General features: G+C 35.5%; 4 protein-coding genes and 1 long non-coding RNA gene across 5 annotated transcripts; 2 read left to right on the forward strand and 3 right to left on the reverse strand.

The window, feature by feature from the left end:
- Nucleotides 1–20,432: 20,432 nt before the first annotated feature.
- Nucleotides 20,433–24,043, forward strand: LOC114310020 (putative protein phosphatase 2C 65). The gene is made up of 5 exons (XM_082919007.1): nucleotides 20,433–21,094; nucleotides 22,005–22,328; nucleotides 22,559–22,676; nucleotides 22,775–22,998; nucleotides 23,318–24,043. Exons 1-5 carry the CDS (start codon nucleotides 20,885–20,887, stop codon nucleotides 23,708–23,710), a joined length of 1,269 nt encoding a protein of 422 aa, XP_082775133.1. The 5' UTR covers nucleotides 20,433–20,884; the 3' UTR covers nucleotides 23,711–24,043.
- Nucleotides 24,044–24,554: 511 nt separating this feature from the next.
- On the reverse strand, nucleotides 24,555–27,185 carry LOC114310241 (patellin-6). The gene is made up of 4 exons (XM_028256189.2): nucleotides 26,226–27,185; nucleotides 26,009–26,133; nucleotides 25,182–25,323; nucleotides 24,555–25,002 (listed from the first exon to the last, which is right to left on the reverse strand). Exons 1-4 carry the CDS (start codon nucleotides 26,946–26,948, stop codon nucleotides 24,742–24,744), a joined length of 1,251 nt encoding a protein of 416 aa, XP_028111990.1. The 5' UTR covers nucleotides 26,949–27,185; the 3' UTR covers nucleotides 24,555–24,741.
- An 11,372-nt stretch (nucleotides 27,186–38,557) lies between these two features.
- On the reverse strand, nucleotides 38,558–41,897 carry LOC145822314 (uncharacterized). Its single transcript, XR_014363420.1, has 2 exons — nucleotides 41,853–41,897; nucleotides 38,558–38,977 (listed from the first exon to the last, which is right to left on the reverse strand). It is a non-coding gene; the product is annotated as an uncharacterized LOC145822314 (long non-coding RNA).
- A 1,123-nt stretch (nucleotides 41,898–43,020) lies between these two features.
- On the reverse strand, nucleotides 43,021–52,193 carry SIEL (ARM repeat superfamily protein). The gene is made up of 8 exons (XM_082919008.1): nucleotides 51,422–52,193; nucleotides 50,401–50,481; nucleotides 46,621–46,854; nucleotides 46,101–46,292; nucleotides 45,563–45,703; nucleotides 45,334–45,423; nucleotides 44,290–44,693; nucleotides 43,021–44,071 (listed from the first exon to the last, which is right to left on the reverse strand). The coding sequence occupies exons 1-8, from the start codon at nucleotides 52,091–52,093 to the stop codon at nucleotides 43,153–43,155; spliced, it is 2,733 nt and encodes a 910-aa protein (XP_082775134.1). The 5' UTR covers nucleotides 52,094–52,193; the 3' UTR covers nucleotides 43,021–43,152.
- Nucleotides 52,194–53,524: 1,331 nt separating this feature from the next.
- LOC145821301 (protein FAR1-RELATED SEQUENCE 5-like) lies at nucleotides 53,525–54,370 on the forward strand. Its single transcript, XM_082917801.1, has one exon. The coding sequence runs from the start codon at nucleotides 53,525–53,527 to the stop codon at nucleotides 54,368–54,370; it is 846 nt and encodes a 281-aa protein (XP_082773927.1).
- The last annotated feature ends 17,719 nt before the right edge of the window (nucleotides 54,371–72,089 follow it).

Here is a 72,089-nt window from a genome sequence, read left to right on the forward strand (position 1 = left end):
CATGGCGGAGTACACCCGCGTCATTCAGCAAAAATTTCTTCAAGATGATGATGAAGAAGAGGCCCTAGAGCCCAACAATGCCCCGGTTATCGCCAGTGATCCCGCCGTGTGACCGAGCTACTTGCTGAAACCGGGCTTCGAGTTGAACTGGATGCGGATCTTAACAACCTCTTTGCTTGATCTTTTTTCTTCTTTTTACTTTTGGAAAGAAACTGTAACCGGTCTATATTCCCGCTCCTTTGTAACTCTAACTTTGAACTTTGAATGAACGGCTTCTTTTGTTTCAGCTGTTAGTTCGGTTAACTGCTATGCTTGCATTTACTTTTCAATTGTAATCTTTAATACAGTATAACATTTTCTTGCCAAGATGCCTATCTCGGTTTTAACCTTGAAATCTCCGATAATACCTGCTAACCTCTTCAGCCTAGGTTTTTACCTCGGCTGAAGATTACCAAAAGTTGTTTACTCCAGCCAACCACTCTTTAGCCTGGATCCTTATCTCGGCTGAAGAGTACTAAGAGTTGGTTATTCCAGCCAACCACTCTTCAGCCTGGATCTTTATCTCGACTGAAGAGTACTAAGAGTTGGTTATTCCAGCTAACCACTTTTCAGCCTGGATCCTTATCTCGGCTGAAGAGTACTAAGAGTTGGTTATTCCAGCCAACCACTCTTGCCTAGATCCTTATCTCGGCTGAAGAGCAATAAGTGTTGGTTTGTCCAGCCAACCACTCTTCAGCCTAGACCTTTATTTCGGCTGAAGAGCAATAAATGTTGGTTTTTCCAGCCAACCACTCTTCAGCCTAAATCCTTATTTCGGCTGAAGAGCAATAAGTGTTGGTTTTTTCAGCCAATCACTCTTCAGCCCAGATCCTAATCTTAGCTGAAAAGAGTTCAAAGTTTGTTGTTCCTGCCAACTTAGAGTGAAGCGTTTGGTTTTTCCAGCCAAACGTCCTGCGGCCTGGATCCTTATCCTCGGCTTAGGAGAGGTGTTGGTTTTTTCCAGCCAACTTCTTCAGCCCAGATCCTTATCTTAGCTTGAAGAGAGCTCCAGGTTGGTTATTCGCCAATGTAGAGGGAAGTGTTTGGTTTTTCCAGCCTGGATCCTTATCCTCGGCTTAGGAGAGGTGTTGGTTTTTCCAGCTAACCTCTTCAGCCCAGATCCTAATCTTAGCTGAAGAGAGCGCAAAGTTGGTTATTCCGGCCAACTCTACTTATAATGCCCCTAGCTCACTAAAACAACTTTTACAACGGACAACAATTGTGCTGAAAAGAAACTACTTGTTTTATTGAAAAAAGGAAAAATTATATGTACTTAAAAGAAAAGCTAAAAATAAAATAGTTTGAGATTAGTAGTGTTCCACGGCCTGGGAATGGTCTTGTCGTCTCCATCCTCTAAGTGGTATGCCCCTTTGCCAGCTAATCCAACCACTTTGTAAGGTCCTTCCCAATTGGGCCCTAACCTGCCATCTCCAGGTACCAAGGTGTTTCCCATTACTTTGCGCAGCACCCAATCTCTGATCTTGAATTGCCTTGGATGTACTGTCTTGTTATATTTTCTAGATAGCCCTTGCTGGTATGAGGCAATGTGCACCAGTGCTTTTTCTCTTCTTTCTTCTGTAAGGTCGAGCTCCAATGCTATGGCTTCTCCATTTAACTCTGGGTCAAAATTTTCGCTTCTGATGGTGGGGAGGCCAATTTCTAGTGGGATTACAGCTTCCATGCCGTAAGCTAAGGAGAATGGCGTTTCGCCAGTTGATTGCCGAGGTGTGGTGCGGTAAGCCCATAAAACATGAGGAAGCTCCTCAGCCCACTTTCCTTTTGCTTTCTCTAACCTTTTCTTCAATCCATCTAAGACAACTGTGTTTGATACTTCTGCCTGGCCATTTGCTTAGGGGAATGCCGGTATAGAGTTGTAGAATTCTATCTTGTATTCTTCGCAAAAACCTCTAAAAATTTTGCCATCGAACTGAGTGCCGTTGTCTGATATTGGAACTTTGGGTATACCGAACCGAGTGATGATATTCTGCCAGACTAAATTCTTCATATCTTTCTCCTTTATTGATGCGAGTGCTTCTGCCTCCACCCACTTTGTGAAGTAGTCTGTTGCTGCAAGAAAAAACTTTCTGTTGTCGGGTGCCGTTGGAAGTGGCCCTACTATGTCTAAGCCCCATATTGCGAAGGGCCATTGGCTAGTTGAAAGTAGAAGCTCTCTGGTTGGCTGATGTATTTGGTGTGCAAATTTCTGACATAGCTCGCACTTCTTGACATACTTTTCTGAATCTGCTTGCATGTAAGGCCACCAATATCCCTGCGAAATTGCTCTGTAAGCCAATGATCTCCCTCCTTGGTGGCTTCCGCATATGCCTTCGTGTATCTCGAACAAGAATGCCTCAACCTTGCTGGAATGGACGCATTTCAAATAAGGTCCTGTAAAATATTTTTTGTACAAGGCCATTGACGGGGAGAGCCAAAATCGCTGCGACTTTACTCTTATTTTGTTGGCCTCTTTCTTCTTTTCGGGTAAGATGCCGTCCTTTAAGAACACTACAATGGGATCCATCCATGAAGGGCCTAATTCGGCGCAACATACCTCGGCTTCTTCGGATTCTTCAATGCATGGTCTTGGTAGGAAGTCGATCAGCAATGGATGTGGGATGGATGTGTCTGTCATCGAAGCAAAGCCTGCTAATTCGTTTGCTCTGCTGTTTTCTTCTCTGCCAATCTACTCTATTCGCACTACTTCGAACTTCATGATCTCTTTTCTTACTAACTTCTGGTATTTAGCCATCCTTTCATCCTTTGCCTCGTAGTCGCCTGAAATTTGGTTTACAACCAGTTATGAGTCACTGTAAACCATTAGCTCGGTAGCCTTCATGTAGAGTGTTGATTTTAGTCCTACTAGAAGCGCTTCATACTCCGCTTCGTTGTTTGATGCTGGGAAGCCAATGTTGACTGCTTGTTCCACTACTAGGCCATCTGATGAGATGAGGACTATGCCGAGTCCTGCACCGTACCTATCGGATGCTCCATCTACGAAGAGCTTCCACATCTCTCCAACGAACAGCTTCCAGCAAGTAAAAGGATCGGATGATGCCTTGGGGTCATGAGTGGTGCTGGTATTTTCTTCCAAGTCCACGCTTACTGTTTGCCCCTCACTATCTGATTGTGCCAAGTTTTTGTTTGCTGATGAGTTTTTGCCTGGTGTAGCATGGTTCGCCTCTTCCAGCTCGTCATTACTCTGATCTGTTTTGGGGTGTGGCTAGGCATCCTGATTCAGGGGTTGCGTGCTTCCTGCGGCGCTTTCCATCCCCATTTCGATTGCACCAGTCAAGTCAACTGGGCAAATGTGATGGCTTTCTGGAGTGAATTCTGCCACAAAGTCTGCCAATGCTTGGGCTTTTATTGCGGTTCTGGGTTGAAACTTGATATCGTACTGTCCCAGTTCCACCACCCATTTCAAGATTCGCCCAGAAAAGTTCGCTCTCTCAAACAAAGCTTTTAATGGAAAAGCTGTGAGGACGATTATGGTGTGGGCGTGAAAGTAATGCGACAACTTCCTTGATGCCATCATCAAGGCTAAGGCCAGTTTTTCTAATGGCAAGTACCTGGTTTCTGCACCCAGCATGGTCTTGTTGACATAAAAGATGGGCAGGTGTTGAATTCCTTCCGCTCGGACCAACACTGCACTAACTGCGTGTTGTGAAACTGCCAGGTACAAAAAGAGCTATTCTCCAGGTATTGGGGTTACTAGCAATGGTGGAGAAGACATGTATTCTTTCAAACTCTCTAGGGCGCGGTTGCATTCTTCATCCCACTCAAACTTGGCATTTAGTGCTTGGAAGAATGGTCGACATCTGTCTGACGACCGACTTATGAATCGGTTGAGCGCAGCTGCCATGCCAGTGAGATGTTGCACTTCTTTTACTGAGTTGGGCCTCTCTAGATCCTGAATTGCTTTGATCTGAGATAGGTCTACTTCTATACCTCGGTTGGTCACTAGGAAGCCTAGAAATTTTCCAGATCCTATGCCGAACGCACACTTGGATGCATTAAGGCGCAACTTGTTCTTCTTTAGGATCTGGAACATCTCATCTAGGTCCCTGAGATGGTCCTTCTCATCCTTGCTCTTGACCACCATGTCGTCGATGTAAGCCTCCATTGTTTTGCCTAACAAAACATCTTGGTGACCATCCGTTGGAATGTTGCCCCTGCGTTCTTTAGGCCAAAGGGCATGACCTTGTAACAAAACAGCCCTCTAGGAGTTGTAAAAGATGTGACCTCCTGGTCTGGCTCATATATAGCGATCTGATGGTAACCTCTATACGCATCAAGAAAGCTAAGCTGATTATGTCATGCTGTAAGGTCTACCAGTTGGTCTATCCTGGGTAAGGGAAAGCTATCTTTTGGGCATGCCTTGTTAACTGTTTTGTAGTCCACGCAAACACGCCATTTTCTGTTCTTCTTAGGCACTACTACGGTATTTGAGATCCATCTGGGGTAGTGCACCTCTCTGATAGCCCCTGCCTCCAGCAAGTTTCCCATTTCCTCCGCCACTATCTCGGCATGGTGGAGTACTGATCTGCAAGTGCACTGTATAACTGGTCTAGCATTTGGGTGGACGTTTAATTGGTGACAGATGAAGTTTGGGTCAATGCCAGGCATGTCATATAGCATCCAGACGAACACTTCGATGTTAGAGGTTAAGAATTCCATGACCTCTATTCTCTCAGTGCCGGACATAGATGAGCCAAGCAAAAAGAATTTTTCTGGATTCTTTTCATCTATCCTTACCTGTACCAAGTCTTCCATTGCCTTTTATTCAGAGGCTTTGCCAACATCCGCGAACAACTCATTGCTCTCCGGTTCTTCCACCATCTATACATACCACTTGGCAGCGCAGCTACCATTTACTGTGACGAAGCATTGTTTGGACATAATTTGATCTCCAAAGACCTCTTCAATTACTCTAGCTTCGTTGGGGAACCGCATTACTTGATGGTAGGTTGACGCTACTGATCGCATGACATGCAGCCACGTCCTTCCCAAGATTATATTGTAAATGGAAGGGACTTTCAAAACCCAAAATTCCACCTGTTTCGTCATGCTTCCTGCTCTGACTAGAAGGATTATCTTGTCAACTGGCCACTCTGGCATTGAATTGAATCCGATCAGAGGGGATACGGTGGGTGCCAAGTGTTTATCATCTAGTTTCAGTTGTTTGAAGGTTTCGTAATACATTATCTCACATAAGCTCCCTTGGTCAATCAAAATCCGTTTGACGTCGAAATCCTTGAAGCGGAGAGTGACAACTAGTGCATCATTGTGAGGGCAATATATTCTTGCCAAGTCTCTATCTGAAAAAGATATGGCATTCGTAGCCTATGTTCTCCCCTTTTTGATGGCAAGTTGTGCACTTAATACCTCCCTCAAGTGCTCAGCCTTCTTGATCATTCCCCTGAGCTCACATACTCGCTCAGGTTCGAATACCCCATGTATTACGTTGATCACGCCTTAAGGTAGGTTGTCGATCAGCATTCCGTTTGGGTTGTCGTGGTTCTGGGGGACTGGTTGTGTCCCTCCTTCTATGTACTGGTCCAGGTGCCCAGCTGCCACTAACTCCTCCAAGTGCTGTCTTAATGGCGTGCAATTTTCAATGCGGTGCCCCTTTTCATCGTGGAAGGTACACTGCGACCTTTCGTCATAGTCTTTCTGTGCTTCTCCCAACTTAGCTGGCCATCTGACGAAAGGTTCATCGCGTATCTCACTGAGAATCTGGTAGATTGGGTTTTTGAACACCGTTGTGATGGCAGTGCGGACTCTTAACCATCTTTTGTTTGAGTCCTCTCTGTTGGCCTGCCTGCCTCGCCCGTTCCTACTGGGGCGTTTTACCGTATTGATCTTTGTCGCAGTGTTTTTATCTGATATCGCTGATGTGCTAGATTTTGCTTTAGCACGGGTGCCGTCCTCCTCCACCCGAATGTGCTGGTGTACTCTCTCCATTAAGGCCTCCATCGTGAGGGGTGGTGCCATAGTAATTGAATCCCTCAACTTATTTCCGACTAGTAGCCCTTTTTTGTACTGCACGATGGCAAGATTGGTGGGGCAATCTCCTATCTGGTTGAAGGTCTCCCAGTAGCAGCTGTTGTAGGATCTCAGTGTCTCCTTGTCGCCCATGTCAATGGACAGTAGCTGGTCCATCTCCACTGGTGTCTTGGTGTACGTTTTGAACTTTGTCACGAACGTCTCCGCCAATTGCACACAGGAGGCGATGCTGCCTTCTGGTAGCCTTTCGAACCAAGTTAAACCTAGGTCGCCCAGGCTGGACAGGAATAGGATGCACATCAAAGCCTCGTTCCGCCGGTATACTGCTATAACTTGGCGAAAGTGACTTAGGTGCATGTAGGGGTCCGTCTTCCCTTCGTAAGTCGTAAACTTGGGCTGAAGGATGCCTGAAGGTAATGGCGCGTTCTCAATTGCTGGAACGAACGGCGAGCTATGTAACCTTGCTAATGCTTTGTCCGTTGGTTCGTAAGCAAGGTGCGGTATTGGCATTCCTACTTCGATGCTCCCATGCGTCCGAGGAGCCAGCCGCTGAAAGGCTGAAACTCTGCGCGGGTCGCGTGCCCTGGCATCCTCCTTCCATCGAGCTCTTTCTTCAAGTACCGTTCGTAAATCAGATGATCTAGGCAACTCCGTCTGCCTGGATGACGTCTGGTGCGTATGCGAGGGCCGATAGGTGCTTCCTTCAGTATATGACCTCTCAATTCTCGTTCTCTCAGACCTGGAGTAACGAGTCCTGGACGTCCTTGTTTGAGTGCCGCCTGTTTTAAGGCTCCTACTCTCTGCTTGTGATGGCGTGGTGTGTCTACCACGACCTTCCGAGTGGCGAGGAGGCGTACTGCCTTTGCACCCCTCTCCTGTCACCACCCCTTTTCCTTTTATCTAGTGCTTCATCAACTCCATGTCCGCCGCCATCCTTCGTATCAACTCATCATGTTCCTTCACGCGATCCTCCAGAACCTGAGGGTCAATCCTCCGCCTCTTCCTTTCGGGGCTTTGAGAGTGACGAGGGCTGTTACCCCGCCTTTCCCTCGCTTCCCTCCGGGGGTTCTGTCGCTGGGGCTCTAAATCTGCCATGGGAAAGATAGAAGGCAAACCTTCGCGCCTCCCACCCCCCTCTGGGGTTTGTCCGTCGATAACGGACTGCGGTAAGTCTTCATGGTACGCCATTGATCTCAACTAGAAAGGAAAGCTTGATCAAGAGGTTTTGTTCTTTGTGGAATTCCCATAGACGGTGCCAATTGTACGAGCACGAAATAATTCTTCTCGTATGATCCTATTGATCAAGCTTGCACTCCTCCAAACGTCGTCACTTTACCACCTGAAAACACAAACGTGAGCTAACCGACGGGTGTGTGCCGGAAACCCCTCTGATGCCTAAGTCAGCACAATAGACAATAGACACAAAAGCTCTATGAATTCAGGAATCAAAGTTGTGTTACCTCTCCAGAGGTGATGTTATGAGCTTTTATAAGTTCCGCGTGGCACGATCCTAGTACGACTCTTATTCCTCCATGCAGAGTCCTCCTAGGAATCATACTCCTGAAAAATGATGCTTATCCTTCAACACCCCCCTCACTGCTTAAACCAAGTGAGATACTTTTACCACGGTTGGATGTCAATATGACCGAGCTAACATGGCCATGCTAAAGCCGCAAATTAGACCGAACTCCAACTAGCTCGGTTCTTCCTTTCACTGCGTGTTCCTCGGTTTGACATATTCCAACTGGGCTGTTTACTCAACACCAAGCTAACCAAGCATGAGGTAAGAGTTAGCTCGGCACTCCAACGCATAAGGCCAAGATAGCTCGGCTCTCCCAAGCACAGTGCCTAGCTAGCTCGGCCCATACCTGCTTAGCCTTTTAGACTGAAGTAAATATGCTTTTACCTCAGTCTGTCTCGCGGCCTAATTACCAGAGAAGTCTCTTACGTAGCTCGGCCCAATTTAGACATAAATTACCCTTTCAATATTAATTATAATATAAAATCACATATTCTCATAAGTGATATATTGCACATCCAAATGTACCATAGCATCACCTGTATCATGGTCTAATGAATTTGGCTATCCAATTTGTGTGTTTAAACAAGATGGACATTGCTTCTTTGATGTTGAAGTCTGACAGTGGATGCTTTGATAATTCCAACAATGACGACTCCAGAGTAGAAGTCTTCACCACAACGTCTTTGTAAAGATATGAAGTAGGAGACATTTTTGTTGTTGTTGTTGTTGATAACTCGGTATCCAGTGTATTGGAGAAGGATTACTTGGAGAAACCGTGTTTTCGTAAAATATATGAAGCGGGAACCTGAAGTTGGACCACGTGAGAAATTAGATTGAAGCAAAACTGTGGGGTGGTGCTTGTACAAAAAGAAATAAATTTAATATAGTTTTTCTTGTCAAGTACATCTATATATTTATTAGATTATCTCATGGAGTGAAGATATATTTCGGAAAATATTTTTTCTTAATTATGTGAGGTATACGAATATGAAAATAGAATTTTAGATATGACAAATGCTAACAATTACTTCTAGGAGATTATTTCAGAATTGGGGTTGAGATGGAAAATATTTAAAGTAAAAAAATTTAAAATTTGAAAAGTGTTTTAAAATTAATGAAAAATGTCTCCTATTCTTTCTTTTCTTTTCTTCTCTCTTTTTTTTCCCTTGCGTCTCATGAATACTTATTAGCAATACTTTTAAACCCTAATAATATATCAAAACAAAAATAAGAGCATACATATTTGAAAGAAGATAGCTTTTAATCATCGGGATGTTTTTCACTCAATTCTTCACTACACTACAACAATTAACACTTTTAGCAACAAAAAAATTGGTCGCTAAAAGTCTATTTTTGGTCGGCAAAAGTTATCCGCGACCAATTTTTTTGGTCGCTAGTTTGGGCGCCAATTGAGGGTCGGCAAAAGTAATTCGCGACCAAAATTTTCGTTGGTCGGCAAAAGTTGGATTTGCCGACTAAATTTTTGGTCGCTAAATATTTAATTACCGCGACTAATTCATTTTGTCGCTAAAACACTGTGGTCGCGAAAAGTCGCATTTTGCCGACCAAATTTCTTAGTCGCCAATTGACACATTTCGCGACCAAAAAGTTTGGTCGCCAATTGTGACATTATGCGACCAAAATTAGTTTGGTCGCCAATTGTTACTTTTCGCAACCAAAACTGTTGGTCGGCAAAAGTGAGTTTCCACGACCAACAAAATTTTTGGTCGGCAATAGATGTATTTTTTGCGAAAAAAAATAATTTATTTGTCGCGACTAATAAATTGGTCACCAAAGTAGGAAAACAATACACCTGTAATATTTAGCGAATTCATAATCAAAATAGGACGAATTCATAATCAAAACAGGTCTTATTATAAAATTTTCTATATCCAAGTTTCAACACATAACTCAGCAGTAGCAACATTGATTCCAAAAACAAGGAACAATTCACAAAACCCTATTCTAAACCCCAAAAAACAAAAAACAATTCATTCCAACAACAATTTAACATAATCAGCATCAATTTTAAAAAAAAAAGAACATCTGGTGTTAACAAGGTTGAGTATTGTTGTTCTTTTTTATGTAGGGCATCCAGGTCCTTTTTGGCCTCTGCAAATCTCTCTTTGTCGTACACGTCAACAAGGTAAACTACAGAATCCACCTGCATGATGATAAAAAATTATATACTATTTGTGAACAAAATTCAATAAGCACTGTCATATAAACGAGCTATGATTTGTCCTTTTCGTGCCTTGAGAGTGAAAAAAACTAACAGCAATAACAATAACATGATGGAAAATTAAATCGCTTTGGTCGTGTAATCAATTATACATTGATGAAAACACTGAAGGTCAAATAAAAATCATTCACCAAAGCTTAACATGCTTTACTTACAACATTTGCAGATTCATCATTTTTCAAATATATTTTGGGATTTCACCAGAAATGTTGCAGTTTCTCAAAACCCTCAATACGAAAAAAATGAATAAAATTAAACTCAGGATGAAACTCATCTATACACACTATAAATATTGAACATTATAAATTATATAATCATCAAGCATACAATCTTACTAGCCATGTGGTGTTGCTCAAGGTAGAAAATTCCTGAGCCATCCCATTTATGTCACTGATTCTCCTGGTCAAAGAGATCACACCATGAGCAATTCCATCAACAGTACGCTATCAACCAAAAAAATCAACAAAATAACATTACCTCCTAAAACTACTTTGTTGCTATAAGAATGTTTTGTACTCACAATTCAGTTAACTGATTCAAAAGGGATATGTTTGATGGAATGGGTCCCTCCAATCCACTTCCATGCATTTCTCTTCATCGACACAAATTAGAATTGAATAGTTATATACAAATAACGGAAAAACCATCACAAATATTGCAACTTTCTTTATGGATGAAAAGACACTATGAGAAAAACAACTATACACACAACACAAACACAAATTATAATTACCTTTTCAGCAACTTTTTCATTAGAAAGCAATTCCTGCCATTCTGAAAGTATCTCATTTTCTAATGAACCACCGAGAGTTGATATGTCAATTTCCATTATGTTCTCTATCTTAAATGCACGAGGCTTGAACTTGAATTGTCGAGCTTCATGATCTTCTTTGGTCTTTACTTCAACTTTCATATTCATCCAAAGGCTAGCAAACTTATCAAATGTCTTATCCAAGAGCTGATTGATAAATACACCATATTAGTTAAAAGCCTTGATGCAAATAAATTTCTGGAATACTTTTGTTTGAAATCCTACAGAGGAGCAATTCTTACAACAAAAGATGCATTATCCATTAATTGGGCCTCAGCAATAGAATGCGCTACACAGAGAAGAATGTTGTGACGTATGGAAGCTTTCAATTGCAAGTCTGAGACCTGTTATCAATGGGAAGTATTTGAATACACAGCTTCTCATCAATTCAGACAAAAGTCAAGCACATGGGAAACTAGAAGAACCATGAGATACAAAGACAATATACTCATGAGTCTAATTAAATCAGAACATGTATACAGGCAAGAAATTAAATCAAAGGAGTCACATACCATCTTATCAGAATTGACATCTCTTGTCGAAGTAACCAAACTTTCCAGCAAATTCATATCCATTGCCTTTGTGTCCATAAGGAAATCTATATCACATGAAGGAAACTTGGCCAACCCACAGTCGATCCTGACAGAAACAGCATCAAATGCAAAGCCTCTAGGAAATCTCATAAATGAATAAATTGTCTCCTACCAGGTAGTTTTCAAATTTAGCAACGATAGAACCAACGATAAACCTAGTTTCAACGATAGAACCAACGATAAATTTAGCAACGATAGAACCAACGATAAATTTTCCGAATGGCACTTGATAGAACCAACGATAAACCTAGTTTCATTTCATATATAGCAACTTGAACTGGTTGAATTATATCGACGTATGCAGAATATTCATTTGATAGCCGATCAATGAAACAGGTTGTTGTTTCTTGATAGGTCAAAAGATAAAATGGATGTCATGAATCATATTTGTAAAATTTTATGAGTAGCTTATTAACTGAACAGCATAATAATTTGAAAGGATACAATTGCATTAAGGAAAAAGTAAAAGGCCCATGTAATAAGCAGTTCATCTAAACGTACAATCAAATAGTTAAAAATGAGTATTCAGTCAAAAACAACTAATTTATACCTGCAAATTGCACACTTGGTCACTAATCTGTTGTTTGTCCATGCTATCAACATCTATGATCAGACCAACAGAAGTTACAACCATTTAAAGAAACTCCTCACATTCATATTTTAACTTTACAAATTTCCTAGGATCAGAGCGGAACACAATCTGCGTGCAGAAACAAAACTCATTAAGAGGGTGTGAAAAAAAAAGAAAAATAAAAAAAGAAGATAAGGATAAAGAAAAAAAAATATTAAAGCAACAAGAGTTCTATATTAAAAAAATTTATAGCATTATCATGCAGCCAATTACTACAACACATTAGTTCACAGTAAAAATTAAGGAAAATAGCTAAACTTTCCAGAATTGGATACCCAAATCAATTGGAGCATAAATATCTAAACTTTATGGCCCCAATACCACTAATCTATGAGATATAATATATTTACAGAGCGACAGAGGTTGGGCTAGAAGTCACTGAACCATATGGAAGTTTCTAAAGAGGGTGTGAATTTGAAGTTTCTAAAGACATGAACATACAACCCAGAATTTGAACTTTTGTACATACAATTGCCATCACCACAGCAAACTGATATATGGGTTCAACAGATTGTTAGGAAATACTATAGTAGCCAGATCATCCCCATTGATTGGATGTAAAACAACCATATGGAATACATATATATATATATATATATATATGGGTTTAACATATTTTCACAGGATTTTAGTTCAGTGAAAAAATGAAAAAATCATCCAACAGCTATTCCAGCCACTAAAAATGAAAATCACAAAAGGCACAAAAAAAGGTCAAGGCAAAGAATCACAATATTACACTGACTCCCCTGTTAGAGTTGTTGGTTGACCAACATTAAAGGGAAACGTGAAGTTAACCTTTTGCCCTTTAACAATACCAAAATTCCATCACAATATTTCTAACCAAACAAATCCTTTCCTTTAGTATCTGTTACCAAACAAACACATATTTCAAAACCATCCATTTTGCTCTCTAACCAAACACTATCACCACCCATGGCATAAAATATAAAGTTGCCTCAAATTTAACTTGCATTGCACATAAGTTGTCTGGCTTGAAAAAAAGGAAAAAGAAAAAAGGATAGAACATGTTTCCATTGGACTGAACCATAGGTTGTATTAAAAAAGTTCCATCTTTTCAATATAAGGCATACTAAAACAAGGTATATTAATGACATGCCCATTTTCATTTGTTGGACTCCAACACTCGTCTTTAGACACTTCTGACACGTGTCAAACACATCTAGTTATTATTATTATGATGATTATTATTATCAACTAAAATTTAAACTCAGACACACTTTGGAAATTTGAGGGACACATAACATTACAAATTTGAACAAAATAAATTAGGAACTAATAATTATAAAAAAAAAATGTAAATTTATACCCATTAATCCATTCTCATTTGAACTTTGGAAATGCGTGTTATGTTGTGTATTTTTATTAACTTTGACTGAAATATTTATATATATAACATATGATAAAATAAAAAAATTATATTTTACTCATGTCCCCATGTAATGTCCTGCATTTTTTTTGAAAACTGTTGTATCGGTGTCCATGTCCATGCTTACTAGATTATAGGGTTTTTTGTAGAGGACAAAGTGAAGATTTGAATAGATAACAAGAGCATATCTTCTACTTTCTATGTATTTATTTGATAATCCTAACACGACATGTTTTAAAAGTAAGCTAACATCAATTACTAATAAATTAATTAAGTAATTGGCATGAGGAAAAAGGTTCCAGTCACTTCATAAAGTCTTCTTCTTAACAATGATCCAGCTATTATTTGGTTGATACTAGCAAAACAATTAAAATACATTATTAAAACAAAATTATCATAAAGGAGTTTGGATCAAACTGTGATGTCCATGGGTTGCACACACTTGCTCTTTGATAGGAACAAGGAAACAAAGTATTGCTTGGATGATTGGAGGCAACAGGTTAAGAAGGTGAAACGTCAAGTAGTCAGCACTAGCAGGCTACACACAACCAACTTGTGTATTCAAACTGGTATGACAGATTTCTTTAAATGAAAAAATAAAATAAAAATCCATAATCTGTAGTTCATTAGGTAAAGCTTACCTGCAAAGCTTTTGCCAATATGATACTGAACCCAAACAAGCTTCTCATCAGGAGGAACTTTTTTCCCAATATACTTCTGTACATTAAAAAGCAGGGAAATACCCATCACTATGCTAAAAAAATGTTGTGATAGCATTATATGAATTTTAGCAATGAAACCTCAATTTTAAAGCAGTGATCCCACTCCAATACTCACCAGTACACCTATATTCTGAAGCGCTTGCATGCTTGAGGAAACAATATTTACAGCCTATAAATCAAATAATAAATACATTGAGGATTAGTTTAAGTAACAAGGGGATATCTTGATCACAAACATGCGTACATGCTGATTAGTTTAAGATACCACTGAAGGTGCATATCTTGATCACAAAAGATCACATATATACCAACAAGGGGATTTGAGCACCGAACATCAAAGATGAGAGGTCAAACAGATACCACGAAGCTTAGATCACCGATTTTCTGTTGCCAAGCAGTCCAAAGAATTCCTGTGTTCATTATTTTGTGATTGAGAACCATTTGATCTCATTGTACTCCTCACATGAATATAATCAAGTCGTTTGAAAGTTTAACTTTGACGATAGTTATATTGGTATGGTTGTTAGAATCGTACAATTCATGATTCGATATGATTCATGATTTGATTCGCAATTTGACAACAATGGGTAACCCATTCAAAACAATACAGGCGAACTTGGTATGAGGAATATCCTTGGTGATTAATTTGGCCAATAACTTCTCATAGTATCTGTGGAGGCAACCAGCTACAATGCCTGAGGTGTCGGATTCTATCGAAAGAAGAGATTTCTACCCTTATTATGATTTATATAAAGAGAGGCTATTAGCATTTAAAGCAACTAACATGCGTACATGCTGGTTAGCCCAATTCAACCAAATTTGCTAAAAAAGGAGTGGGCTTGTGAAGAGAACATTTGAGCTTATGATGTGTATATGACTCTTTAGGCATGTCATTGACCAATACCAAGATAGTAATCACCGCCATAAAATTGACAAGACCTTCATCAAGCAATATAGTAACCCAACATTTGTAGGATATTTTAATTAAATTTTCCTGGTTTAAACACCTTCAACTGTGAGAGTAATAAGATGCATATAGTACAACTCCATAACAATATAATGTTAACTCTGTTGTCACATAAGGAATTTTAAGCCAACTAGCGTTTCTTCACCAGGCCTGAATTGTCTAGCTTATTCCTCATAAAAATTGATTTGTTACTATATTCGGTTTGAATAAAGTTTGCTAATATTAGTTGTAACTATAGTTGGTATAAATAAAGTGTGCTAATTTTAGTGTGAACTCGTAGAAAATATGACAACATAAAAATTATGCAAGCAGTGAAATTCTAGCCTTTCCAGAGCCTCACATGGATGCTTAGGTTCAAACACATTGAATCAAATAAATATCATACTGGTGAATGGAAAAGAGCTACAAAATGTTGTAAATAATAAACAACTCATATCAATTGATCAAGAAAATAAGAGATTACATGCATTATACTTGGTAGTAGATGCCTCTTCTTTGAAGATCACAAGGCAACAATGGATGTTGAGGATACTTCTCTTCCAAATACTGTAAATTACTAAGCACATGTTAGAAACATTGAAAATTTTTAATAAAATCAAATCCAATGGGGTGTAGACAATAAAGGTCCAACCACTCACCATTAAGATTGCAAAAGAGTCAGAAAGCACAATGTCCTCATCCACCAACACCGGCACGTAACCAATAGGTTCCATTGCATTCCATTAGCCACATCAGCATTGAACTGCACCACAATCTCCCTGAAACAAGAGATTGTGAACTTGTAACAAAGCATGCAAATGGGACAAATTCATCTCAATTGAAATTTTATATCAAGATCTTCTCAGAAAATGTACCGGATGGTCACATAGGGACTTCAATTAACAATTAAGAAGTACAATAAATATGCATAGTCCTAAAATTAGTTGCTTCACATTTTATTTCTTGATTTAAATGAAGTGTCAGGAAGAATGAAACTATGCTATGTTACAAATGGAAGCAGATATGGGGGTTCATGTAATCAATGTATCGGTTCTTTTGTACTATAGAACTTGATCAGTGTTGTTGTAAAACTTCATTGATATCGTTTAATAACAAAAGAAAAATTGTAGCTTTTTTCTCCCGCTCTAGTCTCTGTCAAACTTATCCTCTCTTGCAACTTTTAATTAATAGCATAAATATATACGTATATATATATATAAACAAATCAATCCTTGCAAAAAAAAAAAATTGCAAAAATGCAAAACATATAATTCCACCTTATAAGCTTTACTTCTTATCACAAATGGAAAAAGGTTTTGACCATTGTACTGATAAGGCCCACCAAGCCATAGCGCCTATGCCCTTTCTCCTTTTATCCATAAAAAATCCTCCTATTAATTATATAAATTTGGGAGGAATAAGTTGCCCTTTCTCCTTTTACTATCTAGTGCACACATCCTTTTTGGGTGAGGAAACAAGCACCAAACGTAAAACTAGTACAGCAACTTACATGCATTGTATGAGTCTTCCCACTGCTATAGCCTATTTCCTTCAAGAACATACTTATTTTTCCAAACTATTATGCTTAGTAAATGTTCCACGTTATAGTTTATTATGAAGAGGACAGAACTCTAGCAACAATAGTATTTGATTGATATGGAAGTCTGGTTAAAGAGGAGAAAACATTGCACCAAAAGGATGTATAAAAGGGGCGAAATGGATATTCATGTCATGTCAAAGAAGTCACAATAGAATAATGTTTGCAGTAACAGAAAAGAGTTGCAGACATCTCCTCACTTGTTTCTCTCATTCAAAACCGTGCATGAGACTTTTATCTCACACTGCTCCTAAGTGATAAAACAAAGAACTTGTCTTCTTTCTTTTTTGATTACCTTCCTCATGAATGTATAATAAGACCAAAGTCATTCAATTTCTAAAAAAGATTACCAATCCTTAAATACGAGTGTGTAAATACTGGTGTGTGTGTCACATAAAAAAGAAACAAACCTGGATAACACAGAGAATATCAGGGAGGTGATTTTTGGACTCATCAACAGGACCTGCATAGAGTTCAATAAATACATCAGGCATTAAGGGAGGGAGATAGACAAGCATTAATGGATAGCAAACATAACAAGTAATATACCAAGTAACACAAATAAGTGATGCGCTGGAGCATCCGCCATTAATTGTAGATCATTTGGAGAATTTTTGTAGTGCGAAGCAACATAGAGGGGGGAAATTTGTTATACTATGTTGTAAAACCTCGAAAAGATTTTCTTCCACCAAAAAGCGATCTTTAAAAAAATTCAGCATACTATGGGTACTATATTGTAGCTTCGCCAGGTATCAATGGCACCAAAAACTTGGCAGAGCTAATAAGCAGATATTGCAGCAGTCATACAATGAGGCATGGGGTCCTGGGGACTCATTTGATAATGAGACAGATCAAACTAGATGTGTCACATGATAATCAAATGGAGAAAATTAGAAGTAACTATATCACACAACCTAAATCAGTGACATTAATTGAAATTCTAAAAGAAGCAGTATGAGATCCCAAGTCCAAGGAAAGATAATGAGTTCCTTGACTAAGTCAAAATCCCAGGGGATATGTCATTACACAACTTTTCTGACAACAAATATATGTTTTTGAATTCAAATGCATAGAGAAGCATTACCTCAATTCCACCAACAAATATAAAGAAACATACACACATACACACATAAAGATGAGTAGATACACACATACACATATAAAGATGAAGAACTACCAGGTCTTTGTTGTTCGAGATGATTTTTTCTTTTCATTTTTGTTCATTCATTAATGAGTAGATATTGGTTTTTAAAAAGATTACCTTACAACAACGAAGTCGCATCCTGATTTTCAGAAACTGATGCAGTACCCTGAAATTCAGATTGAATTAAAGAAAATGCAATGTAAACATTGAAATTATCACACAACCTAAATCAGTGAAATTAATTGAAATTCTAAAAAAAAAACAGTATGAGATCCCAAGTCCAAGGAAAGATAATGAGTTCCTTAACTAAGTCAAAATCCCAGAGGATATGTAATTACACAACTTTTCTGACAACAAATACATGTTTTTGAATTCAAATGCATAGAAAAGCATTACCTCAATTCCACTCTGTAATCGATTTACTTGACTGATTATTGACAATAATCAGTCTTTTCCATTACCTCAATTCCACCAACAAATATCGATTTACTTAAAGCATAGAGAAGCATAGAGAGAAAGAGAGAGAGAGGGAGAGAGGTACCGGAGAGCTCCCATGGGGGTTCGAAGCAGAGAGAGAAAGAGAAGACAGCGGCGTCAATGTAAAATTTGAGGAAGCTGATGATGATGAAGGTGGCTGTGGTGGTGGAAACCCTAGCCTGAGGTGACCCAATCGAAGCACAATGTCGCGATTCACAATCGGAAACCCTACCTTGCGAGTAGGAGGATTGCGACTTGAAGACACTGAGAGAGAATGGGAAAAAGGCAGAAATCGAGGCCAGCGTCGGGAGCGAGCGCAAGAGGGAGGGTAGGAAAGAAGAACAGAGAGGGAGAGAGAGACAGAGAGGGAATGGGAGGAGACGAGTTAAACCAAATTACCCCAATCTGGGTTCGATTGATGCATCAACAGTGTGTGAAGTAGAAAATTACCCCAATCTGGAATTTTTTTTCTGAAATTCAATTCCCGCCCCACGTTTCAAATTTGCCCCCAAACTTTTGGCGACCAAACTCTCAAATTAGTCGCAAAAACAGGTTCTTTCGCCGACAAATTTTTTTAGTCGCCAAATCTCAATCAACGACGACTAAAATATTAGTCGCTAAGGGCGTGTTTGATTGGGGGGATTGGAGGGGGGGACTATCCACTATTTGGATTACAATCCAAATAGTGTTCCTTATCCGCCGTTTGATTTTTTTTTAGTCCGCCGGACATGGAGTCCCCCCATATGGGGGACTATTGTGTCCTAGGGGGGGGAGTGGGATAGAATGTGGGGGACTATTCACTGTTGGGATTAGATGCAAAAATGACCATTTTGACCCTCTACTATTTAATTATGTATTATATTTAATAAAATTCAATAAAATTTAAATGTCTCAATTTAAAAATAAAATAATTTTATTTAACTTTTTATTGATGTTTTATTTATTTAAATTTTTAAAATAATTTTTTATAGATATTTTATTGATGTTTTATTTTAAAATTTTGTTTATAATTTATTTAATTTCATTATTTAAATTTTAATATGTGTTTTATTTAAAATTTATTTAAAATTTTAATTAAAAAAATAATATAAATTTTTTATACAGGTTATACAGTATTTTATTAAATCAAATTTAGTGGTTATTTATTTATTTAATTGTGTAAAAAAATAAATTTATTTAATTGTGTAAATAAACAAACACAGTAAAGTTTTGCATGTAAAAAAAATAATGATTTGTTATACAGTAATGATTTAAAACAAATTTTATTGATATTTTATTTATTTATTTATTTATTTTTAAAAAAATGAATTTATTTAATTAAAAATAATTAAAATATTAAAGATATGTTTAATATTGCTATTACTTAGTAAACAATTGAAAAATGGTAAAATAGTCTTTTGTTCATTTATCCTATCCAGTCCGTCCAATCAAACGTTGGATTCACTGAAAATAGTCCTATCCAGACATCTAATCCCATGAAAAAACAAACACAGGATACATATCCAATCCGACCAAATAGTCCGGGGGATTCACAGTCCCAGGACTCAAGTCCGATGGATTCTAATCCCCCATTTTCCAGTCCGTCCAATCAAACACACCCTGAAAGTACTAATTTGGCTACTAATTTTTTTTGGTTGCTGAAAATAAGTTTTTCGCGACCAAATTTTTGGTCGTCAAAAAATATGTGACCTTCCGCGACTAAATTTGTAGTTGGTCGGCAAAAATATACCACTTTCTGCGACCAACATATTTTTTGGTCGCCAAAATATAACCTTCTGCGACCAATAAAATTTGGTCGCCAAAATTAATGATCATTCGCGACTAATTAATATTTGGTCGCCAAACGTCATTTATTTGCGACAAAAATTTTTTTAGTCGGTAAAAGTGATCGCAAAATGTGTAAATTCTTGTAGTACTAGAAAAGCTAGAAAATCAAAAATTATGTTCAGAAATTTTTTCATAATATTGATATGTGGTCTATGTTCAATTCTATATAATAAAATTCAAATTTGAAATGAATCTCAACAATTTAATATTTTTTTCTAAGTATTTCTCTAACATTATTGATTCTTCACATCTCACTTAGCTCCCATGTGTCACTTTTGTGACATAATGAGTTCATATATAAATGCACATCACGGTTAAATTCACGTAGAAGTTGAAATTTTAATACGATGAAATTAATACGGTAATAAATATAATTTCCTTTATTTAAAACAGGATAGACATTAAAATTTCCCAAATTTTTTTTAAAAGAAAAAAAAAAAAAAAAAAAGAAGTCAAAATGAGAGTGCATTTATAAATTGAAAATATACAACATTGCTAGCGAAAAGAGCTCTTTTGACTTGACATGGGGTTGATATGAGAGGAACTAGCTTAATATCTTTGATGAATATGACGGAAAAACATCTTTAGAAATAGAGATCGAGATAGAGAGAGAGAAAGAAAGACAACCCAACGAGCACACCGCCTTTGGTTATTATTCTTCGAAATTTTTAAACTATCTTTCTCTCCAATCTCATCTATCTCTATCTATCATGTAATTGTTGTAACATTCTAATCCTTTTCATTTATTGTCTATTTTGTCCTTGTGGGTTTGTTACATTTTCTATAAATCAAAAACAGTTTCCCTGAATTCACCTCCTTTGTTTCCCCTACCTCTCTTCCCTGTGCCATAATCTATCTACTCCTTTTTTTTTTTTTCTCTCAAGATTCCGGCTTCATTTTCCAGGAAAATTCTTGGGGATTGGGCCTGTGATTTTCCTGGGAAATGGGGGCGTGTTGTAGTAGGAGAGATAGGCTAGAAGGAGGGTTCATGGTGGAGGAGGGGCACAATGGTGGCGGTGAAAAGGAAGATGATCATCATCATATGCCTAAGACTGGGCCACGTGTCAGGTTGGAAGGATCATCTAGGTTTATTTCAATGTTCTCCCAACAAGGAAGAAAAGGGATTAATCAAGATGCCATGACTGTTTGGGAGGTATTAAATCCCAAAAAAAATAAAATAATTTTTTTAATGCCCAACCTATTGAAATTTTTAGCAATCTCTGTATATAGATTGTTTATGTTTATGTATATAAGATGTGTATTAATGTGTTTATGTTGTTTAAGTTTCTTTATGAATTGTTCATCTATCATGGGATGATCTTGTTTTATTTGTTTATGTATGTTGACCCAAGTTATCTCATATTTTTTTAAAGGGTATGTTATTTGATTTTGATCTTGTTTTTGTTGATATATTTGTGAATAAAATTGTTATGTTCGTGATACTTTCTCTTCTTCTGTTCTTGTCTTGTTGTTGGCCATTTTCGATTCATTTTGCTACAGAAACTAATTATTCTATTAATGGGTTCACTCTCATGTGTGTGATTGATAATCATCAATATAATAATTGGTTACTTCTTTCTTCTTTTATTTTTTTTTTTCTCTGTTCTAGAAAAATGTAATTATTTATTTTTAGAAGTAGAAGCATTTCATCTATGAGATATTTGTGCTTTCGAATTTTCTTAATATATGGTGAAGTTTTAGCATTTTGTATGTGTGACTCAAATAGCTCATTGAAGCATCATCTACACAAATAACTAAAAACTATTGAATTATCAACAACTTATAAATTGTTGCTAATATATTCTCCCTTTTCTCTCATTCTTGTCTTGTTATTAACCATTTTCGATTTTCTCCCTTGTACACAACTTCAATTATCTGTTTTCAAAATCAGAATCATCTCGTTTTATAGGTATCCATGTTTTCATATTTTCCTAAACAAGAAAATGCATAACAAAATGACTTATTGATGGTGAAATTTTAGCATTTTATGCGAATCAATAGCTAAAAACTAGTGAATTATTAATGAATATGCCTGTGGCTGAATTTTCAATTTCTTCTTTCAGAACTTCAATGGCGAAAAAGATGCATACTTCTGCGCGGTGTTTGATGGGCACGGTCCATCAGGTCACAAAGTGGCACAACAAGTACGCGACATGTTACCTGCAAAGTTGTGCTCAATGTTTAAACAATCGCAAGTAAATGGATTCAATCGCAACAATGAAGCCGATGAGAACGTTGACAGTGAAGATGATCATAACAGTAAGTTCTTTTCTTCATGGAAGGCCAATTTACTCAAGTCATTCCATGAGGTTGATGAAGATCTTTGTGAGGATGGTACTCTTGACACCTATTGCAGTGGTTCAACATCAGTAGCCATACTCAAACAGGTATAATTAGTTAATTAATGCTTAAATTTGCATTAATATCGAGCCTATGTCTGTTTAGGTCTCCAAAATAAGCAGCTTTTTGGCTAAAAAAAGTTAAAAGTTTGTTTGAAAAAAAAGCTAAAAAGACAGCTTATACATACTCCGGAATATTATAAAAAGACTATAATCACACTCCTTTGATTGAGAAATAGGTATTCTCCCACAACATCAATGTTTGTTGCGATTTTCAGGGTAACCACTTGGTAATTGCAAACTTAGGGGATTCACGCGGTGTTCTTTGCACTAGAGATGACAAAAATGAACTTGTGTCAGTCCAACTCACAGTCGACTTGAAACCAAATCTTCCAAGTAAGTTTGCATTTGCATTAATTAGTGCTCGCCTATTATCAGAAAGACTAAAATGTTCTGTTATTGACCCTTTTTTACCCCTTTGTAATGTTACTCAGGAGAAGCTGCGAGAATTAAGAGTTGCAACGGCAGAGTTTTCGCAATGGATGAAGAACCAGAAGTGTTTCGAATATGGATGCCCGAGGAAAATTGCCCTGGTCTTGCTATGGCTAGGGCATTCGGAGATTTTTGCTTGAAGGATTTTGGCCTAATCTCGACCCCTGAGATTACCTATCGGAAGCTTACGAGCAGAGATGAATTCATCGTCTTAGCAACCGACGGGGTAAGAATCACAACCCAAGTATTGTTCAATCTTAATATACTTCCAAATTTTCTGGGTGAAAAAATTCCATAATTTTCTTAAATTCATCAAATTAAGGTTCCTCTTTTTAATGTCTGGCCCGGGGTCTCAAAAAATCTTGGGGCGCTACTGCTGATAGCATGAGATATTCAGCTCTTGTTGAGTGAGAGATTCAAGAAAAGTTTTTTGATTTTCTCCAATTTGTGTGGTGTTCAATTGGGCTCTTAGCTCTGTAATTTGTTTGCTCATCCATGACATCGATCTTCTCAAAATGAAGCTTCATGATTTTTCTTCTTCTTAGGTATGGGATGTGCTATCCAACAAGGATGTCATAGAGATTGTTGCTTCAGCAAAAAGGCGATCCATAGCAGCTAGACTGCTTGTAGATTGCGCTGTCCGAGCCTGGAGATACAAGTATCCAAATTCCAAGGTCGATGATTGTGCAGCCATATGCTTGTTCCTCAAAAACGGACCTTTGCTCACCAAATCTATGTCCAATGCAAGCCAATTCAGCAAGAAATACGCAGAAAAGACAGTTCCTCATCACTCCAAGAACTTGAAGAGCGATGATGGACTCGACACTGTGATAAACTGCGACATAACAGCGCCCCCACCAGCAAAGGACTCGGCGAGACTTGCACAGTCAGTGAGTCAGGGTCTAAGTCACCGGAAACCAGCAAAAGATTTGAAATAGTTGAATTATTGATGTATTCTGGATTTTCGTTGGAACCTGGATTGGGGTTTTACCAATCTTACTGGGGTATGAATCTGTAAGAATTTATACATTCTTCAAAGTGATGTTTGAAGAAGCCAGGCTTGTGAAGAGGGGAAAAGAAGAGGTAGTATAGCAGTAGTAGAATCTAAAAAAAGATGACATCAAAAAAGCAACATTTTATAAAATAAGGGAAAAATAAAAAAATAAAAAATAAGATGTAAAACAATATTAAGGTGTTTATGTCTGCTACCCAACATGTTTGCTTTAATTTTTTTACATGTTCTAAATGTTCATATTCTATATGGACTTGAATTTGCTTCTCTTGCTTTGGTGGTTTTCCATGGCTATCATGCTAAGCTTCAATGCCTAGTGATATACAGAAACTAGCATTTTTATAGGCAAAAAAACTCATCTGAAATGATGGGGCTGTAGTATTTTTGAAATGATGACAACAATTTATGATCATTATGTATGAAAATTCTACAAAAGAAATCTGGTGCATAATCAACTCCTATAGATGGCATACTTTGCCTCAACTTTCACAACCATCTTCTCTCGGAAGGAAGCTGAAAGAAGGTTATTGAGAGAGAATCTGCACAATGTAATCTCTAAATTCGTTGTGAACTTCCTTCATGGTTCTTTGTCTTTGAATGTAAGTTTATAGACATATGCGCTTAGGTATTTGTTCTGTTTCAGTTTCTTTTTTCCATAAGTTGCCTTTGTCATAACAGTATCTTAATTAAGTCAGGTGTTTTAATATCACAAAATTAACAAAGACAACCAACTAGAATCCTAAAAGGGGGTTTGGAAAGACAGCCTAGAATTAAGGAAAGTTAAACTGCTTTTCTTCTATATTAAGCATTAAGCAATATATAAACCACCATTTATACATGTACTACATATCAGATCGATAGATACATATAAAGTTCACAAACATTAATTAATTAAACCCTTGAGAGGAAAGAGCAAAGCAAATAGTAAACACAACACCTCTCAAGTTGTTTATGAAGCTAGACCGCTGTAGATTTGCGGACCACGTACCGATAGGCAGCAACTTTCCTTCTCCGTGAGGCAGCATTGTCCACTATAAGCACCATTTTACCAGCTTCTCTGGCAGTGAATGAGTTGTGAATTGCCTCTTCGGTGGCAGCAATCTTCCTTGGCTTCCCAACAGCAATGGTGTAGCTCCCTTCAGCAATCGGCACGAACTCGGCACTGTACTCCAAATCCCATCCTCCCACCACAATGTCCCATGTTATTGTTGCACCAGCCTAATCAACCATATTAACAATAATAATCACATTCCTGTAAAAATGTACTAATACCCAAATAAAGCTCAAAAATGTTTACTCTACTTTTTTCTAAAATGTTTTGAGTTAGATGGAGATTGGAAAACAAAGAAATGGGAGCGAAAAAGAAATGGTGATAATAGTGATCATAACAAATGGACCTCAATGCCCTCAATCTGTATGTTCACTTTCTCTCCTCCTTTCACAGTGAACTCAGATGCTGGTTTTGGTGGACCATTCTGCAGATCACTGGGTCGATTCAGGCCTCCATATTGAACTGGAATGTCCTCTGGCCTAATAAACCTGATCACAGAAGAAAACCCACTTCATTTAGCTGACCAAACGCCAAGCCGATGAAGAAAAAATATATATATATATATATATAAAGAAAGACAAAAAAGGGGGAAGGAGAAAAAAGGGGAATATCAAAAAAAAGAATTAATTTCAATTTGATGAAGGTACAAATGGCTGTTGCACTAGATTTGAGCAAGAGTGTCTTGCAGATTTTGATATTCACCCAAGTAAAGATAGCAGCCAAAAGCAATTATACGAAGATATCAAGACATGACATGAAGCATGAAAATGCTACATACATAAATGGGATTTTTCGTACTTGTTTCTTAACATTAAACACAAGTTTAAGAGTTGCATATATTTGTTAATGTAGATCTCACTATTTTGTCAGATTATGTGATGAGTTTCTGTGTTATTAAAAGAACTGGTTACTCAAAAGGCATTATTAGCAAACAACAAAACAAAAACAATAGTCAACAGCCCAAATCCCTTAACAAGTAACAAATAAACAAAACAATAGGAACACTCAAAATTTGATCTTGCAAACAGAAAGTTGAGAAGCAAAAACAAGCAAACAATCAGACAACAGCATTTCTGGGTATTGATCAAATTACACAAACAAATCAGCATCTATATATGCAGCAAGCCAAAAGTAAACAAAGAATCAAAAGGAGAGCGAGAGTTGAACTCTCACTTGTAGAGGGTCTCTGCAACATTCCCTTCCTTAGAGATCACAAACTTGCTCTTAGTTCTTTGAGTCAGAAATGGACTGAACATTGAATATAACATACTAAAGTACCATGGCACATTGATAAATATCTGCACCCACAAAAAACCCCCAAAATCAGAGACAAAATATGAGAGAGAGAGAGAGAGAGAGAGAGAGAGAAAGAGAGAGAGAATGTGATTACCTTTCTGGCAACCATTTCAGGGTAATTATCTTGGAAGAGAGAAAGGATGTGATTAGAGGCAGCTCTAAGCTCTCTCTTTGGCATATCTTTGAGATCAGTGACCTGAATGATTGAATTAACCCCACCAGGCTTGAAATCAAGGAGCTTAATCCCTCTCTCAAGCACTTGAACTCTCCACCTAAGGAACTTCTGAAGCTTCTCATCATCCCCAAACACCTTCTCAAACATGTCTTTGTCTCTGAACACTCCATAATCATTGTAACAAACTGGGTGTCCCTCTCTGTCACATCCATACATGTAAGCCACAGTTCCTTCAAGCTCTTCAAAGCCCAATTCCTCATCAAGAATGGTCTCTGCTCCAAAGTCTCTCCTCCATGAGAGACAACTGAGAAGCATGTGGAGTGAGTCCTCGACTTTGAAGTCTCTGGCTCGGAGGAATTTGAGGAGGATCACATCGGCTTTGTCATCAGCAAGGAGAGGAATGCCCCACATGGAATCGAGAGATTGAGAAGCCAAGAGTTTGTCTTTGAGTTCTTGGAGTGATTTTCTTTCAGAGGATTTGAGGTGAGAGACAAAGTAAGTGTCTTCTTTGAAAGACGGAGTGCGAAGAAAAGTGGTTTCCATTAGAGATGTGACGAAGCTTTTCTTGGAGGGAGGTGGGTTTGGGGGTGATTCTGGATGTGGGTTTTGATGAATTGAGATGAGTGGTGATGAGGACTCCATTAATGGGTTGTTTTTGCTTTCTTTCTGTGAAAGCCAAATGGAGTTTAGTAAGATCGAGAACAAAATGTAGGTTGTAGAGAGATGTTGATGAGTACTTGTAATGTGGCTTTGAAAGGAAAAAAAAAGTTAGAGATGGAACTGCTTTGGATTGTGTCTCCGAGGATAGTTGCAGAGAAAGAGAAAGAGAAGGAAAGAAAAGGACAAGAAGAGAAGGGTGTAGACAGCAGATATAAATGTGATTTTTTTTTTTTTGGTTGAGAATTAACAGTTACTAATATTTATAATTAATTAATTAAATTAGTGATAAAATTTAATTTAATTATACATTTTTGGAAAGAAAACACTTGGGTATGTTTGGTAACGTTTACGTTTTCAGTTTATATTTACAAAAATTTTATAAACTGGTTTTTGTTTATTTTTTGTTTAATTTTAGAAAAATATAAACTACAAACGCGTTTGGTAATTGACAAAATGTTTACAAAATTTAAAAAATATAAAAAAGAGTGAAAAATGGCAAGTAGTAGCAAGTGGCGGCGAAAGACGGTGGTGGCAAGTGGCGGCGAAAGACGGTGGGTGGTGGGTAGCTGGTGGTGGTGGGTGGTGGCGGGTGGGTGGGTGAAGGTGGCGGGTGGTAACGAGTGGGTGGTGGTGGTGGCGGTGGCGGGTGGTGGAAAGTGGTGACAGTGGATGGTGGGTACCTGGTGGTGGTGGGTGGTGGCGGGTGGGTGGGTGGGTGGGTGACGGTGGCGGGTAGTGGGTGGCAGCGAGTGGGTAGTGGTGGCGGTGGCGGTGGCGGTGGCGGGTGGGTGGCGGATGGCGGGTAGGTGGCGGGTGTTGGTAGTGGGTGGGTGGATGACAATGGCGGGTGGTGCGTGGTGGCGAGTGGGTGGTGGTGGCGGTGGCGGGTGGTGGTTGCAGATGAGTGGCGGATGGCAGGTGATGGTGGGTGGTGATGGTGGTTGGATGGGTGACGGTGGCGGGTGGTGGGTGGTAGCGAGTGGGTAGTGGTGGTGGTGGTGGCGGTGGTGGCAGCGGGTGGTTGATGGTGGTGGCAAGTGGGTGGCGGATGGCGGGTGGAGGTGGATGGTGGCGAGTGGTGGTGGTGGTGGGTGGGCGAGTGGGTGACGGTGGCGGGTGGTAAGTGGTAGCGAGTGGGTGGTGGTTGCAAGTAGGTGGCGGGTGAGTGGTGGGTGATGGTGGTGGTGGTGGTGGTGGTGGGTGGGTGAGTGGGTGACGGTGGCGGGTGGTAAGTGGTAGCGAGTGGGTGGTGGTTGCAAGTAGGTGGCGGGTGAGTAGTGGGTGATGGTGGTGGTGGTGGTGGTGGGGGGGGAGGGTAGGTGGGTGGGTGACAGGTGGCTGGTGGTGGTAGGTGGTGGATGGTGGTGGCAGGTAGGTAGTGAGTGGTGATGGCAAGTAGGTGGCGGGTGGTGGTGGCGGGCGGTGGATGGTAGTAGCGGGTGGTGGATGGCAGGTGGGTGGTGGGTGGTGGGTGGTAGTGGTGGTGGTGGTGGTGGCAAGGGGTGGGTGGTGGTGGCGAGTGGGTGGCAGGTGGGTGGTGAGTGGTGGTGGCAGGTGGGGGTGGGGGTGGGGGTGGGTGGTGGGTGGTGGTGGCGGAAGACGGTAGTGGAAAATGGTGGCGGGTGGTGGCTAGTGTTGGGTGGTTAAAAAAAAAAAAAAAAACTGAAAATCCAAAATGGAAACACATTTTTTGTGTTTTCATTTTTTGGCCAAATTTATAAACTGAGACCACTGATTTATAAATCAAAAATTTTACCAAACAAGTTTTTATTTGAGTTTTTAAAATTTTTGTAAATATAAACAGAAAACTGAAAACGTAAGTGTTACCAAACGGTACCTTATCTATAAATTTCTCATTTTTTTCCCCAAGTGCACGTGGTTTTAAGAGTAATTTCTCTCATCAATAATAACGAGAAGCTTAACACTTGAAAATGTTTGAAAAATATATTAAAATATATAAAAGTAAATAAAAATATAGACATTTTTTATGAATTTTAAAACATTTTATTTCTTATTTTTTACACTTTTTTAAGATAAATTTTTTCACATTTCCAATATTAATTATTTCTACAATCTTATTTTATCATCTGATGTGTTAGTCTAATAATCAGCATTGCATTAAAATATAAAAATTGTTTGAGACTCCCAAAGTACTTTCACAATTCTACCTGGAATATATATCAGAATAAGTGTCAATTTTTGATTTGTTAAACATCCAATAACATTGGATCAAATCCCATTATCATATTATCGTGAATGAATTTGTGCATCAAATGTATGAGTATATAATATTACTCTCAAAATATATATTAGTGATAGGACTTATTAAATTTTGGACTAATTACAACAACAAAAAAATAATTAGAATTTTGCGTGTTTTTCAAGTTAAACACTGAAATTTTCAATTTCATCAATTTAAACTCTGAATTTCATTCTGTGTCACAATCTACCTTTTTCAACCATCTCCGTTAGTTTAACAAGCCAAATCTATCCAAAAACGACAACATTTGCCCTCAGTTTCATACATAATCCCCAAATCTCCATTAAATGTTTAAAATGCATTTTTTTTTGGAATTTAATTGCTAAATTTTTTTTTCTCCTAATTATTTAACAAAAATAGGCAAATAATTTTAAATTGAAAATAAATAATTCTTTGATAGGGTTATTGTATAAAAATTTAGATATTATTATCATAATTTATTAATGGTGGATTTTATTTTCTTCCTGATCAAGTGTAGAGATTTTTTTTTACTTGACTCACAGTTAAGGACTGCATAAAAGGAATCAAATGCAAAGCCTCAAACTATAGGACTCTGTTTGGTTTAGGGGTGTAATTAATTCCACCCCCATATTTCAATGGCCCTGTTTGGTGTAACTGTTAAAACAGTTTATACATTATAACTTAACAGATTATAAATTATGACTTTAATCAGAAGTTGTTAATCTGTTTGGTGTAACTGTTGGATTATAGATTTAAGTTGCTGAGTAGTGTTTGTTAAATAAACTGTGAAATAGCTTTTTCAATTAATTTTTATTTTTTGTTTGTCTACATTTCTCATAAAAAATAATAATAATAATCTATAGTCTATTTGAGTCTTTTTCTATTTTTAAAAAAATAAAAAATAAAAAAATTTAAGAGTATAACCATAAATTAGCATGTCCATAACAGAAGCTGATAATCTGAAGTAAGGGGTGAGCAGCTTCTCAGAATCAGCTTTTTTAAGTTAAAATAAGCTGTTAGAATCAGAAGTTGTTTGAAATAAGTTTAACCAAACAGTCCAAAATAACTTTTTCAAAGCTAAAAGTCATAAGTTGGCTCTGAAAAGCTGAAACAAACACCCCCAATGTTGTGTTTAGATAGAGTTTTTAAAAATTAATTTCACACGTATGTTTGAAAATTCTTTTCAAAACATGTTTTAGCAAAGTGAGTTTTTGAATTTTGAATTTTAAAATTTGAAATTAGGTCTACTTGGTTGTCTGCCCGAACATCTGGCCGGTTGACCGGCCAGTTGACCGAAACAGTGCTTTTGTTTTTTTTTTTTTTTTTCAATTGCCACCTATTATTTGAAAAAAAAAAATTATATTTATTTTTTATATTTTTAAAATACAGAAATTATTTTTTGAATAAAAAAATATTTTCAGAATTTTTTGACTTTTTCTTTTTTGAATAAAAAATATTTTTGGAAGTTCTTGAATTTTTAAAATAAAAAAATTATTTTTTTCAACAATTATTTTTTTGAATTGAATTTTAAAAAGAGTTTAGTTATGAGTTTTGAATATAATTTTCAATAGAATTTTGAGATGTGTGTTTCGTTACAAGTTATAAGTTTTTGAATTAAGTTTTGAAAAATATTTTCAAAACTCATAACCAAATAATTTTTCTTATTTCAAAAATTCAAAACTCAATTGAAAATTTAATTCAAAACTCTTTTCAAAACTCATAATCAAATAAATTTTTTCTTCTCAAATCATGATTTAACAACTCACAAATTCAAAATACAATTCCGCTCTCAAATCATAATTCTAAAATTAAACCAAACGCTACCTACGTTTTTCCTTTATGAAAAATGCTATCTTAAAAATTACATTTGAATTTATCTTCAATAACATAAATTATTGCAGGTTAATTTATTTATTTAGAAATCAATTAATTAAAATTCAATTTCTTGCTATGTCATTTTTTTAAGTGATGTTTATAAGAATGTATAATCTTTCCCACTGGATCAATAAAATTATTTTTAATAGGGTAAATTACACTCACTTTCCCTAAGATTTCTGACAAATACAAGGATCTCTCATATAATTTTAATAATTACAATAACCTCCCCTGCTTTACTTGACAATGTCAAAATTCTCTCAATCCGTTAATTTTGCACGAACGACGTTACTTGATTATACAAAATGACCATTATGCCCTTTTATTTGAACACAAAAAGACCAAAATACCCTTTAATTCTTATATCTCTCATACCTACCTCACCAATACCATGCTCTGCCCCCCTCTCTTTCCTTTTGCCTTCTCTCTTTTTGTTTCCAAGATAGAAAGTCCCATTGAGAATCTGTAATGGGTAGTCCTGTTTCGAGTTCTTGAACTCACTGTTGTTGGTATCTTTGCTCCAATTACCAACATAGCAACTGCCATCAGACCAAGTAAAACACACCATGGCCTTTGGGTACTCCGTTTTTGGTTGTACCCATATTTCTGATTGGCGAACCAAGACCCCATGTAGGTGTCTCCATCGGATCCGATGAAGGTTCCGAAACCTTCCATACGACCTGACTTGAATTCACCTTCGAAAGTAGGTCCAGAAGGCCAAGAAAACTTCCATTTTCTCGAAGTTTTCCCTCTCTTCCATTCTCCTTCTTAGATACACCTGTCAGTCCACAAATACTTTCTCGATCTGTGAGGCAAGTTTCCAGCAAGATCTTCATTCGCCAGAAGTTTCTCCGCAGTTGATATGGTAGTGGTGGGTGTGACTCGGCAAGCGGCAGATTGGGATCAGATGCAGCCGACAAGGGAGAGCAGCGAAGACGGAGGAGGAGGAACAACCACCACTGCTTTGGTGGTCTTGATTTCTCTGTCTGCAGCTTCATCCTCGGATTTCTTCTTCTTGAGGTTGTTGTTCTCTTCATAGAATGATGATAGAACTAGTTCTGACATTTTTGGGTATTGGGTTTTCTCTGAATCTTCTACGCTCGCCAAAAATTACATCACCCATTTTACGATTGGGTTGTTATCACTCACAGATCCATCATCTTCTGCCCATGTGATCATGGCTTATGGCAGTGATTATGCTGAAGGGACTGATATACTTAAGTTCTTGAAGTTAGACAGTGATGGAAATTTGAGGATTTATAGCTCTCCTAAGGGTAGTGGATCAACTGCAACTGAGAGATGGGCTGCTGTTAGTGACCAATGTCAAGTTTTTGGATATTGTGGGGATTTGGGTATTTGTAGTTACAACGATACAAGTCCATTTGTGGATGTCCTTCAGAGAATTTTGTACCAATCGATTCGAATGATAGTAGGAAAAGGTATAAGAGGAAGATGGAGATTCAAAATTGTCCTGGTAGTGCAACTATGTTGCAGTTGAAAGGGCAAATGGTTGGAAGCTGCACGCTTGAATTGTTGCTGTTGTAGTTATAGTCACCATTTTGTGTTTGGTCACATTGGAGAGAGGTTTGTGGTTATGGTGTTGTAGAAATAGCCCCAAATTTGGGGGTTTGTCTGCTCAATATGCTTTTCTTGAGTACGCCTCTGGTGCTCCAATCCAGTTCTCGTATAAAGAACTACAACGTGCCACGAAGGGTTTTAGGGTGAGAAACAGTTTAGAATGGAAGTTGCAACTATAAGTAGTACCCACCATTTAAATCTTGTGAGATTGATAGCGTTCTGCTCTGAAAAATGGTATATGAGTTCTAAAAAATCTTGTGAGAAACAGCCAGAGGCTTCTGGTATATGAGTTCATGAAAAATGGATCCCTAGATAATTTCCTCTTTACAACAGAACAACAATCTGAGAAATTCTTGAATTATGCACTTGATGGCATTATGGACATTTTACATTTGATGACATCGGCAGGGTCTGTTTAGTGTATAAACAGCTATCAAATTTTGGGAAAATCTTAACATTGTTAGGTAAAGTAAGGGAGGTTACTGTAATTATTCAAACTATAAGGGAGGTCCCTGTATTTATCAAAAATCTCAGAGCAGCTAAATGTTATTTATCCTTTTTATTGTAGGTTACCTATGTTTTAAATACCAAAACACTCAATTTCAAGAGTGGATTTATCTTGTCTTAACAGTATTGATAATTTAATAAGAAAAATGATTTGTAAATAAAAATAAGAAAAATTATATTAAAATGAGATATAGGATTTGACCTTTATATCAAAATAAATTTTTAATTTTATCAATTTAAAACTTAATTTTTTTTATTTGTTTTCAGTTTTAAATCATCTGTCTATCTTTGTTAAAAAAAATTGACAGAAAAAATAGTATTTTAGCTATTCTATGAAAAAATGTATTTTGAACATTTTAATGGAGATTTGGGGTTATATATGGAATTGGGGGCAAGCCACGTCATTTTCGGATGGATTTGACGTTAAGATTTGAGGTCTTGTTTGGTTTGTTTTTAAGAAATAAACTTTGAAGAAATTTTTTTAAAATTTTGTTTAATTTAGTGATTTTGGGGGGGGGGGGGAAATCAAAATCACTTCTATCTCCTATATATCAATCAATCACTTTTCGTTCTTTTCTCTCCTTCTCAATCACTTCTTCTCTCTCACACACACATTTACTCAACTACAACAAAATATCAAATCATCTCAAACTCTTATACTCCAAAACTATTTTCAAAATATATAACCAAACAAATCAAAAAAAATTCTAAACTCTTTCTCTAAATTTTTTTTTTGAAAATTTATCTCCTAAAACTAAACCAAACACCCCCTGAATTTTTCATTAGTTCAATAGATGAAGATGGACGGAGGGTGTAAATTGTAATATAGAATGAAATTCAAAATTTAAATTTGATAAAATTAAAATCTTAGAGTTTAATTTGAAAAATACGTGAAACCTTGAATTTTTTTTTTTTTGTAATTTGTCCTTAAATGTTGTATTGTGTTGGAAAAAGTACATAATTAGTTTTTATAGAAAGCAATTACAAATCAATGTGCATTCACAAAATATTTATAAACTTATGAAAAAATTTATAACTTTAATTATTGAAGTTGGTAAAATTTATCACTAATTACCTTTTTTTTTGAAACATACATTGAATTTTAATTTCCCCTTTTTTTTTAAAGATATAATTTCATCAAATTAAAACTTAATTTTTTTATTTGTTTTTAGTTTTAAATCATCTGTCTATTTTTATTAAAAAAATTGATAGAAAAATAGTATTTTAGCTATTCTATGGAAAAATGTATTTTGAACATTTAATGGAGATTTTGGGTTATATATGGAACTGGGGGCAAACCACGTCGTTTTCGGATGGATTTGATGTCAAGATTTGAGTTTTTGAGAAGATGGACAGAGGGCATAAATTGTAATATGGAATGAAATTCAAATTTTAAATTGATAAAATTGAAATTTTAGAGTTTAATTTAAAAAATACGTAAAATCTTGAATTTTTTTTTGTAATTTGCCTTTAAATTTTGTATTGTGTTGGAAAAGTACATAATTAATTTTTATAGAAAAAAATTACAAATCAATGTGCATTCACAAAATATTTATAAATTTATGAAAAAATTTATAACTTTAATTATTGAAGTCGGTAAAATTTATCACTAATTACTTTTTATAAAAAAAAAACATACATTGAATTTTAATTTTTCCTTTTTTTTTTTTATTTTTTATAAAGATATAATGTTATGCAAGTAAAAGTTTTGTACAAAAATTTCATACATAAACATAGAACTCAAAAAATGAAAGTGAAATCATTCCTCTTCCATTACTTTTCATGTTGGAATCAATTATACTTTTTGACTTGTGCACAACCGTGAGTTATGTTTGGTATAAATTTTTTGATCTAAAATAGTCACAAAAATCTCCTTTGATAATTACACATTTTAGTTAAAAAATTTAAAAAATATTATAAATTATCACATCATTTCACTCTATTTTTTTTACATCTTTTCATAAAAAGTCAAAAAATTATTAAAATAAAAAACAAAATAAGCTAAAAAACTAATAAAACAGAATATCACATTCAAACTATAATCATTTTATTTTTTCTCTCACAAAATTAAAAAAAATCATAAAACTCATCTCAAATAAAATTTTTGAATCTCAAACTAAAATAACTAAAAACCTAACCCACATCCCAAACAAATAAGGACCTTGCTATATCCCCCTAAAAATACCCCCTAATCCCCCTAATTTCCATATCAAGTAAAAAAAAAAAAAAAAAAAGGAAAAGTTGCCCAAATTAGAAGTTAGGGGGATTAGGAGAGTATTTTTAGGGCTCCAAATCATTTTCCAACAAATAATTAGTTGATTTTACTTACCACCTAAGTGCATCTCTCTTCCACGCGGTTTACAACTCATCCATGTTTACAAGTATCATGCTTTAGGCCCCGCAAGACGCGTCCGGATCCTCTAGAGTGATCCGGTGAAGTGATCCTCTAGAGTGATCCTTCGTAGAGCGACACGTGTCCCATTAACGGAATCAAAGGCTGAGATGATGCTAGACAAAACGACGTCGTTTTGGTACTAAAAAAAAAAAAAAAAATTCTGAATTTGCAGATTTGCAGATCGAGAGAGAGGATGAGAAAGAAGAACGTGGATTTGAGGAAGAAGAAAGTGGGTGTTGTAAGTAGAACCCAAGATTGCTTCATATATACCTGCTTTCTTCCATGTATGGTGGTGCAGAGGAAGCAAGCGATCCACCCACGTCTTCTATTTTTCAGGTGGGTATCGCCGATCCAGGAACTGGGTTTTCTTGAAATCAGAAATGGTGGGTTTGGAGGATAAAGAAAGAGAAGGAACAACTCTAATGGAATTTACTGTGGGTTTGAGAAAATGGACTATTCTGGAAGTTGGGATTCCACCAGTGGGTGAAACCATAAGCTCTTCTCTCTCCTCCTGGATGGTTTCGTTTTGTGAGGATCCGGACGCCTCTGTAATGGGTTTCCAACAATTTCATCCGTGGAAATCTATATATAACTGTGTTCTTTCTCTCATGCTGTCACTTCCCAAGAAACCTTGAAGACCCCATCAATGGCTTCTTCTTCCTCATCCCCTCCCTCGATCTGCAAATCTGCAAATTCAGATTTTTTTTTTTTTTTTTTTGGTACCAAAACGACGTCGTTTTGTCTAGCATCATCTCAGCCTTTGATTCCGTTAATGGGACACGTGTCGCTCTACGAAGGATCACTCTAGAGGATCACTTCACCGGATCACTCTAGAGGATCCGGACGCCCACAAGACACAAAAAAAAATAAAATAATAATTATTTTTTTTTTATGCCCAAAACATTCCAAGGCAATACTTTTAGAATTCATCCTCATAAATCAAACTGAAAAAAGTTAATCGATCTATCTAAATTGTTGGACTTCCACTGGAGTAATAAGAAATTTGAACCTGTTCAATAAAAAAAAGAACAAACTTCCTTAGGCCATTTCCAATGGTTCACCAAAATCATCATCAAATTTGAATTTGCTAAAAAAGAACACTTTTTTTTGTTTGCAACGGTTTTATCAAAATGATATCAAATTGAAAACGCTCCAAAATTTTCACCAAACTAAGGAGCTGGGCAAATTTCACCATTTTACTATGTGTGTACATTAGTAATGGGGCCCACAGGACGACCGACTGGTTATCCCTCCCGGTTATCTAGATTGTAGAGAAAATGAAGAGCAACAGCCATGGTTTGGACACCCGAATTAGGAGATCAGTTTCTAGGTTTGCAAGATCGAAATCGAATATGAATCCCGACGATTCAAATGTTCTAGATTTTTTAGAAATCAACTTATCAATTTGAATATTCATAATCTCAAGGCCTAAAAAATCGAAGCTTCCTATGAATTCACTTTTTAAATTTTCTATCAAACAGAGATTATCTTTTCTTTCAAACAAGTTGAATTTATTTCAAAAATGGAAATGAACAAATGAAATTTCTATTTCTTTCCCATTTTTGACACTAAGTTTTCTCAATCTCAACACTAAAGAATAAACTAGAATTATCTCTAGATCTTCTGTGAACAAACTCATATTTAGAACCTGAGACCATTCCTAAAATTGAATTGGGGAGAGAAAGAGAGAGAGAGATTGATGGAATGGAAAAGGTGCTTCCATTTGGGAAGAAAAAGAAAAGAAATCTTCCTTTAGTTATATCGCCTAAATCTTACAGTAAATAATGATGATGGAATGGAAGTGTCCACCTACCTCCCACGAGAGAAAGAGCTTCGGTGTCGATGGTGGTGGTGGTCCGAACCTTCTCTCTCAGCTTGTTCTTATTGTTCTTTTTTTTTTTTTTTGTAACTCCTAAGTTCCCAACCAAACAACACTTCTCTTCTTTCATAATTATTATGACAAACAATTCAATTGTTGTTTTTTTATTTTTTGTACTGACTGGTCGACCAGCTGATTGATCGACCGATTGCCCGCCCTGTAGTTTGATGAAAAGCCAAATCCCTCCGTTGTAACAAGCAATATCAAATAGAGGAATTCGTTCTTTTTTTACTCAAATTTAATAAAATATTTAGTGAACCGTTGAAGATACCCTTAAATAGCCCTAATGATCACAAGACAAAAGTTCAAAGAAGCTTTTCTGATTTCTAAACAAAGATTTAACTAACATGATCCCCAAAACAAAATAATAATAATTAAAAAAAAATTAAAAAAATCATAGTCTTTGACATTGTTCCACAATAGCTTCGACAGTGAAGAAGGGGACTGGATTCCCTCCGGTCTGATCACGAACTGAAGGGTACTGTTGGGCCCGTAGAGGCCCATCATGGGTCCCGTTTCGATAATCTGAACCGTTAATGTATAGAACTCGTTGAATACTATATATCTGTAAAAAATCATGCTGATCGAATATAAATAGATACGTGATCAAATCAATTTTGTATAAAAAAATAGACGGTGAAAAAATAAATGGTTGATAAAAATCTGATTCGATGAGATAGCTATCAATATCCGATCAACGTAATTTTTATAGACATATAATACTTGATGAGTTTTACACATTGAACGATTCAGATTATCAAAACGAAACCCGTGATGAGTCTTTATAAACCTAATAATACTTTCTAACATGATCACGAACTGAAAAGAAGCCCACCCTGTAAAGAAAATCCCCTTGTTTGGAAGGAAAAGAAATAATTAAAATCACCAAGAAAACCATGTCCAATGGCTGATCTTTCAAACTTGTCAGACAGAGAAAAAGGTCAAATCATTGCCATTGTTAAAAAAATAAAAATTCTAAATTCTAACGTAACTCAAAATTCAAATAATTATAACATAACTCAAAATATAAAATTCAAAATACAATTTACTTTCGATATATTCAAAATCAAAAAAACAAAAAAAAGATGGAGAAAAAAAATTCAAAATTAACACAACTCAAAATTCAAACATAATTATGGCACAAATGTGAACACCTTTACTGAGGAAATTATCATTCATGAACAATCAGCTAGTGAATTACAGGTAGAATAAAGCAACCATCATCTTATGTGACTTTGCTGGATTTGAGAGAGGTGGGGTATCAGAATTTAGGAATATTTGGGAGATTTTGCAGATCAAAAAATAAAAATAAATAGTGTATATACAGAGTGGTCAATTTGATCTAGCCAATTGGTTAGCATCTTACCTCAGTGGATTCATGTGAATGGTTTTAAGTTGAGACTTGACCACCTCTATCCCAAAAAAAAAATAATTGCGAAAATGGATGTGCTAGCTGTTTGTTTCTATCTGCTTAAGCCAGACAGACAACCCCACATGGTCTTCATGGAAGAACGACATTTCAATTCGTACCCACTGTACCCCAGATCCCATATCACCTGCTCTAAACATGAGAGAGAGAGAGAGAGAGAGAGAGAGAGAGAGGGGGGGTTTCATTTTAGAAACTAGAAATTACTTGGGTGAAATACAGGTTTAAAAAATAGCAATGCTACAGGTTACTAATTTGTTATCATTAATTCTACCATTGATGACGTGAAAAAGGGCCAAAAAAAAAAAAAAAAAAAAACCAAGACGCACACACTGTAGTGTAAGACTCACTGTCACATCATTAGTAATAGTACTAATTAGTGCTCTTAAGGATTTTCCTTAAAAAAAAGAGAAAAATCTTCCAGAATTGGACATGGCCTTGGATTCAGAAGGCTCCACATGTGTCTTATTTTGTCATAAACTCGTCATAGACACTATAATTCAACCAGAGAATGAGTTGTTTTGAAAAATTGATTAAAAGTTAACTTTGAATTTAAAAAAAAAAAATGTATTCTTTATTGAAAAATTTACCCATAAGTCCTAGTTTTTGAAACGTTGAACCATTTAGTCCTAAAAGTTTTCTTATGCTCCATTTAGTCCCATTTTTACATCAACATGATGTGAATGATGTAAATGATCTGATGTTTCATTCTATAATTTCAAAATTTATTGAAATCTGATGAACATTAGATGTTTTTCATCCTATATTTTCAAACATTATTGAAATTTGATGAACATTAGATGTTTGAAATATAATGTTTGTAACATGACTCTGATGTTATTAACATTGTATCTGATGTTATTAACATTGTAATGGAACCTTTCAGTCTATAAGAAAACTTTTAGGACTAAACAGTGCATAAGTTATTAATTTGGGATTTATTGGTGCACCCCCCTTCTTTATTTTAAAATATTAATTCCTTATATTAATTTTTATTGTCCCAAAATATTAGTCTCTTTTCAAAAATTAAGAAATAAAATAATATGAATTTACTATTTTGTCCGTCTTTCAAATTCATTAATAACATAAAAAGTATAATTATGACAATTATATTCTCAAAAAAATGTATTATCAAAGGATAATTTTTAAAAATTAATATTTTTAAAATGTAATAATTATATTATCAAAAAAATTAAATTCTCTAAAAAGAATTATTATTTTGAGATGGATGAAATATAAAAAAGTAAAAAAATGATGTAATTAAAAAAATTAAAAAACGAACTTTTAATCGGCTTGCCAAGCCAAAATAGGCCACAGAATGGCAAGGCTTCTAACTTCTAATCAAGCTACAGATTTTTCCCTATTTGGTGGTTTGGATTCCGGAATGATACTACAAATCTAGCATTCTAGTCCAACCCGTCATGACATCAGGCTCAAAAACTTCATCCCAAGTCGGGTTCTAAAATAATATTACAACTAACATATCACCCGTGCTATACACTAATTATTTTTATAATTATTTATTTACATAAATTATAATTTTTAAATGTCTTTTTTTTTCTTTTTTATATTATATTAAAGTTTAATATTTTAATAATAATCATGTATTAAATTTTTAAGAAATTAAATGTCTTTTTTTTTATTATATTATATTAAAATTTAATATTTTGATAATAATCATATGTGTTGGACTTTTCAAGAAATTTTTTTATGTTTGTTCTTAATGTATTAAAGTATTATTATAAGAGATAATAATCATATGTGTTGGATTTCAAATAATTTTTTTTATGCTTGTTCTTAATGCATTAAAGTGTTATTATGATGGTAAGACTTGGGGATTGGGAGAAGTTAATAAATGCTAAGATTTTTTTTTTAAATCAAAAAATCAAGAAATTTAAATTAAGAGATTAGAACTCCCACAAAACTTGAGGTTAAAAACTCCCTTATACTTAATATATAGTATAGGTCTAGATCCCGTCCGACAAAATAATAAATTTGATGAATAAATAAATGTCACAAAATTAAACATTAATGCACATTAATGGATTCCGGGTTCTCTAAAGACTAAAGATAGCGATATTATATGTACCAATTAATATACTAACTAATGTACCAACATACTTTATGTCATTATTCCTGACTCCACCCATTATACAAATTACAAATATCTAAAACTTTTAAAATTATGTCACATCATCTATTAGTATACTAATTAGTATACCAATTAGTGCATATAGCATTATTTGAATAAAAATATGAGTGGTGCTACATGTACTAATTAATTTACTAACTAGTATACCAACACTAGTTATGACAGTATTATTGACCCCACTGATTATATAAATTACAAATACCAAAAATATCTTAAATTATGCCACACCATCAATCGATACACTAATTAATACAGTTATTAGTGCATATAACATTAGTCTACAAATATAGATATATAAGAAACTTACGTGCAAGTCTTATAACAAGTAATGACATTTTTCATCAAACACTATTAAAAAAATTACTAATTATTAATTTTTAACCATAATTTTTAAAAATTTTGTCACTAATCATAAAACTTCTAGTCACCGTTTAAAAGAATTATCACAAAAAAAAAAAAAAAAACTAATTTTTAGCTTTCAACAACAATTTAAAAAATTCGTCACAGAAAAACGTCACGAATTATAAGTTTTAAGGACAATTTATATTGAAAAAAAAAAAAGTGACAAAAAAAAGTCACAAATTGTTAATTTTAAACGACATGCCAAAAATCATCACAAAAAATTATTAGTGATTATTTTATTATGACTTATTTTTAATAAGATTTGATAAATTAAGACAAACTATTAAAATTTATTGATAATTTACACTAATTCTTCTTTTACGTGATTTCAAATTGGACAGCGCAATTGCAATAGCCCAGAAGTATAGACAACAATCCCGATCTAGTTTTAATAACCACCTCCCATTTAGCAGCTTTACTGTTTGATCTCTGGATTATAGAGTATACGTACCAGAAGCAAATTTTTTGGTAAGATTTTTGACTGCCATGTCAAATGGCCCCTTTGATATAGTTGTTAAAACAGCTTATAGATTATACCTTAACAGATTATAGATTATGACTTTAATCAGAAGTTGTTAATTTGTTTAGTGTAGCTATTGGATTATAGATTTAAATTGCTGAGTAATTTTTGTTAAATAAGCTGTGAAATAACTTTTCAATTAATTTTTATTTTTTGTTTGTCTACATTTCTCATAAAAAATAATAATAATAATCTATAGTCCATTTGGGTCTTTTTCTATTTTTAAAAAAATAAAAAATAAAAAAATTTAAGAGTATAACCATAAATTAACTTGTCTACAGCAGAAGCTGATAATCAGAAGCAAAGGGTGAACAGCTTCTCAGAACTAGCTTTTTTGAGTTAAAATAAACTGTTAGAATCAGAAGCTGTTTGAAATAAGTTTAACCAAACAGTCTAAAATAACTTTTTCAAAGCTAAAAGCCATAAGTTAGCTCTGAAAAGTTGAAACAAACACCCCAATGAGAACTACTTCCAGGGGCACCTTTGGCTAAGGGAGGAAATGTCAGAATTAAAGGTTGGCGGAATGGCAGGAAGTTCTTCACATCCTTGCCAGACACAAACACAGCTGTGTGACAACAACACAAAATATATAATGGAAAATGTAACAAGCATGAACTGCGAGTGTAATTGAGCAGACCAAGAGAAACAGTGGAGGACTAAAGGCACCTTTAAGAGAAGTTAGCCTCCAGATTGTTCCAAAATGCATAGAGCATCTGCATCACACAATATCCCTTTGTTCAAGGTGATGAGAGTTCAAAGAAGAAAATCATAGGCAAAGTGCAAACTCAAGTCTGGAATCAAGCACTTCGGATAAATGGAAAGAGTTGGTAGATTACCATTTGGTGTCATCTCTTCCCGAGGCTGCTGCTTTCACTGTCTTTACTGGAAGCCAGTGCTGGAACAATATGATCAGAACAGCACATGCTTCATCTCCAATTCATCTCAAACTTCTTATAGAATCATCAGCATACCTCTTATGCTTGAGAAAGATTGGCCCTCTCTGTTTTCCACACAAATACAAGGACATTTATTGTCCAAGAATGTGATGATTAGCTGACATATATTACTCCCTTCTAAATTACTTCAAAGTCCATGGGAATGTAAAAGAAAAAAGGGTCCACGTCATTTTCTCAATAGATTGATCAGCAAGCCTGCAGTTTTTAAAAATAAAAACATGTGGTCTATCTTTTCAATGCGATACTGTTTACCCAAAGGAAAATAAAATAACCAATCACTCTTTCACACCCATTGAAAGAAACACTTCCTTTTCCTTGCACAGAAAAACTAACTCCCGTTTTGGACCCCCACGTCTTTTGAATGAATAAACATCCTCAGACAAGCACTCCATACCAATGTAAACCCTCATTGAAAAAGAATTTGCTTTTGGAGTTTTGTAGAAGGGTGCAACGAATGTGAATTTCCTGATTTGGTTGCTGCCTCCAAATCGTTCCAAATCCAAGAAAACAAATTCAGTTAAAGTCTCATCCACAGCCAGTTGCAGCCACAACCTATTCTCCCTCGAGATATTATACAAAGTGATCTCTAATGGTATACCAACAGGAAGCCCTGAAATGAAGTGAAAAGGATTTTCAAAGTCATTATCATGAACGTCCAATTCTGCAATTATGTGCTTGAGTTTTCCACAGAAGACAAACTGCTTCAAGGAGAAAAATTCAACTAACTTCTGAATCAGAAATGGGGTGTAGAAAGGTCCATCAGTAGAGAAACCAATCTCGTGCAATGATTTCTTGAGTTCAGTCACGAAATTGGAAGGTTGAATGGATAATTCCTCATGGAGAAATTCTACCCGTGACAATGTAGAATGCAGATTCTTCAAAGTTGTAAAATCATAGTAGACTTCAACACTGGACAACCTTAGTATAAAATTCAGTAATATCAGCTCCAAGACATGCAACTCCTCTTCTTTACTCAACCCTATGAACCTATACCTCATTTCTCTAAGGGTTGTGTCTAGTTTTCCCAATAAGAGACCCACCTCTCCCATTCCATAAAGGCAGACTTTTCTTGGGGAGATAAAGCGCAGCCATATCTTTGCCATCAGTTTCACAACCCTTAAATATTGCAACATAAAAGCTATTGAACCGGGAGATGACCCAGTAGTGAATGTTGCCAACACATTCTTCCAACTCCTGCAAGTGTCAAAAACTCAGAAGAGTCACTGATATAGGAATATGTAAGCAAATCAGGCAATTGTATACATGCAAACACCAATCCATGATAAAGAAAGAAAAGGACAGAATATCTAGTATCATAACATGTCTCTTCAATTTTTAAATTAAGAAAAAAAACGAAAACAAAAAATAAGGGGAAAAGAATGTTAAGAGAACAAAATATATTTTATTCCAACCTCAACGTCTTTAGTACTTCACCCGTGCATCCAAGTTGTATCAACTGCCAAATATCTTTGACCTTCTCAAGTATAAGATCCACAGCAGGAGTATCACTGCCATTATTTGGCACACCATCTTCAAGAGGTAAGAATGGTTCCTTCTTTTTGAAGTCAAACTCTGCAGCAGAAATAACTATGGAACTACTACAATGAGACAAATAAGCCAACAGGGTATTCTGGTCCATGACATCACTCAAAGCATGAGAAATCCTCCCTAGCAGTGTGACAGCATAAGAAAATATTCTCTGTGGAGTACTGCAAGTGCGCTGTTCATTTGAAAGTGGAGCTGAGATGGCCAGCACTAGCAGTGCAGCTACTCTCCTACTATCAAACCCCAACTTGCCACCAAAGGAAGGCTCAATCTGAAGTATATCCAAAAGTAGACCAGAAAAATCATGTCAATTGATCTGATGAGAACTAGTGTCATAATCTGATACAAAAGGGGACACACACACACACATACATAAGGTCTTGGATTTTCCCTTGTAATTCAAACAGACAATACAAGCTCTGATATCGAGTTTTGCACATAAAAACACGAATAGAACCTCACTCCTAGACCCATGTGCGCTCACAAATTATTTGGATTATTTTAAGTTGAATACACCTGTTAGCCCAGCCTCATCTCTAAGAAACCAACAACAATATGATTAAAATCTTTTGTCTGAGCATGTAATTAGGTGTTAAATCAAATATCAAGGAGCAATTACACCTACGTATAGAAAAGCTTTCGTATTTAATGATGACCCATGGATGACATCCTTTTGAAAATTTAGCTGGATCCCTACTAGGTGGATGTAAGATGAACACCAGATAAATAGACCCATTGAATGAATTGAAGCCCATTGACGTAAACAACATTGGTGCTATTAGTAAATGAAAGAATGCATGTTCATTATAAAAAAATATAAATAAATAAAAAAAAGGAATAAGAAGAAGAAAGAACCAGTATTCATCTATCAAACTAGTAGATCCAGCCATAGCATCTATCGTCATACTAACCTCGTCCGAAACCCTCTCAGTAATGTCAACTGCAAAATTCCCATGACATCGACCAATATTAAATATAACAGAAAATACATCAGCTTCATCCTGACATGTTCAAAGAAAGGAACCAAACTTTACAAAATAGGAAAAGACAATAAGATAAAATGAGTACAGCTAAAAATGGAAAATTTGTACTCCGTATAATTCTGTATAGCAAGAAAAAATAAAGGCAAAGAACACAAACCTGTGGATACATTTCCAAATTTTCTAGAAGGCCATCAACGGATAATTTAAACATAGCTATATCATTCAGCTTTATTACTCGAAGTACGTTCCTTGCTGCAGATCTTACCAAAGCACTAGAGTCAACTAGAGTGCTAAGAAACTGCAAAACAAAACAACGATACAATACTAGAAAATATGTACGACAATCTCATAGTCCAAGGAACAAATGCACAGAATCGTACAATTCCATGTGTATGTTTCAAAATTTAAGTGGGTAAATATTATTGCAAAGAAAATTAGTTAAAGGATAAGTATATACTTGAGAAAGGTCAAATTAAACCAGGGGACAGATGCTCAGTAATCATTTTGACCTCGCGTGTCAGAGGAAACAAACTGTACGAACTACAAGAAGTCATTGTGTTAAGTGTTTGGACAACTGAAGGAACAAGTTTAAAGCAGCACCCAAACATAACACATAGAGTGAACCCATTAAACATTTCCACAACCTGTGAATTTGATATCCAATTGGTTGGCTTTAAGAAGGATCAAATATTTACCATATGCATGTGTGTTTCTTGCACCTTTAGATGATCAAATAGTGCCATACAATGCATGGTTTCCAAAGCCTGTAACCGGACAACCATTGAATCATCATTCAGCACGTCCACCAATAAAGTTAAGGCTTCACCAGAAAAATCAGCAGACAATATGCTGAGTGTCTGAATGGCATGACAGGCTGACCTTCGTACCTACAGAATAAACAGACAGTCTCAATCGTAAAAATTTGAAAACCTACACCAAATTGCCTCTGAACAGCAGTAATTATCTATTAACGGCATCAAACAAGACTATTTAAAAACAGATCCAAATGTCAGATTTGTGATGGTGATCATGGGAGACAACATATAAAACCAATGCCACAGTCTACTAGGAGTGCACATTGGAATAATTGAGTTGTCCATCAATTAAAATCAGTACATGAAGTTCAAACTAATCAAAGACTAGATATCATATCACCTTCTTAAAATGACATAAGATTCAAAGTCTCAAACTGAACAACAAAATTATGAAACTCGCCTCACAGAATTCATCCTCCAGCCCATGCAAAATGGCTCCAGCAGCGCTTGATGCCGGTATATCAAATGGTTTTCCAGAGCACAGCCCAGGATAGGTCTTTCCTTTAATGCCAGAATGCACCTTCTTTGATAGGGTTTGTAATAGAATATCCTCCGACACCATACCTATCTCCCCAAGGGCATCAAAAGCTTCAACTCTGACCTTCACATTCATGTCTCTTACCATAGAACAGAGCTGCAAACATATATGACAGAGATATCAGGGCAACAATTTTACACAATGATTAATGATGCTACATTGCAACAAGATAAAAGAACGAGGACATCCTACCATGTTCTTGATACAGGATGATATCAGTCACCTTGTTTGGTTTTGTTTTCAAAATATGTCTTCTGTTTTTGTTTTTATTTTTATTTTTATTAAGTAAAAGCTAGATTGGTGAAAAAAAAATGAAAAATCTCAAAAGCACTCATCATTTTGATATGATTCTCTCTTTTTTATACGACAAAAGTAATTTTTGAAAATTTTAAAAATGTAAATTTGTAGTGTTTATTTCCGTCAAACTAATTTATATTTTTCCCAAAAATTTCAGAAACCAGATAACCAAACAGGGTCCTTGAAGATTTACTAGACAAAACTTGGCCAATTAAATTAGCAAAGCTATCCAATATTTCACAAATCTGATGACATATAACAAAAACTCAGAGAGAGAGAGAGAGAGAGAGAGAGAGGGAGAGAGAGAGAGTACATAAACCAAATCAAACCAAGCCTTAAGTCCCATCAAATGGGGTCGGCTACATGAATCATTCTTCTCCACGCGGCCCTATCAAAGGCTATTTCATTAGTCAAATTAAGTAGATTCATATCTCTATTTATAACGCTAGTCAACGTTAATCTAGGCCTACCCCATCCCCTAACACTTCCATCTACCGTTACAGCATCGCATCTCTTCACTACTGCCTCTGCTGGTTTCCGTTGAATATGACCAAACCATCTCAAACGATTCTCTCTCAACTTATCTTCTATCGGTGCTACTCCTATCCATTCCCGAATATACTCATTCCTAATCCTGTCCTGTCTAGTCTTACCACACATCCACTTTAGCATCCTCATCTCAGCCACACTCATCTTATCTACATGTTGTTTCTTGGTTGCCCAACACTCCGTCCCATACAACATAACTGGTTTAATAGCCGTTCTATAAAACTTACCTTTTAGTCTAGTGGGTATTCGTTTATCGCACAATACCCCAGACGCACTTCTCCACTTACACCATCCCGCCTTAATCCTATGGGCCACATCTGCATCAATCTCTCCCGCTGTTGTGATAATCGACCCTAAATAACGAAAATGTTCACTCTTAGGCAGTTATTGGTTCTCAATCTTCACTTCTCCTCTGCTTTCATTGTTACTGTTACTAAATTTATACTCCATGTACCCTTCTCCCACACTTTCATTATATGACACATTAGCTTGATTCCTCTATAGTTTTTACAATTCTGAACATCACCTTTATTCTTATAGATTGGCACTAAAATACTCTTCCTCCACTCATCTGACATGTTCCTAGTCAACAAAATTTTGCTAAACAACCTAGTCAACCAAGCAACTCCCTTTTTACCCAAATACTTCCAAGCTTCAATGGAGATATCATCAGGTCCTAAAGCTTTATTTGATTTCATCTTCTTAAGTGCAATCTCCACTTCAAATTTCCTAATCCTGCGATAGAACCTATAGTCTTGATTTATCGTATTACTGGCTATTTTTTCCCCTATTGTCGTACTTCCATGTTCCTCATTTAACAGTTTCTCAAAATAATTCTTCCATCTTTCCTTAATCTCATCATCATTCACCAATACCTTAGAATCCTCACTCTTGATGCACTTTACTTGATTAAAATCTCTTATTTTCCTCTCCCGTATCTTAGCAAGTTTGTATACCCTCTTCTCTCCTTCCTTACTATCTAGTCTAGTGTATAGGTCATCATAAGCTTTCAACTTAGTCTCTCTCACTACTTTCTTGACCTCCTTATTAGCCAATCTATAGCTCTTAAGGTTTTCCTCAGTTCTATCATTCTGCCACTTTTTAAAACACTCTTTTTTTGCCTTAACTACCGCTTGAACCTCTTCCCTCCACCACCAAGTTTCCCTAGAGCTGGGTCCCGTTCCTTTCGACTCTCCAAGCACTTCTATTGAGATTCTCCTCATACAATTGGCCATCGAATTCCACATAGTGTTAGCATCACCTTCTAAGTCCCAAGTACCTTCCTTATCCATTCGATTCTTAAATATTTCTAGTTTATCCCCTTTTAGGTCCCACCATCTCGTCCTACGACGCCCACTATCCTTCCTAGCTTGGTATTGCCCTCTAAAACATAAATCTAGTACCAAAATCCTATGTTGAGAGACCAGACTCTCTCCAGGAATCACCTTACAATCATTGCATTTTAGGCAGTCCACTTTTCTCACTAAGAAGTAATCTATTTGGCTCTTAACTACTCCACTCTTAAAGGTTATCAAATGCTCATCCCTTTTCTTATACATAGTATTGGCCACCACCAGGCCAGAAGCCAACGCAAAATCTAAGATTCTCTTTCTAGCCTCATTTCGGTCACCAAAACCGTATCCACCATACACCCTCTCATAACCTAGTTTATCTATGCCCACATGGCCATTAAAATCTCCACCTATAGCCAGGTTCTCTCCTACGGGTATCTCCTGTAAGATCTCATCCATTTGCTCCCAAAAATCCCTCTTAGTCTGATCATCTAACCCTACTTGAGGGGCGTAAGCGCTAATAATGTTCAATATATTCCCTCCAATAACTAGTTCAACTAGCATAATCCTATCTCCTTTCCTAATGACCGCCACCACACTTTCCACAAGACCCTTGATAATTATGATTCCTACCCCATTCCTGCGTCTATCCTTACCACTATAATAAAGTTTAAAACCAGTATCCTCAATTTCCCTAGCTTTCTCTCCCGTCCACTTAGTTTCTTGTATGCAAGCTATACTAACTCTCCTCCTAATCATAATATCTATCAATTCCATCGTCCTACCAGTTAAGGTTCCTATGTTCCAAGTGGTTACCCTAAACCTATAGTCTTAGACTAGCTTTTTTACCCGCGTTCGTCCAGAAAAACGCAAAAACCTTTGCCCATTTTTCACCGCACCCAGGCGTCGATGCGGCGCCTCTTGCTCACCTTTCAAAACACCCGGAGGCAGGCGCAACGCGTCACTTGAGGGGAACGACCTAGCATTTAAATGGTTCAAAGTAGGATTCATTTTCATAAGGGATCCGAGCGGCTTTTTTACGTGTTAGTTGTCGGCTACCTAACACACAACCCTCCTCCTTAACCCAGGCTTGGGACCGGCGGAGTTGTTAACAACCCCGGCGGAGTTAGAGAGAGAGAGTACATGAGAAGTTTAAAATTAGATCCATAGGATATTGGAACCAGATGCAAGATTTCACCCTACAGGGTATTTTTATATGAGAATCATGGATAGTTCTTTCCAGTCACCCTGACAAGATACAAAATATGCATCCAGTTTTAGCACAGACAAATCATGCATAGAATGTATGAACCTCATGCCAATATATCCTCTATTGAACAATCTATACCAATATGTTACAAATAAATTTAACAACAAAAGCCTCAGAAATCAACGACAGCGTTATTAATACATCCAAAAAAAAACTACTTTCACAAATTGATTTCACAAAATGAAATTTCACCTATGTTCTCATACCTAATTAACATAGTACTTTAAATAATACCTGGATAAATAATGCATTTGACAAATCTCTCTTATTATCGTCATGGTTCAATGCCACAAGTAATTGTCCCCACTGAGCAACCTGTACACAACATGAACTAAGCCCATTAAAATCCTATTGTCCATATATCTCAGATTGATTGATGTTAAAGCCACCATCCTAAACTTTTAGGGATCTAATAATTAAGAAGGTAAGCAGAAGTGAAGTTACCAGCTGGGCATAGAAAGTACTATAAATGTAAAAAAAAGTTAACCACTTTACTACGTAGAACATATCAATGAACCTTGGATTTACAGAGTGGAAAGAAAATAAAACAGAAATGAAATTACTAATCAGCTTAGCATAGTAAAAAAAAATGCTAACCACTTTACTACATAGAATGTAGCAGTAAACCTTGGATTTGTTAAGGAAAAGAAAATGAAAGATAGAATATTCATTTTTTATGGGTTAATCAAACAAAAGATTATTTTTTTTCATTTTTGCAAATTCTATTATTCATTTTCTTCTTATTTTCCTAACCCAACCAAACAGGAGAAACCTTCACTTCATTTTGTTTTCCAATCTTTTTCCTTTTACTTTTACTTTTCCCTCTCCACTAATCTGAGACCCAAATACAGCAAAAAAAAGTCACTTAAAAGACCCCCTATATTGATAGCTCAAGCAAGAAGCTTATCAACACCAAATTCAAAAGTAAACTTTGAGCGAAAATAGCACTGTTCGTGAACAAAGATTCGAACAAAAACCATTACATTTGCTGCAAATCAAATACAAAAGCTATAAAAACAGGTGTTACGGGATTGTAATTCACTGCCAACCCCAAAAGAGTTCATTTCATATGCATCTAATAAGATTTATTACACCAAACATGTGTTCTAAACCACATTTTACCATAGCATGAGCACAATAGAGATTGCATTATCTCTAAATTTCCTTCCCTACAAACAGAATTAGCCAGACAAAATAAAAAAAAAAAAAAAAATGGACAATTCAAGCAAACAATGGCAAAAAACAAAGAACATACCGCGCGAACAGCTGAAGATCTTACACAATCCTCCATATCGCTCAGAAGCTCAACACCACGGCAATAGCAACTCTCAACCAGAGTACAATCCTCAACAACAATGGACTTGCACAGACCAAACAGTCCATCCAAAGCAACTCTCCTCACATACGGATACGGATCCTTCGTAAACCCTAAAAACACAGTCAGCAACAAAGGCGGCCGAATCCAAAACCTCTCCGCATTCAACAACAACCAATGCCGAACAGACACACTTGGGAAAAAACAGAGTTTGAGAAATAGACTCTCGCTAAGCTCACTGAGGTCAGAAGCTAGGGTTTGGTTTGATTCAGCGATTGAGGCGAGAACGGAGAGAGAAGCGGCGAGGGTGCGAGTTGAGGTAGGGTTGCAGAGGAGAGAAAATGAGTGGACAGTTTGAAAGATGGACTGAGAAAGGTGGCGGCGGTGGGCGGCGAGGTCGGAGAGGAGAGAGAGAGTGTGGCGGAGAGAGAGAGGGTCGCGGTCTGGTTGGAGAGAGAGTGATAGGGTTTGGAGGAGAGAAGAGATGGTGGAGTCGGAGGTGGAAGGGTTGAGGATGAGAGATCGAGCGAGAGATAGGGCTTGCAGAGAAGTGGAGGCGTCTGTGGGTTCGTTGAGAATTTGCTCGAATTTGGCGCCAAGTTGTTGCTCCATTGATGGAGTTGGCGTGTGCTGTGAAGTTGTCTGAAGCAATCCGAGACGATGGGGACGAATTCGGTTGTGACTGAGACACCCTCAATCACCAACCCCCGCCACCCCCCTCAATCACCAACCCCCGCCACCCCCTCACGTGACACGGGTGGTAGTTGAAAAAAAAATAAATAAATAAATAAAAAATTAATTAAGAAAGAGAGGGGTCAAAGGGGTAAAAAAAAGAGGGTCTTAATCATTTTTCGAGATGAATTTTGGGGAACAGTTTCGCTACAGACCCTAGTGAAACATGACCCCCAGGACCCTAATGAGTTGGCAGTTGAGGTGGAAGAAGGATGTGTACACGCACGCAGTGTGAGAAAAATAAATAAATAAAAGAAAAATAAAAGATTGATAGAGCGGGAGCCCAAACCCAATATTATCATTCCTCGTCTGTCCACATTGTTGCCGCTATAGCTCTCTGTCATCCTCCTCATCCACTATAGCTCTTCGCCGTCGACAACGGCCATTGCAATCGCAAAGCAAACCACTAAAGCTAGTATTATCCCAACCTACAAATCCATCGGTATTCAATTTTGTCCACCCAAACTCTGGCTTTTCCTACGTACACAATCCAAATGATCTTGCGTGTGAGGTAGATGTAATCTTTGGCTGCATCTCTGTCTATCATTGTCCTCAATCTTTGGCTGCATGTCTGTGTCTCGCTCTCCGTCCCTGTCTCTGTCTCTGTCTCTGTCTCGCACGTACTGTGGATCGGTAGTTTATGAGGTAAACTTTTCCCCCAACTCTCCAAATAAGAAATCAGTAGTAGTAGTTAAACAAAACATAACTTCCTATAGCATTTTATGAGGTAAAAAATCAGTTTCATTAACTTTCTATAAGATTTCTCTAAAAAATCAGTTCCATATATGACTATGGAACTATTTTTGGACTTTCAAAGTCTTAGCACTTCATTTGATAGATCTTTATTAATTCTTCACATACTTTCAGTGGGTTAAAGGTTAATATATTCTTCAATTAATTCAATTTTTTATGTTCTCATGTCAAGAAACTTCCTCAAATTCTGTATAATGGATCTATATGACTATCCCCAACCCCAGTGACTCAATTGGACATTCCCTAAAAATCAATTTGAACAAATATTATGTGATAAAGGGTTGGGGATAGTCACATAATCTCAAATTTGAATATGGTCACTTAGGGTTGGGGATAGTCACATAATCTCAATTTGCTGATATTTGTTCGTACACTTTGGGGATAGTCACATAATATTTGTTCAAATTAGTTCCATTTTTTAATGTTTGTTCAAATTAGTATTTGTCCTCAATTTGGGCATTATGTTAGAGAACTGATTCATTGTGTTTTGTTTGGGCATTGTGTTATATAATCATTCTGAAATCATTTAATTGTTATTTCATTATGCAAAGTGGAAGAATGGAGGTTGATTCAAATGTTGGTGACAATCCTTCAATAAATGAGGGTGAAGAAGTTGAAGAACTTAAAAAGAGTGTGTGTTTTAGCTCAAGGGAAGAAATGTACACATTTTATGGCAAATATGCTAAGCATGTTGGTTTTTCTATAGCTCATAGAGCACAACATTTTGGAGATGATGGGCAATTAAAAAACTTTGCAATTGAATGTTCTCGAGAGGGGAAGAGAAAAAAGAAATCAGAAGTCAACCCTTTAAAGCCATCTTTGTCCACAAAAATTGGTTGCAAAGCAAGGGTACAAGGTAGTGTTCAAAAGGATGTGAGATATAAACTAACCACAGTTAACTTTGAGCATAATCATGATTTGATTCCCACCGACTCATGTCATTTTGCAATGAATAAGAAAATTCTTACTCATGTGAAGAGAAAATTAGAAATTAATGATCAAGCAGGGATTGGGGTATCTAGCAACTTTCATTCAATGGTTGTTGAAGCAAGAGGATATGAGTCTTTGACATTTGATGAGCGAGATGCAAGGAATTACATTGAGAGAGCTAGAAAATTGAGGATTGGGGAAGGTGATGTCGAATCACTTCAAAGTTATTTTATGAAGATGCAAGCACATAGTGAGAGATTCTTTTATATAATTGATGTTAATGAGGAGTTTCGTATTAGAAACTTGTTTTGGGCTTATGCAAGGAGTCGGGTGACTTATGAAGCATTTGGAGATGTTGTTTCATTTGACATAACTTATCTGACGAACAAATATGACATGCCATTTGCTCTATTTATAGGAGTTAATTATAATGGACAGTCAATTTTGCTTGGTTGTGGATTGTTACCTAGTTAAAGCAATGACACATTTGTTTGGCTATTCAAGTCATGGTTAAGTTGCATGTCAAATCATCCTCCAAAAGCTATCATAACTAATCAGTGCAGAGCTATGCAAAATTCTATAAAAATTGTCTTTCCATAAGCTTGACATTGATGGTGCTTATGGCATATCATGAAGAAAATTCCAGAGAAGTTGAAAGGATATGCTCAATATGAAGCCATAAAGTTGGCTATGCAAATGCAGTTTATGACTGTTTGACAAGAGTTGAATTTGAGAATAAATAGGAAGAGATGCTTGCAACATTCAATCTTTATGATAATGAGTGGTTAAGGGTACTATATGATGAGCGGCATCGATGGGTACCTGTCTATGTTAAAGACATTTTTTGGCCTGGTATGTCAACTATACAATGAAGTGAAAGTATGAATGGATTTTTGATGGATATGTAAACCCAAAGACTACATTGAAGCAATTTGTTGAACAATATGACAATGCCTTGAGAAGTGAGGCAGAGAAAGAGAAGAAAGCAGACTTCAAGTCTTGACACAAATTGTTTGATTACCTAACTATATATGGTTTTGAGAAGCAATTTTAGCAAGCCTACACCAATGCAAAATTCAAAGAAGTTCAAGGAGAGTTGAAAAGATTAGTTTACTGTCAGCCGTTGTTTCTGAAAGAGAATGGGTCCATTTCTACATATAATGTCCAAGAAACAATGGTAGTTTGTGAGAAGATGAAGCATGTGGAGTTTGTTGTCTATTTTAATTTAATTGAATGTGAAGTTCAATGTATGTGTTGGTTGTTTGAGTTTAGAGGCATTATGTGTGCTCACTCACTCGCTATGCTTGTGAGAAGATGCACAAATAAGGTGCCAACTAAATACATTCTGCCACGTTGGAGAAAATATTTGGATAGAGAGTACGCATGTATCAAAACCACATATACTGGCTTTGGGAATGATTTCAATGCAAGTTGATATGAGAAGATGAACAAAAAATTGATTGCCATTGTACAACTTGTTGGTAACTCTGAAGGCAAAACTAAAATTATAGATTTTGGGTTGGATGAAATTAAGGAGAGAGTCGTGAAAGAAGAATCAGGTGATGAGAGTAATTTATCATGTTCCAGAAAAAGTCCGATTCGCATTGGTTCTACACAATGAGCTACTAGGAAGAAGGTGATTAGTCCTTTGGTTACTCGGCGAAGAGGTCGTCCAATTACCCAATGAAAGGTTGCCAAAGTGGATCAAATAGTGAATTGGTTGAAGGCAATGGCAAAAAAACAAACAAAAGTAAATGTAAATTGTGCATAATTTTTTTTTTTTTTTTTACAAATTGTATTCAAGTATGTAAAAGCAATTCATAAATTTCAATCTTGTTTCATTCTTGAACAAATACAGGCTACTAAGGTGCTTCAATTTGGAGCTAAAGCTGAAGCTCAATCTCATGCTACAGCAACAACATATACACTGTATTATCCTTATATTATTGACACGCAAAACAGTATATATGTACCGGTACGTGTTCGAAAGAGAAATTCACATCAATTGTTTGTTTTCACAAATTTTGTTCTTCTAACATGTACTTTTAATTGAATTATCATAGGTGGTCGATGGTATTGGAGGCACATCTCTTACTTAATCGGACTTTATAAGAGGCACACCGGGAAGTTCGATGAGTGTTCCAACTCAGATTTATAGTTCTGCATCTCTAACACCATCGACTTCTAATGCATGCACATCGGGAAGCTTGTATATTAGGGACATGTTTGACGAACTTGTTAAAGTTGAACAGTTTATTTTTTAGATTGCATCTTATTATGTTCCTACTTTGGATTTGTAAAACATGTTGTCTATTAATTATCAATGAAGATGTGTTATTATTATTATTTGTTATGTAATGAACTTAGCAATATTTACTACTATTGTATAGTGATTGTGAACAACTATTGTTGAAAAAATATTTATTTACTAATATTGAACAAAGCGTATTTAACAATTTCTCTGTATTAAACAATGTGCATTCGATGTGTATTCAATGTGTATTCAATGCGTATTCAATAGTTTCTCTATATTCAACAATGTCTATTCAATAGATTCCTTGTATTCAACCATGTGTATTCAACATTTTCCCTGTATTCAACAATGTATATTCAACATTTTCCTTGTATTCAATAATGCATATTCAATAGTTTCCCTGTATTTAACCATGTGTATTCAACATTTTCCCTGTATTCAACAATGTATATTCAACATTTTCCTTGTATTCAATAATACATATTCAATAGTTTCCCTGTATTTAACCATGTGTATTCAACATTTTCCCTGTATTCAATAATGTCTATTCAATAGTTTCCCTCTATTCAACTATGTGTATTCAACATTTTCCCTGTATTCAACAATGTCTATTCAATGAGTAATCAAAAAATTATACAAGTGTCACGACCCAAACCCACCCCTAAAGGTTTAGCATCGTAACTGGCTAGTAATCCTTGGATTACCAAAGGCCTTCCTGTACAATAAAAATAATCGGGGCTTGCAGAAGCAATGTACAGAAATACACCAATAGTCCAATGAGCTGTGCATCTATATGAATAGACATTAATCATGCAAAAACATTAATTTACCCACATTCAATACATAACTTGTAACTTAACATTTTATACATAGCATATGCACATAACGAAAGTTTACTTCACAATCAAAAGCTTGACAACGGCCTTCCAGGCCTAGCCCCAACTCAGAGGCACACAAAACAACTCGGTAGGCTTCAAAACGGTGACTCAGCTATAGACCCCTTCTAGGCTCGCCCTCCAAAATGCTCACCTATATATATATATATATATATAAATAGTGAGTTAAAACTCAGTGAATAACATTAAAGTAAAGGGGTTAGTGAACGAATTCCAAATACAATATCCGTAAAACAAATCATATCACAATCAATCATAATTGTCTCATATCAGAACATAATGTAATGGTACATCTCACAGAACATATCACATATCGTCTTCCGACTAGAGTAATCGATTTCGGATATCGATTAAACACATATCACCACAATGAAGTGGCTAACGAGATCTCGTAAACAATCATATGTCATGGCCCCGCATTTACCTGTCGTCCGCCATGACTTGGGACTTTCTGTGGATGCCATAATGTATTTGCAAATAGAACATTCGTTCACATGATCAAAATAGCATTTCAAACCTTATCACTTAACAGTAACAGTTAAAACATAATTCATATCAATATATCTTTACAGAAATGTTACTCACAATGACCTTTCAATACCTGTTGTTCGGTCTTCGAGTCTTGACCTACAAACACAAATATTCATAGCACAATTTCTTAATATACATTCGAGTCAATCAGTCGATTCTTAACCTTATTCGGTTTATCCGTTACTTGTTCGTTCAGTTGTTTCTATTCTTTCTTTAATTTCTTTCATGCTTATAATATGCATATGGATGTGTATGACATGTGAAAATCATGTAAATGAAGGCCCATAAATCAGAAAACGGAAAAATAATAACATTGGAAAATCTGCCCTGTTTGGCCGCACTTGTGGTGGTCATGGCCGCACCTGCGGTGGTCATGGCAGTGTGCAACTTTCAGCAAAATGAAGGTTGGTCGTTCGAGCAGTGGCCCAAGCCGCTCGAGCGGTCTGGGTTGAAATGGTGGTTGAAACTGCTTTGCTGGAACAATGCAATTCTGTAGCGGGTTTAGGCACAATTCATGCAATTAAGTCCAAAATCTTCCAAGATTACATCCTTTTGAATTCCTTTAAGCCATGCAAGGAAACATAAAAGCATGGACATGAATTTTCAACATGAAACACAATTAAAATTTTAAAACAAAGCTCAAGTGTTCAATTGAAATATCAGAGTTTTAATTAATTTCAAAAATTACAAAACATGCCTATTTTGAGCTCTAAATTAAAAATTCATGGAGTTTCCTCCTCCAATTTGAAGAACTATGCAAGAAATCAAATGTATGAACAAGAGTTTCATGAAATTAAGTCATGCATGTCAAAACCTTGAGCTAAATTCTTCAAATCTAACCATGCATGTCATGTTCTTGCACTAGTCTTACAATTTCTTCTCTTTTATGTTTATATGAATTCTTAACATTAAATTATACTACTAATCTCTTATTTATTCATGGTCTTTACTTAAAACAAGCCAATGCTTAAAGGATTAAGAGGGAAGCATTTCAATTTCATAAAATCGATGGAAATTCTTACCTTAAGTTTGTGAAGTTATGGAGATTTCTGTTGGACAATCTTCACTGTAATTAAATTAATTAATTCTGTTTTGGTACTAAACGACAAACAAAATATAAAAGAAAAATAGGAAAGAAGAGAGAATGTTTGATTACAAAAATCAAACTAGAAATAAAATTAAATAAATAAAAACAGATTTTATTTTGTTACAAAAATAAAATTAAAATCTGATTTAATAAACAAATAAAACAGAATAATAAATTAAGCAACTTACTTGATTAATTTCTTCGAATAATAATCTGACCAAGTCCAGTGTTTGACACTGTGTCCTTAAGACAGATTCGTCCTCTCCTCAGTGCTTTCAGAATATGGACGTCTATCTCCCAGGATGAAATGATCAACAACAAATAAATGCAGCACCACAATTTATTTGTTCAACGAACACACTTAGTGTATACACTCTTTAACACAGAATAATAATGGAATAATTGCAGCAAAATGCAGAGATGAATTGTAGCAAAAGAGGGACGAAAATTGGAGTGAATCTGATCAAATGAGGGCTGGTCCATTTATAGAAGTAATGACACCCTTTAATTTTGAATTGAACAGGTAGCATACCTGTTTGAACAGGTACTGTACCTGTTGGGTTTGAATTTGAACACATAACCGAATCTGTTTGAATTTCAAATCTGTTCGGGTGGATTTAAATTTGAACCGAATAGATTCGGTTTTGGATAGATCCGAACCTGTAAAGAATTTCTGAAGAGGTGCAAATAAAATTTTGAATTCAAAAATTAATATTAAAATTTGGACAGAATTTATTCTATCAAAAATAAATTGAATTCAAATATTTTTGGCCCAAAAAGATTAGTATTAGGCCGGACAAGCCCAATCCAACCTCACACCATGCACCCGCGCTCAAGCCCAGGCCCAGCCCAGCCCAGCGGCGGCGACGACACGCACGTGCGTGTGTGGTGATTTTTGGGTCCAATGGGTCTAGCCCATTTTGCCCATAACCTCTCCCTTCTACAAACTTGGGTACCTCTTGGGGCACACCCCAAGTTCCAATCGCATGCCTTATAAACCCATTCAAAACTTCCCACCAAATCAATGTAGGACAAGCCATTTTTCAACCTTGAGGAATTTCCACCAAAACTCCATTTCCATGGAGCAAACTTTGGCTTCAATTTTCCATTCACTTGATAATGATTTTGAGCAACCAAATATACCACGTGAATCACAACGCGGCATAGAACGTGCTGCCACTTTGACCAGCCAAATTTGACGCTCGGGTCCCACCTAAATAATAGATCAAAGTTAGGAAAAAATTCTTGTTTTACCAGAATTTTCCAACCATTTCCAACAATCCCCCACATGCATAGAATTTGATGACAACGAAAATGTAATAATATGCAGACTTTATCCAAAGAGTATAAGTCGAAAATATCTTGCATCAAGATAGGTAGCTTTCGGCCTTGAACCTTCTCTAGTGATAACCTATCGAACTTACTAGCTAACCAATGGACGCGATGCCTTGAATTGTTCAGCCGTTTGTGTAAGCCAAGACAATAGATTTCACACAAAATATCTTCTAACATATCGTGATTCTCAGTGTTGTGTTTATTTTGGCCTTGAACGCTCCTGGTTTTCATGAGTGCTTCTAGAGAATGTAGCATCTTCATTCTCATAGAATCGACCCTAGTTCGACACTCATATAGGTGATTCTTATTGTGAGTATCTCCTTATACTCGTCTTGATTTTATGCCTAAATCAAGATATAAGTAATCATTAAAAGCAATGCTTATCCTTATACCCCTGCATACAACACATGTTGCAGATATCACTCTCACCATAGGAATGGGTATGGAATTTTAATCCCTTGGTGATTTCTGGCGAGCCACACATAACTTAGTTGTCCCTTTGAACTCAGTTCTTGGGATCTCCAGTCATATAAGTAGGGTTACCATTATGATGACTCTTATGTAATAGGCTTTAATCCCATCCCCTTCGATGAACTATACACTAGCTCTTTTGTCAAACCTTTTGTTAACGAATCCACAATATTCTCTTTAGATTTTATATAATCTATTGAGATTATTCCATTTGACAACAATTACCTTACGGTATTATGTCAACGGTGAATATGTTGTGACTTACCGTTATACATATGATTCTGTGCCCTGCCTATTGCAGATTGACTATCACAATGAATGCAAATAGCTGGCACAGGCTTTGGCCACATTGGAATGTGTTCTAAGAAGTGACGAAGCCATTCTGCTTCTTCTCCTGCTTTGTCTAAAGCAAAGAACTCAGATTCCATTGTAGATCGTGTGATGTAAGTTTGTTTCGTGGATTTCCAAGAAATAGCAGCGCCTCCCAGAGTAAAGACATATCCACTAGTGGATTTTGAATCTTTAGTATCCGATATCCAATTGGCATCACAATAACCTTCAACTACTGCAGGATATCGAGTAAAGTTCAAACCATGATCACGGGTAAATCTTAGATATCTAAGAACTCGAATGATTGCCTTTCAATGGTCTTCTCCGGGTCACTAGTGTACCTACTCAATTTAATAATAGCATACGTTATATCAGGATGAGTACAATTCATTAGGTACATTAGGCTCCCAATGATTTGGGAGTATTTTAACTGAGACACTGTATCACCTTTATTTTTTGATAAATAAAGACTGATGTCTACAGGTGTTCTAGCTAAATTTGTGTCATCCTTGATAAATTTACCAAGAATTTTCTCAATATAATGTGATTGAGATAATGCATATCCATCAGATGTTTTAGTAATTTTCATTCCTAATATAACATCTGCGACCCCCATATCTTTCATATCAAATCTTTTGTTAAGCATTTGCTTAGTTGATTTGATCATGTTTTGATTGTTTCCAATGATAAGCATGTCATCCACATAAAGACAAACTATGACATATCCTAGGTCAGTATTTTTAACATAGATGCATTTGTCACATTCGTTTATCTTAAACCCATTAGTAAGCATTGCATGATCAAATTTTTCATGCCATTGCTTAGGTGTTTGTTTTAATCCATAAAGAGACTTTACAAGCCGACAAACTTTCTTTTCTTGCCCCGACACTACAAACCCTTCGGGTTGCTCCATATAGATCTCTTCATTTAGGTCACTGTTTAAGAAAGCTGTCTTAACATCTATTTGATGTATCTCTAAATTAAACAACGCTGCTATAGCAATAAGCATGCGAATGTATGTTATTCTAGTCACAGGGGAATATGTGTCAAAATAGTCCAAACCTTCCTTTTATCTGTAACCTTTTACTACAAGTCTTGTTTTATACTTGTCTATTGAACCATCTGCCTTCATTTTTCTCTTGAATATCCACTTATATCCAAGAGGTTTAGAACCTGGTGGAAGATCCATTAATTCCCAAGTATGATTTTGCATAATGGATTCAACTTCATTATTAACAGCTTCTTTCCACAAAGGTGCTTCAGGACCTGTCATTGTTTCCTTAAAGCTTTGAGGTTCGTTTTCTAACAGGTATGTCAGAAAATCTGGACCAAATGATTTTAATGTTCTCGCTCTCTTACTTCGTCTTGGTTCATCATCAGTAAAATCCTGTTGGTCAAGACCATTACTAGTCTCTTGTGTTTGACTGTCATTAGTCTCTTGACTTTGTGTACAATCATAAGTTCTTCTCAGTGAACTTAACTCCTGTCATTTCTTGTAAGGAATTTCTTGTAAGGAAAGACATGTTCAAAAAATACAGCATTCCTTGACTCTATAATAGTGTTCACATTTATATCAGGTATTTCTGATTTATAAGTCAAAAACCTATATGCACTACTATTCTGAGCATAACCAATAAACACACAATCTACTGTTTTTGGTCCAATGTTAGTCTTTTTAGGAACAGGAACTTCAACTTTTGCCAAACACCCCCACACTTTTAAGTATTTATAGAAAAGTGGTCGACCTTTCCACAATTCCTAAGGAGTGCTGTTGGTTTTCTTGTAGGGTATTCTGTTAAGAACATAATTAGCAGACAATATTGCTTCCCCCCACAAGTCCTGTGGTAAGCCTGAACTTAGTAATATGGTATTCATCATTTCTTTTAGGGTTTTATTCTTCATTTCAACAATTCCATTTTGCTGTGGAGAATAAAGTGTTGTAGTTTAGTAAATAATGTCATGTTGTGCACAAATTTCATTTAATGGTGCATCATATTCACCTTCCCTATCACTTCTAACCATTTTAATGGTTTTACCAAGTTGATTTTCAACTTCTGTTTTGTAGAGTTTAAACATTTCTAAGGCTTCATCTTTACTTCTAAGTAAATAAACATATCAATATCTTGTGCAATCATCGATAAATGTTATGAAATACTTTTTACTTCCTCTAGTTTGAACAAATTTAAGATTATATACATCTGTATAAATTAATTCTAGAGGTTTTCCTTTCAACCGATTTAAATGGAGCCTTAGTTAGTTTCGCTTCTACACAAATTTCACATTTATGATTAGGATTAATTTCAAACGTTGGTATAAAATCTAAACCAATTAATTTACGCAAAGCATCAAAATTCACATGTCCTAATCTACCATGCCATAAATTCGACTCAAGAATATAAGCAAAAGATGTGTTATTCTTATTCATAACAACTTTTGGTACAACTGTCATTACATTTAGTTTGAAGAGACCATCACTCATATATTCCTTACCAACATACATGTCACTCTTTGTTAATACAAATTTATCAGACTCAAAGACAAGCCTAAAGCCATTTTTACTTAACAAAGAACCAGAAACTAAATTCTTCCGGATGTCAGGTACATGTAGTACGTTATTGAGGGTCAGTTCATTCCCTGATGTCATCTTCAAGATCACCTTTCCTTGTCTAGCCACAGTAGAAGTAGAAGAATTTCCCATGAAAAGTTGTTCACCATTTGCAGCTTCATTGTAGGTAGTGAACATCTTCTAGTCCACACAAATATGATGAGTTGCCCCAGTGTCAACCCACCATTCCTTGGGATTTCCAATCAAATTAGCCTCAGACACCACAACAGAGAGGTTGATGTCATTTACTCCGTCAGAGATGTAATCTGATTCAGTTACATTGGCTTGATTGGTGGTCTTCTTGTTTGTACTTCCATGATCCTTCTTAGGACGGCGGCAGTCAAAAGCTCGATGTCCAGTCTTGCCACAATTATAGCATTTTCCTTTGAACTTCTTGTTGCTATTATTGTCGCCTTGTTTAGGACCATCTCCAGTAAACCTTCTCTTTTTGTTATGTGGTTTGTGAACTTGTTCAACCACATTAGCCTTGGACTCAATGGGATTTTTCTCATTCCTTTTTTTCAGCCTTACGGTTATCTTCCTAAATTCTCAGTCTTACAATAAGTTCATCTATGGTCATCACTTTGCGTTTATGTTTTAAATAATTTTTGAAATCTTTCCAACCCGGTGGTAACTTTTCCACTAAAGCAACAACTTGGAAAGACTCATTAAGAGACATACCTTCTGAATGAATATCATACAAGATTATTTGAAAATTTTGAACTTGAGAAATTATCGTTTGGGAGTCTACCATAACAAAGTCCAGAAATTTACCGACGACAAATTTCTTTGTGCCGGCATCTTCTGTCTTGTATTTCTTCTCCAAAGAATCCCATAATTCTTTTGCTGACTTCAAAGGACTGTAAACATTATACAGCATGTTGTCAAGGTCATTGAGGATGCAGTTTCTGCACAGGGCATCTGAATGTTTCCAAGCATCTACAGCGGCAACAACTTGCCGATCACTTTCACCCCTTTAAGTGCTGGAGCCTCTTCATGGAGAAACCGGGCCAAATTAAGAGTTGTAAGATAGAACAGCATCTTCTGCTGCCATTTCTTAAGCTCAGTATTGTTAAATTTTTCCGATTTTTCTCCATGATTGATTGGTACTTGAACATGGTTCTGGATAGGGACCGGTGTTGGTGTAACAATTGGATTACCACTTCCAGTTGCAGTTTCAGTTGTAGTAGCAATAAAATCTTATAACAAAAATTAGAAAAACAAACCACAAATTAATTTTCTAGTTACTAAAACCAGAAAATAAATTATAACATAAAATAATTTTATTTTCCTTGTTACTAAAACTAGAAAAATAAAATACCACAATAATTTTCTGTAACACCAAATAATATCCTACAATTGTTAATGACACCAGTATATTACTACTAGTTGTCAAAGAAAATAGACAGTATATTACTACTATCTGTCAAATAGTTTATAATACTATTTGTATTTTCCAACCAGAATATCACTTTGAAAACACAGAAAATTAAACACAATGAAGACACCAAAAACGAATCTGTCTAAGATTGTTAGATAATCTTCACTGTAATTAAATTAATTAATTATGTTTGGGTACTAAATGACAAACAGAATATAAAAGAAAAATAGGAAATGAGAGAGAATGTTTGATTACAAAAATCAAACTGGAAATAAAATTAAATAAATAAAAATAGATTTTATTGTGTTACAAAAATAAAATTAAAATATGATTTAATAAACAAATAAAACAGAATAATAAATTAAGCAACTTACTTGATTAATTTCTTCGAATAATAATTTGATCAAGTCTAGTGTTTGACACTGTGTCCTTAAGACAGATTCGTCCTCTGCTCGGTGCTTTCAGAATGTGGACGTCTATCTCCCAGGATGAAATGATCAACAAAAAATAAATGCAGCACTACAATTTATTTGTTCAACGAACACACTCTTTAACACAGAATAATAATGGAATAAATGCAGCAAAATGTAGAGATGAATTGCAGCAAAAGAGGGATGAAAATAGGAGTAAATCTGATCAAATGAGGGCTGGTCTATTTATAGAAGTAATAGCACCCTTTAATTTTGAATTGAACAGGTAGCATACCTGTTTGAACAGGCACTGTACCTGTTGGGTTTGAATTTGAACAGATAACTGAATCTGTTTGAATTTCAAATCTGTTCGAGTGGATTTAAATTTGAACCGAATAGATTCGGTTTTGGACAGATCCGAACTTGTAAAGAATTTCTGAAGAGGTGCAAATAAAATTTTGAATTCAAAAATTTAAATTTAAATTTAAACAGAATTTATTCTATCAAAAATAAATTAAATTCAAATATTTTTGGCCCAAAAAGATTAGTATTGGGTCGGACAAGCCCAACCTAACCTCACACCACGCACCCGCGCCCAAGCCCAGGCCCAGCCGAGCCGAGCCGGCTGGACTAACAGCGGCGGCGGCGCGCGTGCGTGCGTGGTGATTTTGGGGTCCAATGGGTCTAGCCCATTTTGCCCATAACCTCTCCCTTCTACAAGCTTGGGTACCTCTTGAGGCACACCTCAAGTTCCAATCCCATGCCTTATAAACCCATTCAAAACTTCCCACCAAATCAATGTAGGACAAGCCATTTTTTAACGTTAAGGAATTTTCACCAAAACTCCATTTTCATGGAGCACACTTTGGTTTCAATTTCCCATTCACTTGATAATGATTTGGAGCAACCAAATATACCACATGAATCACAACGCGGCATAGAACGCGTTACCACTTTGACAAGCCAAATTTGGCGCTCGGGTCCCACCTAAATAATAGATCAAAGTTAGGAAAAAATTTTGGTTTTACCAGAATTTTCCAACCATTTCCAACAATTTCAAGTTCTCCTTCTCTTCTTCCTAACTTCTTTCTCTTGTTGAACTCCCTCACCATGTGTTCTAACCATTCTCTCTCTACGTGTAAGACTATCTGGGTGTAAAGGAAGTCCACTACACTTTCCTACTCTAATTCAATTGATGACTATGAAAAACACTAGGCTCAACTTAATTAGACTAATAAATTAAGTGAAACCACCTAAGGCTAAGAAATTAATTAAAATCAATTTGATTCAAGTTAAATTAATCTCATTATCTTAAAATCTTAATTACACTAAATTAAATTATAGTAGTGTGTATTAAGCTCTAATTCCTATTCAATTATTTAATTTCAACCTACTAAAATTAGTGAATCAGATGGAATCAATTTTTAATTAAATCTCCCGGATAACTCTAAAATTCCAATTAATATATCCATGTACTCAATTTCGACTTCTGAACCCAGTAAGGTCGTCAATTTCAATTCCAAATTTGTATTTTTAACAAATAATTTCCCAATTTGGTCAGATATACATAAATCAAATAATATAATCCACAATTAACACATGGATAATTCAAATAATTATAATTTGCATTTTTGGGGTGTTACAACAAGTTTAAACAAGTCATTTTCCATTCCACTCACAACAAAACATGTACAATAATTAGGTTTCAATACACAACAAAATATAACTTCCTCTAAAACATCACAGTACCATACAAGAGTATTCACTGTATTTCTACTTGCACATTTACGTCTACTTCTACTTCTAACTTGCATATATATATATATATATATATTATTACATCTTCATAAGTGTTAAGGCACCAATTACAAGCAACACGGACAATATATATATATATATATATATATCAATTTTTGCATCTTTGCGCTCTGAATTTCAAGTTGTTCCGTCATATCTTTTTGTTATTCGATCATAGCTCAAAGTTGTTCGATCATACATCAAACTTGTTCACCGCCAGTTGGCACTTCTTCTCTTGGAATTTCATGACCTATATATTCTGAATTCATAGACAAGCACCATCCAACAAAACCACCACAATTATTACAAGAGTAGAATAAGTTGTTTTTGTTTCGATCGGTCTTAGAAATTTGAATAGTGGCCTTTTTTATTACATCTACGACAATATTTGTTGACGTATGTCAACCGATCTAAGCTACTACAATTCACACTTGAACTTGACATCTGCAAAAATGGAGAAATAACAAGTTATAAAGGTTAATAAACTGCTGTAGTAAATTAATAAATTGCTGAAGTAATAAACTACTGCAAGTTATTCATTGCTTAATAAACTGCTGTAGTAATAAACAGTGGTAATGCAACAATAAGTTTTGGCATGAGACAATAGACAAAGGTCTACAAACTTGCAGTAAAAATCCACCTTGTAACAATGAAACTAAGGACCAAGGAAAAAAAAATTAGCTCACACATTTGTGTGGTCAACAATATTATTTGAAAGTTCTTTAAATAGTTTAAGTTGCTAATCTATAACAATTAAGTTCACATGAGAAAATTTAAGGCAATGTTACAGGTATAGATACTTATGATTAAATTCCACATGATCTATGTCACTTGTTTTTGTTTTTAATTTCATATATGGAATTTGTTTGTTTGTAGAATTAGGGGCTTCGGAATTTTTGGCTATGGGTGACTGTGATAAGGCTTATTAGGAGAATTTGGATGAGTTTGCTTGTTTGTTTTTTTTTTTAGAAAAAAAATCTTATGTCTACAGTGGTAGATACAATTGAAGTGAAGAGGTTAAAGATTTAACCATGGTTGATAACTGTGTCAGCATTGTTAAACTTGATGGATTTTGTTTTGTGATGGCATGGGGAAAGAGGACTGCAAAAGCTCTAGTTGTTGTAATTGAAAACTAGTACAATGTTGAACATGTTACTCACCTGAATGTGTGGTGGGAAGTGAAGATTTTGATAAATCTTATAATCTTTGTTTGCAGCACAAATAATGGGGTGGGATGGACTGGCAGGAGTGAGGAACCAGCCAACTTTAATCAGTAAAGAGTTGATTGGCAATATGGAAGAGCGGAGTTAAATCTAAATCAAATGGTAAAATGGTAAAAGTTACAGTTTTTAGGCAAATCGTTCATTGGATCAATAATTTTAGATACAAATAATGAGATACCAATAATAGATGAAGTATATTAGTTGAGTGTATTATATCTTCAAACTTTGAATAATGAAGATTTTAGAATCTTTGAACCCATTGGTTTTGATTTTGCAAACTTGATTATAAGGGGAGTTACATATAGTGGATCCTTCTTTTTATGCATTAAAAAAATGGGTTTTGGGTGAAATGAATAGCAAAACTCATTATAATGTTTATTATTGTGTATTTTGATGGTATCAAGTTATCAACCACTTTAGTCAACAAGTTTTGGTTTGTTCTTTTGGTTGAGTGTTTTGAATCAGACCCTATTTTTCATAATTTAGAGGTGGTTCTCTTCTTGCAAGAGGTTTATTGTGAGTGTTTGGATTTACACTCATAATTTGGGTAAATCCAAACAGGTTTTCATCAAACAGGGTTTTAAATAAGTTGTCAAACAGGTTTTCAAACATTTCATCAAACAGGTTTTTATAATTTAGAGGTGGTTTTCTTCTTGCAAGAGGTTCATTGTGAGTGTTTGGATTTACACTCATAATTTCATAATCCCTATTATGAGTAAATCCACCTCTAAGTAAATCCAAACACTCATAATTTGGCTAGGTAAAACTCATCCAGCACCCCTCAGAATTTAATCATTTCGTTGAGGAATTTCATTGAGCAGGTTTATGGAAAGGTAAAACTCCAAATGAAAAGGCCACAATTCTTAAATCAAAAGGCCAAATTCAAGTCCCAAATCAAACGGCGAAACTCCAACTTTTAATTTGATTATCAGATTGTGAAAAGCACTAGAGCCAAAATCAGATTGTCCCAACCCTAAAATATATACAATATACACACACACACACATATATATATATATATATACATACACAGATATACCTGTCGGATGAGAAGGAAAGAGACACAGAGAGAGTCGGGGCTCCAACACAGAGACAGAAGGGAAACTTACTTCTTAATCGTCCTTCGTCGAATGAGAGGGAAAGAGAGACAGAGAAAGTCAAGAGTCCGGCGTCAGAGTGAAGGGAAGGAGCTGTTACCGGCGTCGTAGTGAAGGGAAAAGAGCTATCGCCGTCTCGCCGTCGGAGTTAAGGGAATGAGGAAGAGGCAACCACCATTGTGAAGATAGATATGCGTTTGAGGGAAAGATTATTTTGAAATGTGAAGCGTGGGTCTAATATACATGTGAATATCACGTGACTTGCCACATTAGCTGGGGGTCACTGGAGGTCATTTGAACTGGGGGTCAGAGGCATTTTTGTTTGGGGAAATTACAATGCAATCTATTTTTTTTATTTATAATAATTATAGATATATATATATATATATAATTATGTTTTTATAAATATTAGTGATTTCAGATTTTCTCACTTATTTTTTAGTTAAAGTAATGATGATTGGCTGATGATTAAAAAAGATATGAGAAAGTATTGTCTTAAATATTCTACTTGTTGATCACTGCTATTTCTATTTGAAACTCTAGCAACATTGCGGGACGATCATTATCTAAAAAGGAAATTCATATGCATTTACGTGACTACGTAATGCTTTAAAGTCATTAGAGGTTGCTGATGTTGTCATTTCTTTTGCTCTTTTGAGTAAATTAATAAATAATTGGAAGAAAATCAAAAAGAATTCAAATTTATCCTTTTGAATTTGAGAATTAAATACTTAGGTGATTTAGAAAACCCTTAAATGAGGTGTTTAAATTAAAAAGTGAATCTAACTTTTGAGAGAGAAACAAAAATTAAAATAAATTTAAATTACATAGAAAAGATAAATAAATGATTTAGAAAGAAAAAAAAATAATGAAAGAAACTATAAATGAATCCCTTTGGTCTATAATCTCAACTGAAGGATCCTATTTGAGCCCATGAGGTTTACTGTACCATAAATTTTGCTTTGATTATCTAAATTGTTTATTTTTTTTGATAAATAAAATAAATTATAATTATTAGATAGATTAAAATTTTTTATAAATAAAATGTATAAAATATTTAATAAAATAAACGATTCTAATTATTGAAATGAGACTCATTATGAGCTCCAGAAGCCCAAAGACTACCTCTCCAGTTCAACTTTGTGACCTAGAGGGAATCCACCTCTTTTTTCTTGTACATATTCAAGATGTAAGATATAGATTTTTTTTTTGTTTTTTGTTTTTAAGATCAAACAATAAATGAAGTATTTTTTTCACATATTCAAGATATATATATATATATATATATATATTTACAATAAAATGAGAGAGGAAAATAAGAGAAAATTAAAATTTTCAATTACTTCAACATTTCTTTCTTTCTTTCTAAACCAAACATAATGCAAAACATAATTAAAGGGTTTTTTCTCCAAAACTAAAGGAGATATACACTTTAACCTTGGGTTAAATTTTTAAGTATTTTTTTTATATAAAAAAGATAGAATAATTTTAGTAAAAAATTAAGATTTTTTTTGGTGAACAATCAATTTACATGTAATTAATTTTTAAAATGAAATAAGTTATTTTCATTTAATTTATCAAACTTTTATTACTTTCATTTAATTAGTTGTTAAAAAACCTAATTTAATTGACAAAATATCATTTTAAAATTTGAGTAACTTAAAGTCATATAAAAAAATATTTTTTTTTTTATGAAAAAGACTGTATCAAATGCACCTTATAACTATAAAAGAAAATGCTATAATTTTACATTTTTTTATTCATAACTAATAAAAAAAGTGATAACTAAGTAAAAAAAAAGTCATAATCAAATATCTCAAAATAATGTCATAATTAAAGTTGAAAATAAGTCATAACTAAAAAAAATGACATAACTAAGAGCACGTATGATATAGTGTGTATAATAAAATTCTCTTTTTTTTTATTCATTAAATGAATAAAATAAGAGAAAATTAGTGATAAATCCAATCTAAGAAGGATATAAGGTATTAGGTCTAGTGGATATTTTTTGTTGATGAGAGATCCACACTTTGTGAAATAATTTTGTGAGAAATTCTAGAAGACATTTTGTTTTCAAATTTTATCCCATGACTTTTTTTTTTTTTTTTGGAAAACGCTATGGACTCCAAATGAATTACCAAATATTCTATCAAACCTCTCACATGGGTGTGAGACTCACACACATGTGATTTGTGTAGGTCTCATACCCATGTAAGAGGTTTGATAGAATATTTGATAATTCATTTGGGATCCTTAGCATAACTCCTCTTATTTATTTATTTATTTTTTTAAATTTGTTTGACTTTTATTTGACTATCTTTTTAAGTTTATATATATCAAAAATTTTGATTATCTGTCTAATTTTTTTTCCATCTGTACAATTTTTTCTCCTAAATTCTATTTATCTATTCATTTTTTTTCCTTAATTCTATTTATTTGTTCAATTTTATATCTATCTGTTCAAATTATTTGACTATCTATATAACTTTTTCCCTATTTGTTCAATTTTTTCCATAAATTCTATCTATCTATTCAATTTTTTCCTTAAATTCTATCTATCTGTTCAATTTTTTTCTTATATGTTAAAAATCTATGTCATAACTTTTTTGTTTATTTGTTACAACTATCATCATCAACATCAACAACTATAAATCATCCTACAGAGTCTCTCTCTCACTTATTCATCTTCTCTTCTCTTCTATTCTCTCTCTATCTGTTCCTTTCTGTTAGGGTTTTCACAAAGATCTGCATTTGTTCAATACAAGAATAAAAATAA

The sequence above is a fragment of the Camellia sinensis genome, chromosome 3, assembly GCF_055761805.1.
Source record: "Camellia sinensis isolate YWXY chromosome 3, ASM5576180v1, whole genome shotgun sequence".
Classification (NCBI taxonomy): domain Eukaryota; kingdom Viridiplantae; phylum Streptophyta; class Magnoliopsida; order Ericales; family Theaceae; genus Camellia; species Camellia sinensis.

Excerpts from the sequence above, each read along its gene's own strand:
- LOC114310020 (XM_082919007.1), top strand. The coding sequence starts at position 20,885 with ATGGGGGCGTGTTGTAGTAGGAGAGATAGGCTAGAAGGAGGGTTCATG. Across the intron at positions 22,329-22,558 it reads CAGTAGCCATACTCAAACAG|GGTAACCACTTGGTAATTGC; the intron begins GTATAATTAGTT and ends TGCGATTTTCAG. Across the intron at positions 22,677-22,774 it reads CTTGAAACCAAATCTTCCAA|GAGAAGCTGCGAGAATTAAG; the intron begins GTAAGTTTGCAT and ends AATGTTACTCAG.
- SIEL (XM_082919008.1), bottom strand. The coding sequence starts at position 52,093 with ATGGAGCAACAACTTGGCGCCAAATTCGAGCAAATTCTCAACGAACCC. Across the intron at positions 50,482-51,421 it reads GATCTTCAGCTGTTCGCGCG|GTTGCTCAGTGGGGACAATT; the intron begins GTATGTTCTTTG and ends TGTTGTGTACAG. Across the intron at positions 45,424-45,562 it reads ATTTGGAAATGTATCCACAG|GATGAAGCTGATGTATTTTC; the intron begins GTTTGTGTTCTT and ends TGAACATGTCAG.
- LOC114310241 (XM_028256189.2), bottom strand. The coding sequence starts at position 26,948 with ATGGAGTCCTCATCACCACTCATCTCAATTCATCAAAACCCACATCCA. Across the intron at positions 26,134-26,225 it reads CTGAAATGGTTGCCAGAAAG|ATATTTATCAATGTGCCATG; the intron begins GTAATCACATTC and ends TTGTGGGTGCAG. Across the intron at positions 25,003-25,181 it reads TACAGATTGAGGGCATTGAG|GCTGGTGCAACAATAACATG; the intron begins GTCCATTTGTTA and ends ATGGTTGATTAG.
- LOC145821301 (XM_082917801.1), top strand. The coding sequence starts at position 53,525 with ATGGAGGTTGATTCAAATGTTGGTGACAATCCTTCAATAAATGAGGGT.